This window comes from Carassius carassius, chromosome 32 (assembly GCF_963082965.1).
Source record: "Carassius carassius chromosome 32, fCarCar2.1, whole genome shotgun sequence".
In the NCBI taxonomy this organism is placed as follows: Eukaryota; Metazoa; Chordata; class Actinopteri; order Cypriniformes; family Cyprinidae; genus Carassius; species Carassius carassius.
This window is the reverse complement of record NC_081786.1, coordinates 13,255,415-13,327,503: the sequence shown is the minus strand read 5'-3', so window position 1 is coordinate 13,327,503 and position 72,089 is coordinate 13,255,415. Positions and strand designations below refer to the sequence as shown.

The following is a 72,089-nucleotide window of genomic DNA, read 5'->3' as shown; positions in this document are numbered from 1 at the left end:
TCCCCCCGACCCAGATCGGTGCAGTCTGATAACTGAGGCGTGCTATGGGATTGTGGACATGTGGACTGTGTGTATGTGTGAGAGAGAGAAGAGATAGATGATGGATAGAAGAATGGAGAAAGTGTCTTGGTGAGTGCTGTCGTTGGAAGAGGGGTGGTAGTGTGTGTGTGTGTGTGTGTGTGTGTGTATGTGGAGTAATTGCAGAGAGAATTGGGGAGGGTGTTTGGAGATGTGTGTGTGTGTGTGTTTGAAGATTAAATAGGGATGTGTTAATTACATTTGGGGACCCACACCAAAGATACTTTCCATTAATTCTCATAGAAACTCAACCATAAACATCTTCATTACAAACAGTAAAATAATTGATATCCTTTTAGTTATTTTAATTTGCCAGAATGCAGAAAAATAGCTTTAATATATATATATATATACAGTACCATAGTTAAATCATATTTTTAATTCAATTTAATGTAAACCTACCAGAAATTGAAACAATTTCATAAATATATATTATATATATAGAAAAGTTATGTTTTAATATGTAATATGTATGTATATGCAATACATTTTTAAATGCATATATCCATCATAAAACCTGTCAATATTTGTTATTATTATATAAGTAAATATAAAAGAAAGACATGCATTTAAATGATTACAAAACATATACTGTAAATACAGTTTTTTGTATACATGTTGTTTTAATAAAGCCAAATAATAAAATATATTTATTTTTGACACAGTAGTTCCTACATACTGCATTTACAAAAACATGCACATATACATATTTTGTTATGGGTATTTTATATACTGTATGTAATCAATGCATATCTTCATATACCAACAAAATGTACATATGTGAAAATTATATATCATATATGATTATCCCTGTTTATATATAGGGCAATATGTATAACATTATATGGGCTCAGACACAGATATCGGCCTATATTTATCATGAATACATGAGCGCTGAACATTAAGTCGCTCCACAGCACACACCTGAAGCGTGGGTGTGTGTGCGTTTGTGTATGTATTGTTCTAAAGGTCAAGTGCTCTTATCAGAGAGGTTGAATATGTACATGTAATTGCAAGTGTTTTTCCCGAACTCGACACTGCGCCTCTCTCCTCCACACAATGCAATCTCTCCATCTTCCACCCCTCCCTCACATTCTGTCCATCCTTCACAGCAGAATGAAAAGAGCTATTTGCATTGTGTGTGTGTGTTAAGCATGTCTCCTGGGCCTTTTTGAAAGTATTCTATGGGTGCTTCAGCCATGCTATTGGAGTAATGAGAACACTCCACCCATCTGGTCATTGTGTGCGTGTGTATGTATGAATGTTTGTGACCCCAGATCCAGCAAGGAGCTGCGCTGCACACAAGTAAAACCAGAGCTCATCCAAGATTTGATTTGCTTGACCAATAGATATGTCCGGCTAGTAAGAAGTGATTTTCTGTGGCAGGCCGCCATCGGTGGCTTTGGTTCAGGTCAGGACAGCAGCTCAGTGGTGACGAGAGGAACCTGATATGACTGACAATCAGAGTCCTAATGAATCTAGAATGTTCTTGATGGTCACGGTCCTGCTAAATCCATTGTGGAAAGAGGAAATTCATCCTACAAACACTTCAGATCATATTTCAAATTGTCCTTGATCATTATATTTTGTTTGCTCTAAGCTTCAGAAAGTTTTTTGCTCTAATTAAGGAATGTTGGTTATAATGTCTAGTCATTAGTGGTGAGATGTTTCCGTAGTTCAGTGATGTCTTCTTTCTAACCATCAGTTAGACAAAATTACTCTTTTCAGAAGGCAAATGTGAGAAAGGGGGAATAAACAAGTGATCTGCCTTGCTGTCTTCTGTCGGCCTACCGTCGACAGCTGCCTATGAAGTGTGGCTCTGTATCAAATGACAGTCTTGATGTGAACTTGCATACTTGCGATTATCATTGGTTTACATGTAGTACGTATTTTAGCTGGAAGCAACTGTTTGAATTTAAATACATCTTGATGGGTTCTTACAAACATGTAACTTTTACTTAACAAGACATTCATTTTTTGTGTGGATTGCTTGTGGTTTTTTGTGATGTTTTATCAGCTTTTTGGACTCTCATTTGATGGCACCCATTCACTGCGGAGGATCCAATGGCGAGACAGTGGTGTAATACAAAATTTCTTCAGATCTGTTCCAATGAAGCCCTTGGAGGGTGAGGCCTGAGGCTGAGTAAGCAAATGTTCATTTTTGGATGATCTAATTCTTTAAATGTAATAAATATTTATTTTACATACAGTACATTTTAATGCCTAAATAAGCATTTGAAATTGTTGTCAGTATTATTATTATTATTATTTTTACATTTTACTTTTAACTAATTGTTTAATTTTTAATTACATTTTTAATTAATTCACACAAAGTATCAAATTTTAATATCAGAGATTTATCAGTTTTCGTTATTCGTGCATCTCTATTTTATCTATTTTACTATGAAATGAAATGCAAATATATTATCAACATCAAAATATGCCATTTTGAAAAAAAAAAAAAAAGAGATTCATGCAATAAAGCTTGTTTTGTCTGGCTTTGTCTAAACTTTTTTGTATAAACTTTTCTTAAAATTATTTGTTGAACTTTCAATTTACTAGAAATGTACCTAACTATGACAACTTATGCTTCTGAGAACCATGGAAATATGAAAAAGATAATAATAATTTTTTTTTATAGAAGGCAACAACAGCCTTTGCATGCTTGTGATACTATCTAGGCGGTTATAAGCATATATTTTAAAATGGCACTATTTTAGAAAATAATCTCATCAACTTGCCTAAAAGATCTCTATTTTAAAGTATGATGCTTTAATCGGGCCAGTGGTGAAACTTTGGGTGTTTGGAGGTGGGCCCCACACTCCTGTCCCCCCGGAGAGCTGGATGAGTGCTTTAAATGAGTCTGGCCCACTTCAAAACCCCTTTGAACTGCCTGAAGTCTGGCTCTCTCTGATACTGCGGGGGTTTTGAAGTTTTGATTTATAACTGATTAACCTTTTGGATTTTGCCAGAAAAACTAAAAATGACAGACATTTACATGAATGCACACGTACACCATCAGCTCTCTCTTCTTCTGTGTTTCTGACTGGTGTTCTCTCATACTCACTCTCTTATTCTCTTTCACCGGTTAGCTTTTTTTTCTGCCATGCAGAATTTCTGTGCTTTTGTGTTCTTCTTAATAATTCATTCGTTATATTTGGAGGATGCTTCAGTCTCTGTAAAGCATGAATACACACACACACACTCCTACAACAAATCTTTAATTAACATAATTGAATTTTCAGGTTTTATCAATTATTTATGGCTGGTTAAAGGTTTCTGACAAATGCAGCCCATTAGTCCTATAAAGACTGTAAGCGTATAAATGCAATATTGTTCCAGTTCGGTGGTTATGATGAGAAGACCTCTGTAGCTCAGGGCAAACTCCTGCATAACACAACACTGACAGAGAAAGAAAGAGAACGAAGGGATAGAGAGAACAGAGAAAGGAGAGATGTAATAGTGGTCCGTGGATAGTGATCCGAATTTTAACAGCAGATAACAAACAGTTGCCCATCTGCCCATATAAAACTGGATTCTCCCCAGGGACCCCAAAAGAGAGAGGAGAGTGAGAGAGAGCATTTGTATATGGAAATAGAATGATATCACTATTTTGGCACATTTGGTGTTATTTTTTTCATCTTCATTTGACTTAATAAGTTTAGTTGACTAAATCACAGTCTTTGTTACACCAATAATGCACATTAAAATTGAAATTGCAAATAAATATTAATTGAACGTATATTTAATATATGTTAATTTATACTATTATTTATTTTAGTATTATACATATTTGTATTATAATATGTAAAATATATATTTAAAATTATTTTTGGCAAAACAAATGTAAAGTTTTGTTATAGCAATAAAGTGCATTCAATTTTAAAAAAGTGAAGAAAAATAAATCTGAAAAACTCAAATGTCAGTGATCGAGAGAAAGGGTTCACTCAGAGATCTTCAGCTGTCATGTTCATAGTTTTTTTAACCAATCAACATGTCACATTCACACAGTTCAGCTTGACCTCCCAGTGCGTGATGTCATGGCTGCAGCAGGTCATGGAGTCACTATGATCTCTCGTCCAAGGGGAGTTTTGCACATGACACATGTACATGATCTCATCCATACAACAGTTCCATATGGATCTGTTATTTCTGCATCTGTGTCCATTACAAAAGCAGGATAGCTGTCTGCATGGCCTCAGAGAGACACTAGAGATATGACCAGAGATGAGGTTGAAACGTATACAGTATGTGTGTGTGTGTGTGTGTTGTCACACAGTCTGAAGCAGAGCATATGACAATATATCTCTTAATGAAATAGAATGTATGTGTGTGTGTGTGTGTCTGTCTGTCTCCTGAAACTGTTATAGCTGATTGAGGGGGAGGGTCCCGAGAGAGCTGAGGGGGGCCTGATTTGACCCCAGGGGTCATGTCTCCCCATTAGACCTCATTTCATTTCATTTTTACTGATAAAAAGACTCTCTCTCTTCTTTCTTTCTGACTTGCACACACATTCATTAAAGATCTGCCAAGCTTTAAATTGTTACTGAAAATAGATCTACTGTATTATCATGCTTCTTACCTTCTTAAGCACAGAAGGGACTCATTTCTGAACACATGCACACCCTTAAATGAATATTCTGAGTTAAATACAAGTTAAGCTCTATTGACGTTAACATAGACAATAATTTTGACTATTGATATTTGACTTTGATATTGAACACGCATTTCTGTGATTTTTTTGTTCTGAATTGTTCAAAAGTGTTATTTCCTTAAAAGTTTTTTTTAAGCAAGAATGCATTAAACTGCTTCAAAGTTATTACAATATTACATTATTACAAAACATTTCAGTGAAGGCTGTTCTTTTGATTAGATTTTCTGTTCATCAAAGAATATTTCATAATGATCTACACAACAAATATTTAGCAGTACAACTGTTTTCAACATTGATAAAAAAAAGTTTCTTGAGCATCAGAGCATATTAAAATGATTTCTGAAGGATCATGTGAGACTGAAGACTGGAAAAATTATTGCTGAAAATTAAGCTTCGCCATCATCCTTCAGAGGAAGAAATTACATTTGAAAATACATTTCAATAGAAAATGGTTATTTTAAATTGTATTAATATTTCACGATATTATTATCATTATGGCTGGTGTGTGTGCATGCAAATAAATGCAGACTTGGTGAGATAAAAAGACTTATTATGAAAAAAAAATCTTACCAAACCTAAATTAAGAATTTTTTGACAAGATGAGTCATTTTTCATGGTATTCAGTAACATATTTAGGTAAGTGATAACATACTGTATACTGTTCATCTATCACAGTTTTTATACATTTAAAAATAAATACAGTATATATTTGAATAAATACATATGTTAGCCTATATAAATAAATAAATAAATATATATATATACGGTCTGCAGCTAAGCAGCTGTTTGGAGTCACAAATGCAAATGGTGCCTGTGAAATGCAAAATTATTTTAGAAAAAAAGTAAAGTCTGAGTGAAAACAGTTATTAAAGCAACACAGGACCAAACTACACTGCCTAATAACACCACGAGACATAATAAAAAATCACTGCACACATTAAACTCAAAACATAACCTCAAAATGTCACAACACAGAATGATCACACAACACAATGACAGATATCAAACCGCACCATAAAGCAAAACAATCCAGAAGATGCTGCCAGATGATTCTTAACTGCACTAAAGCTACAGGAAACCAAACCCACTTTAAAAGCTACAAATGTAATGAGACCTGATTATTCTGCCGTACTTCCTGGGGTCATGTAGACATGGAAAACTCGATCTACTTGTTTTCAAATGTTGAGAATCAATTTTTCACACTTGGCAGACATGATTGGAAGCGTTTAGTGTTTGGAAGACATCAATGATGTACTGGAAGGGGAAGTTACTTTGTGGTGGGATGCCATTTAGTTACTCTCTTCTTTTTCTCTTTCCATCTAACAATCTCTTCCCACCCTTTATCACACCCTTCTGCAACTCTTTCTCTCTCTCACACACCCCTCCCCCCGCCGTCTCTCTCTTTCTGATCCATTTTTCATGCTTCAATCTATTTTTTCTCCTCCATTTGCAATGGTTTACTGTAACTTGTCCCCCTCCCCGTCCCATTCTGTGAGTGCATTATGAGATTCTCTCTCTCTTTCGGTGTCCTTGCCTTTCCCCGTTTCTCTCTCTGCCATATTATCTATTCCTCTCATCCCTGCTCACGTAGTCTTTTATCTCTCTCATGGGCTATCCATCTCTCTCTCCATCTCTCTCCTATTAAACACCACCCCTCAATTAATCTGCTCTCCATTCCTCTGTTTAAGGTTATAGCCCAATCTCTCTCTCTTTCTCTCTCTGCAGTAATTGCTTGTGTGATCCATGATACATGCTGCTGTCCCTTAAAAAGCCGTTTTTGTTGACTAGAGTGCAGCACACACACACATGCACAAAGCAATGTTTAGACTTTTATTATGCACCATTTTTTTATTTAAATATAATAGAGGTAAACAATTATTCTAACCCAAACTTTTAGATATTTCATCCCCTTCACTTTTCGGGCAACAGCTATTGTGGTTCAAATGCTGCAGTGTAAAAGAAAAACTTTTTTGAAAAAGTTGAAAAAAAGAAAAGAAAAACTTTTTTGGTGAAGAAAAACTTTTATTAAGCATGTATGTATTACGTATATTGATCAAAAGTGACAGTAAAGACATGTATAATGTCACAAAAGATTTCTAGTTTAAATAAATTCTGCTTTTTAACTTTCTATTGTAATCTTAAAATATTAATCATAGCAACAGTTTTTATTCTTATGATAACAATAAGAAACGTTTCTTAAGTAGTAAATCAGCGTATTAGAATAATTTCCAAAGGATCATGTTACACTGATGCCTGAAGTAACGGCTGCTGAAAATTCAGCTTTGACATCACAGGAATAAATTACACTTTATAACATATATTCAAATAGAAAATAGTTATTTTGAATTCTAAGAATATTTCACAATATCACCATTAACTTTATTTCTAATCCAACAAGAATGCAAATGGCTAGCTTTCTCCAGTTATAAAATATTATTATTTCTAGGTAAATTATAAGGTTTAAAATACGATTCCACCTGGATAAAGCATCCAAAATTTAAAGGTTGTTGTCTGGGACAGGACACAGCTTTGGTGAGCCCATCTTCACGGCTGCGGTAGAGAGAGGAAAAAAGGACAAGGTGTGTGTGTGTGTATGTATGTGTATGTGTTTGAACGTGCTCACACATGAGAATCTCATATTCTGATGAAACAAATATAGACTTACACATGAAATCCTGAAACCAGCGTTCTGACCGGTCAACCAGACAGGATGTCCACTCCCTCAGGGTTACCTTCTTATTCTTGTTCTTGTCACATGACCTACACACACACACACACACACAAACACCATACTGTTGAAATCTACAAGTGGACTCTCTCTGCCTCTATCTCTCTTGTTTTTGATTTCTACATGTCTCTCTCCACTGCTATCAGCCGTAAAGGACACCACTCACATTAGAACAGTAGGAAGGCAATAAGCATTCACAGCTTTGAATGAGAGAGAGAGATTGAGAGGATGAGCGAGAGAAGAGACATTGAAAGAGGATGAGAGAGAGGGGTGGGTGACATCCTGAAGGCATGTGTACTATAATCAGAAGGGTGCTGGGGAGGGTTTGCGGTAATATTATGCAAATACAAAGAAGGTCAGACAGAAGAACACATCACAATATCACATGTGTGTGTCTATAGGCACTGGTGTCATTTTCTGTGTGTGTTTTACTGGAAGAATCTTTGAGCGCAGTGCTCCAGTGGCATCCGCTTGTAGTGAAGCTTTCTCAAATCTCTCCTGTTTAACTTCCCGTCCCTTTTACGATCCAGCAGAACAAACCTCCTCTGAAAAAATAAAGGATCAGGATGATTTTATCACAAATTCACAAATGAATAGAAAAGACGATTCCCATTCCGTTGGCTGAGATAACTTTTTATGGGTTTCTGACTTGTTTGTTGAGACTTATTTATTCTCATGTAATATTTAAATGAATTAAAATCTCTTGAAGTACTTTATACTATATTTTTTATTTTTTTCCCAATCAAAATACCCTGAAGGTAATTCACTTACTTGAAGTTTAATCTAGAGACCTGCCTGGAAGCAGACGGTTAGTGTTGATGTACATGAACCAAGGGTTTATTTTGACTTTTGACAAAAACATCACACATACAAAACACAACAGCAACATTTGTTGTAAAGTATTTGAGTAGTGTGTGTTTTGAAAAGCAAAAATGCATGCAAAGTGTGAATGATCTAAGGGTGGCATATGTGTAAGTGATCTGAGTAAGTTCAGTGTGTTTCTTTGTGTTACCTCTGCAAGCTGGGTTCGCTGTGTGTGTGTGAGGCAGCTTTGTGAGGGAGCGGCTGGTGTGTATCTCTCTCCCATTCTGCTGAGGAGTAGGAACCAGTCCAGCAGACGGTACGGGAACTGACCGAACTCTTCCTCAGAGCACTCAGCCTTGCTCACTGACAGAGAAACCACAAGAGATAAAGAGTTTTTAGACAACATCACTGGACACAGTGGTTGAATGTGCATTTAAGCATAATTATGTTTTGTGTGTCTGTGTGTGTGTACCAATACAGGCTCCACTATGTGCCTTGCCGATGCGTCGTTTTTTGCGGCAGGCCTCCTTGTGAAGAAGACACTCATTGCTGTACGTCTTCCCCAAAACGCTACACACTGGTGCCACCTGCCTGTACAAAACAACACATACAAGGTGCTTCTCGACAGGGTCTGTTCAGAGGCAAGGACCTCAGGTAAGTAACCATACTAAACAGAAATAATACAATTCAACAAACCATATGTTTGGGCAAAAATAGATCATTTTGTAAATGGAACGAGGAAATGCTTTTCATATCTTTTCTTGCTGACCTCACAGGCTGTGCGTCATGTCAAACTGTAAACTGTTTTTGCATAAATTCATCTGTCACTTAGGCAAGGCAAGGCAAGTTTATTTATATAGCACATTTCGTACACAATGGTAATTCAAAATGCTTTACATAAAAGAAAGTAAAATAATAAGGAAGAAAAATAATAACAAGAATAAAACAAGCTATTTTAAAACTTTTTAAAACAAATTTTAAAAAAGTTAGAAAATGATTTTACATAAAATAAAATAAAAAACTGAAAATACAGTGCAATCAGTTCGGACATTGCACAGTGCTCATTCAATAAATGCACAGCTAAACAGATGAGTTTTGAGTCTAGATTTAAATGTGACCAGTGTTTTAGCAAATCTGATCTCTTCTGGAAGCTGATTCCAACTGCGGGCGGCATAGTAACTAAAGGCAGACTCCCCTTGTTTTGTGTGAACCCTTGGTATTTCTAACTGACTCGATCATAATGATCTGAGTGGTTAGGCTTATATTCAGTGAGCATATCTGAAATATATTTTGGTCCTAGGTCATTTAGTGACTTATATACGAGTAAAAATACTTTAAAATCAATCTGAAATTAAACTGGAAGCCAGTGTAAGGACCTGAGGACTGGTGTGATATGCTCAGATTTTCTGGTTCTAGTCAGAATCCTGGCAGCAGTGTTCTGGATGAGCTGTAACTGTCTAATGGTCTTTTTGGGAAGGCCGGTGAGGAGCCCATTACAATAGTCCACCCTACTGGTGATAAAGGCATGAACAAGTTTCTCCTTGACTCCTCTCCTTGAAGTCTTGACTGGAAACAAAACATCTAATTCTTGCAATCTTTTTTAAATGATAGTATGCTGATTTAGTTACTGCTTTGACATGACTATTGAAACTAAGGTCTGTCTCCAGAATCACACCAGATTCCTGACTTGATATTTAGTTGTTTGACCCCTAGAGTCAAGGTATGCATTCACCTTGAACACTTCATCTTTGTTTCCAAATGCAATGACTTCAGTTTTTTCGTTGTTTAACTGAAGAAAGTTCTGGCACATCCAACTATTAATTTCACCAATACATTGGCAGAGCGAGTCAATGGGGCTGTAGTCATTTGGAGATAAGGCTAGGTAAGGTAATTTGGTTCTTTCTCATTATTTGACTTAGTGGGAGCATATATAGGCTAAACAAGAGCGGTGCAAGAATTGACCCTTGTGGGACTCCGCATGTCATGGATGTCCACTTAGACTTATGCTCTCCTATACACACATAATAGCCTCTCCCTTCTAAGTATGACCTGAACCATTTTAGTACCATCCCAGACAGCCCGACCAGTTTTCCAGTCTCTCTAGTAGTATGTTATGATCGACAGTGTCAAACGCAGCACTGAGATCTAGCAATACCAGCACCGATATTTTGCCAGAGTCACAATTTAAGCAAATATAATTTATTATCTTAATGAGTGCTGTCTCTGTGTTGTGATGCATGTCGAAAACCAGATTGAAAATTGTCTAGGTATCCATTTGAGTTTAAGTATTTGTTCAACTGAATAAAAACTACCTTTTCTATAATTTTGCCCATAAAAGGAAGATTAGATATTGATCTAAAATTGCTCAAAATGGTGTTATCAAGATTGCTCTTTTTCAGGAGGGGCTTAACAACTGCAGTTTTTATGGAGTTTGGAAATGTCCCAGAAAGAAGTGAGGCATTCTAGGTAGTTAGGAGAAGGTGCCAAATTTGACAGATGCCAGGTTGGGAGACATAAAAAAAACATGAATACAATTACACAAGATAAAAAGAAAATACAGACTGCATTAATCTAACTTGCAGTATAATGGATAAAAATAGGCCTATCAGTCTTTTGAGCAGTAAACTAAACACATTTAGAGACATTTAGAAAACCAAAGTTGATGATTTTAAAATGTTGATAGCACAGTAATACTAATAATACTAAATGATCATGATCACCACTAGATGTAGAAAGATGTTTAACTACATAAGGTATTGTCAGAATCTGTCTGTCTGAGATGTTTTAATGAAATGTCATATTTTTTAAAACTGCATCAGCATTTTTTAAATATGTTAATACTGCCCTCAAGTACATCTACCCCGACCCTGCATGTGGCCTTTATCTGCATTATGTGCACAGAAAAAAAAATATACCAGTAGTTTAATGTCTGGATTGCTGGTTTGATTCCAAGGAGTCTGTGAGCCGTAAGGAGTGTCTTACGTCATTATTCTGTTCTTAATAATGACACTGAGTTCTGAGCTGCTCTGTTCATGCTGCTGGCTCACTGTAAGTAGCTTGGCAATGAAATCAGCTCAGGTGTCTTGGAAAATTGTTATTAAATTGTTGGTGTGTGTCTTACCGTGGGCAGGTCTTTGGACACACACATTTAGGGGCGAGAACTCCCCCCTCCTTCACTACTTGGCACCAGGAACCAATAGGACTGTGACATTTCAACAACTGACAAAGGGATTCTTAAGATGATAGAGAAAGAAAGAAAGAGAGCGAGTTTAATAATAAAAAGAGGAAGCAGCTTTTTATACTGAATAAACAATGTACAAACCCAGTCATAAAATAAGACTGGCATTAAATAACTTCCTCACCAGGATCCACTCTGCCCAAATATGGTCTCAACTTCTCTTCAGCCTGCCTCTGTTTACGCTGGGCTCTTCCAGCCTCACACAAACAAATAAGATCATCCACATGGGATTTGTATGTAAAAATGTATTTTTAAGAGCATTCACTACTGTTAAAAAGTTTGGAGTGGGTAAAAAGAAGGGTCTTAGTAGGGCTGAATGTATTTGATCATAAATACTGTAAAAACAGTAATATTGTGAAATTTAATATTGTAACCATTTATATGGTCTGTTTTCCATTGTATTTTAATATCTAATGTATTTCTGTAGCTGAATTTTCAGCAGCTATTACTCCATTCTAATATGCCAGTGTTTAATTTGGTGTTTTGATCTAATTTGGTGCTTCAGAAGCATTTTTTATTATCAGTGTTGAATAGTTATACCTATTAAATACCTATTTTAATACTTTTTTTATTCTATGATAACTAGAAAGTTAAAAGGAGCAGCATTAATTTTTTGTATTTTGTAACTGTCAACTACATAAACATCTACAGGCACAGTCTACCTGCAGGTAGGTCTGGCCCATCCTGGCAACCAAAACAAAATATAAAACCTCTTATTTTTATATGCTGTCTGACTGTTAGATTCACAACTTTTATAGTAAACAGCAATGAACTGCAATTTATTTTTTACGTCCTTTACTTGATCTTTGAGATCTTCAAATATATGACAGAATTAATGAGCATGCTTAGGGGTTGATGGATGAGAATCATATTGCGAGAACATGTGTGCAGAAATATGCTTTAAAAAGAGGGAGAGACACATGTAGAGAGGAATGAAGAAGCATGCACATTTACAGCAGTCTGTTAACCATTACAGCACAGTAAGCGTGAAAGCTTTCACAGTTTTTAAAACTTAGACTCATGCTTTCCTTATCTTGTAAACTCCAACTCTCTTTTAACTTTTTTTTTGTACTGATAATATTCTGTGATAAACTTAATATAAGCATATATTTTTTTTAAATCAATACATTTTTGCTTGTTCCACACAAGATGGAATTTTTTTTTATGATATTGTTCTGGGTAACTGGGTAAAATTAAAGGGGTCATATGATGTTGCTAAAAAGAACATTATTTTGTGTATTTGGTGTAATTAAATGTGTTTATGCAGTTTTTTCTCCTCTATGCCACGCCTTCTGAAACACGTCGAAATTTACAAAATTCATCGTTATGAAAAGCAAGGTGTGTGCTGATTGGCCAGCTATCCAGTGCATTGTGACTAGCTAAATTCCTCAAGTGTGTGACGGAAATGTTATGCCCTTAATAACTGTGATGCTGTGTGTCCCGGCTCAACGAGACAAAAACAATCAAACCCATTACAAACAAACCATTTGTTGAATCCAGTGGGGACATAATTACTGATTATAATGACTTATACTGTCTTTTTATGTGTTGCATTGCGATTTGCGCTGTGTAAACATAAAACCATATCTTTATTTGTGATTGGAGTAACGACAACAAGCGCTAGACTACACTGCTCAAAACTCGTGGTCGCAAATTATTTACATATGAAAATGTACTTACAGTCTGTGTCAGAAGTGACAGACTGTGCTTGCAAAATTTGAAACTGCCCCACTTTATAGAAACAGACATCGGCATTGAAGGCTACTCTCACAGGAAACAGTCCTCATCCTCCACAAATTGCGTTGCACACATCTGAATATTTGGGTTGAACTGTTCCGGAACAGTGTTGTAAATACAGCTTTACCACTGATATCTAGTTATTTTTAGTTTTTTTGGAAGGCCAAACAAAGTAGCTTCGTTTTCACAACGACACACACAGCATCTCAACAACATGGCTGCACCAACAACAGTGAAAATAAAAGTTACAGTACGCCTATTTTCTTTGCGTGAACAATTGGGCTGCGTTATGCAAATCTTCCCACATTGTGACGTAGACACGTTTTAGGGGGTTGTGGACGAGTCTTAACTTTTATAAAGAAAATCTCTTTGAATTTGATACTTTACAGCTTTACAGATCTTCTTTATGCACCAAGAGCTTGTAACACTCCAAAGAGAAAGGAAAAATAGAAATCACATCATATGACCCCTTTAACAATTCAACATGAACATTTTAATAAACAAGTCACTTTTTAATTGACTTACAACTGCTTGTTAGATCCATGTTCTAAAATGTAGCTAAACATCACAATAAAATACATTATTCAATTATTTTCTAAATTAACAGATATATTTGCATATTAAATTCGTGTTATAAAATGCTGGTAAATACAGCAATAAAACAATACATTAATAAAGCGGCTAATTTAAATGTATTTTTTAAAACTGCTTTTCAAATAAGCACTTGCCATTTGCTTTTTCATATATAAAATCAGAGCACATTAGCAACATGTTCTCACCAAAGCAACTATAAACCTCTTACCTTGACGACACAGAGGTGAAGAGTGACTGTGAAGAACAACAGATGACAGAGCAGGTGCATTTCTCACAGAAGGACGTTTGTGGATCTGAAACATGAGTTCAACAGGTGACTTTTAAAATGTAAATCCAGCAGCTATAACTCAGAATCTCACCCAGAATGCACTCAGATGTATACAAAGTTTGTTTCTCCAAACGGAAACTTTTCAGAATGAGCGTAAGGGAATGAGGATTGTGTTTAAAATTTAATCATTTTCTCCCAAAGATTTGAATCTTCTTGAGGATATCCTGAGAGACGTTCCTCATTTCATCAAGCACTGCACAGAACTAATGAACAGCACACAAAAGACATAAAGAAGAAAACATCCAGGTAAAGACCTGCCCTATCATATCAACCTGATATGTAAAAAAAATCATAATAGATAGCATAAGAGATCATACTTTGAAAATTCAAGATAATAATCCTCAAAGCACAAATCTTGATCAAAGCTGATTCTGTCTGATCGCTCTTCTCTTTAAATAACTCACAGTAGTCTCAGTATTGTGTATAAGCCCCGGAGTGCTCATTAGAAGTGTGTGTGTAGAATGGAGTGACTGTATGTTACGGCTCAGAGCAGATAGAGTTACGCTAACAGAGCAGTCGTACTGACAGAATCGCCCTTTCATTCCTTTGCTATTTCTTTTAATTGGTGTAGAATTTTTTTTTTTTTTACCAGAGTCTCTCCTCTCTTATGATTTCTCTTTCCGTGCCTATTTAATCTCTTTGCCTTCTTTTCCTACTCGGTCTATCTCCGTATTCCCATGCAGGCACATACCTTTCCTTTCCCTGTGCCCCTCCTTCAGGTTTGACTTGTTTCCCCCATCCTCTCTCTTCATTTGATAATCTATTTCTACCGTCTCCTCTTACCTGGCACTCCACTCTTCCATTTCCTCCCCTGCTTTTTTCTGGCTTCACCTGAGAAGTCTTTAATTAGCAATCCATTAACAGCATGGATGCACACACACACACACACACACACACACACACACACACACACACACACACACACACACACACACACACTCACCTCCACTTACACATGGACTGTGAAAAACATCTAAAGATACTGTGCAAACCTGAACTCTCTCTCTCTTCTCTCCTCCTACTTTGTACTGCATTCTTCCATCTGTTTTTTTGGCCTGTAAATCTTTTTGTCTGTAAAGTAATGCCAAACTCAATGAGAACCAGAGCTCTCTCACTCTCTCTTTATCTTTTTCTCTTTCTCACACACATGCATTTTCACACTGGGCTGGATGGAATGAGTTTAAAACTATGCATTTGAAATTCCAAAATAAAACTTTTTTCAAACTGTTGTGTATGTAATGTCATAATAATCCACACATATTCGCACTCAAGCAATCTGAAGAAAAAATGAAGACCTCATTTGTATTAGTATGTTCTTGTTGTTTTTTTTTTGGGTAAAGTTTTTGCAGGTGCTGATGTGTCTGTTTTAAAGACTTTTGATTGTAGTCACAGGCAAATACATAAATAATGTCCTTTTTGGTGTCCTGCAGCCTTAAGTATCTGACCTCTGTGCCCTTTGACCTCAACATGAATCACTTGGTTAGGACAGTTTGTTTGCCATTCATCACTTTTGCTTTTGTTTGGTGGGAGGTCTCCCACATGTTGGTTCATATGTTATTAATTTAGCATAAACAGGAGACAAACACCCCCATTATGTACACACACACACACACACACACACACACACACACACACACACACACACACACACACAAATGTGGAGTGATGGGGCCCTTAATAGTGGAATTTAGAAGCACGGCATTAGAGCCTTAGCATTAGAAACAGTTGTTTGACGGCTCCATCTGGTGTTCACTGGATAAAGTGTTAGTATTGAGATGTCAAGTCGAGACAGATTTCCGATTGATTTAAAGCAGCTTCACTGCGATAAACAGGAAAATAACAATGTAGACCCACATGAAAAAATATAGTAATTTATAGTAAATACGATAGTGTTTTTACTATAGTAAAGTAATTTGTTGTGGTATTTTATAGTTGATGTGGTAATATAACAACTATAGTAATATATAACAAAATGATCCAATATTGTTCCAAGTTTATATTTTATATTATATTACAATACACTACAGTTTACTGTAGTAAAATCTTAAGTATTACAGTTTATCAGTTCACTATAGTTAATACTACAGTATGCTGTAGCATTCATTAAAAAGTGTTTTAAATACTCTAATATATACAGTATAATACAGTATGGTTCAAAAACACTACAGTATTTACTATATATTACTATAGTTTTTTTCATGTGGGGATGTTCAAGAGTTCATCAATTATGAAACAACTTCAATGTCAGTTGTAAAAAAGCTCTACAGAAGCAGAAGATAATCAAATCAAATCAAATAAAAACAAATCTAATCAAATCAAATCAAATCACCTGAGCATGTGCCTTGGTGAGTGAAATTCTTGGGAGCATGCTTCAGACAGTGCAGAAACAATTTACATACAGACATACAGACTTATACAGATGACAATGTGCAATATACACATACATATACTCAGTACTCACAGTGTACTAGAAATACTTACAGTTAGCAATACACATTACACACAGTATGTACATACAGTTAACAAAACACAATTATACACAGTATGTACACATTGTGCATTATGTAGACATAGATTTTCATAATATATACGAAGGTGCAACAGATTATACATGAGCTGGATACACAAAATGTCATAGATGTGCATTGAATGGTATCCAGTGGTAGCAGATACATTGTTGTATTAAGTGCAGTACAGTATGTAAGTATAGTCCAGTATTGAACTGTGTTGGAGTTAAAGAGCAGTGTGTGGCATACCATGTTGTGGGAATATGCTGTGGGGTGTATTAGTTCTGACTGTTCCTTAGTCTGATAGCTTGAAGGAAAAAGCTATCCCTCAGTCAGCTAGTGCAGGATCAGATGCTGCGGATACGTCTTCCTGAGGGCAGCAGAGAGAACAGTCTGTAGGATGGGTGGCTGGAATCGCTGATGGTCCTCCGGGCTTTCCTTATGCACCGTCTGGTGTAGATATCCTGGAGGGAGGGAAGCTCACCTCTAACAATGTGGCGGACAGTTCGCACGACCCTTTGTAGAGCTTTGCGGTTGCCAGCGGTGCTTTTTCCAAACCAGGCAGTGATGCAGCCTGTCACGATGCTCTCTATAGTGCAGGTGTAGAATGTTCTGAGGATGTTGGGGCTCATTCCAAACTTCCTCAGCCGTCTCAGGAAGAAGAGGCGTTGATGTGCCTTCTTCAGCACTGCATCAGTGTGTGTAGACCATGTGAGATCCTCACTGATGTGAACGCTGAGGAACTTAAAGCTGTTTACCTGCTCCACAGGTGTCTTGTCGATGGTGATGGGTGTGTGTTCTCTGCTCTGTCTCCTGAAATCCACCACCAGCTCCTTGGTCTTGTCGATGTTGAGTGAGAGGTGGTTTCTCCTGACATCATTTAGTCAGGGTGCTCACCTCCTCTCTGAAGGACGTCTCATCGTTGTCTTTGATCAGGCCTATTACCGCTGTGTCATCAGCTAATTTGACGATGACGTTGGAGCTGTGTGTGGCTGTACAATCATGTGTGTACAGGGAGTACAGGAGTGGGCTGAGGACACAGCCTTAAGGAGCACCAGTGTTGAGGGTCAGCGGGGATGAAGTGTATTGCCCATTCTGACCACCTGACTTCTGCCTGTCAGGAAGTCAAGGATCCAGCTGCACAGGGATCTGTTTAATCCCAGAGTCTATTCATTATTCAGCCAAGTCAGTTCAATCTGAATTTAATTATGTCAGTTATGTTAGTTATGTCAGTGTTGATATGCAAATTTCAGTCATTAAGCAGGTCTACAGAAGACATTATTTGACATTATAGACATTATGTGTCATTATTCATCTAACTTCAGTTCAAGCAAAACATTTTTTGGATGATTTGAGAAATTAGTAATATATTTACAATCTAGTAATATTTTAGCAAAATATGTTTTCAATTATATACTGTAAATAGCAGAAATTTAATAAAGCCTATATTAAATGGAATGGGATTTAAATGGTACATGACATATTTATACAGTGCCTTGTGAAAGTATTCATACTCCTTTATTTTTTCATGTATTGTTATGTTGCTGCCTTATGTTAAACTGCTTTAAATTACTTTTTCCCCCACATCAATCTACACTCCATACACCATAATGACAAAGCAAAAACAGAATTGTCACAACTTCATAAATTTATTAGGAAAAAAAAAACTGAAATAAATGCATTGCATCAGTATTGAGGCACCTTTACATCCTCAAGTATTTTTAGGTATAATGCGACAAACTTTGCAGACTAGCATTTGGCAATTATCTGCCAAACTTCTTGTCACCTCTTCACCTTTCAAGCTTGGTCAGGTTAGATGGGGCAGATGCAAATTTTCAGGTTTTTCCAGAAATATTTGATTTTGTTCAAGCCCAGGCTCTGGCTGGGCCACTCAAGGACATTCAAAGAGTTGTATATAAGCCACTCTTTCTGTGTGCTTAGGGCCATTGGCCTGTTGGAAGGTGAACCTTCTGCCTAGTCAGAGTTTCTAAATGCTCTGGACTGGGTTTTCATTAAGGCTTTCTCAATATTTTGGTGCACTGAGCCTTTCTTCTACTTTGACAAGTCCCTCAGTCCCTGCTGTTTTTTTTTTTTTTTTTAATACCTCAGGGCATAGTTTTTGCTCTGATATGCATTTTCAGCTGTTAGACATTTTTATTAAGATGTGTGTACCTTTCCAAATCATACCCATTCAACTGAACATTACTCAAAGTGTAGTGACATCTACAAGTGATATGAATGCTTCTGAGCTCAATTTCAACCATCCCAGATAATGTTAAATGTTAATTGTGAACCAAAATCATCACAATTAAAAGAACCAAAGACGTACACTACTTCAGTATGTGTGCACTGAATTTATTTAATGCATGAGTTTCACAATTTGAGTTGAATTACTGAAATAAATGAACTTTTCCACAACATTCAAATTTATTGAGAAGCACCTGTACTTTTTGTGCACAAATACAACAAAAATAATAACTTATTTTCCATGACAAACTTCGACGCACATTCAAGAGAGTACCACGACTCATGCGTGTGCATTTCTCTTCTTGCAAACAAAGCATCAACAGCACCACACACATACACACAAAAAATATTCTCGTAGCTTTATATAATTAAGGTTGAACTAATAATGTCACATGGACTATTTTTATGATGTCCTTACTACCTTTCTGGGCCTTGAACATGGTTGCGTTGCTTTCATCAATATTTAATGACAGAATTTTCATTTCTGGGAGAACTACCATTTAATTTCAATAAGTATATATCAGTACATAGCCTTGTATGCATGAGTGAACCCATGGGACTTTTGGCAGGACAAATAGTGCTACATTTCTATTGCTAAAAATGTTGGCAGCATCTCTCTTTCACAATCTTAGGCTGTTTGAAATTCTGAAATCTCTAAGCTTTTTGAGCAGATAAAATTTTAATAGCTGGAGCTGAGAGTTCCCCCCCCCCCCCAGTCTATCAAGGAGGAAGAAAAACATGTACTGAACTGTGTGTGTAGTAGTGGAGAGCAGAGTATACTGTTGCAATATGCACAAGTACAATGGAATTCTTAAACATGCTGATCCTTAGTGGCATTCACAAATCACCAGACACCACCACAATACAACGCAGTATAGCAGATAACATGGAACAGAAGACAGAAGATATAAAATATTAAAAGAGTGATGTTACAGAAGCACCGACAGATCTTTTCTTTCAAATAGTGATGTGCAACCAAATGAAACCGAGGTTATCTGAGTTAAGGACTTGGTTCTATCCATCAGTTGTTGATTGGATGGAGGCAGATCTGAATGTGAGTTTGCAGTCATTTGTAATAAAGGGGTGGAGTCTATGTGGACAAAATGATCGGAGAAGTCCAGCATACATTACCAAATATAAAATAACTGTTAACTAATATATAATAAAGTAGCCCATTAAAAACTCATTAAAATGTATATTGCCATATATATATATACATACATACATACACACACACACACACACACACACACACACACACACACACACACACACACACACACACAAAAAAGTGCGGGGGACGAATCATAGACATGTATAGAAAGGCTAGATGGCTCAAGGCGGAGTCAACTGTGTCGTCACTTGGCGGCCATCTTAGGTCAGGAGACTGCGCTGCTGCTCCCTGCTGCTGTCGACGGAAGGTGAGTGACATACGCCAACTAAAATGCTCGTAACTTGCTGAATTCTTGACGGATTTACAAACGGTTTGGTTTATTACAAACCTTATTAACGTGGCTATGATTTGTGCTGATGCCGATGTTTAAATTGTAGCTTCACGTTTTGAGAAACGCTTAACATTGCAGCGTAGCTGTGTGTTTCATGGCTGCCCTCTACTCTAAAGTGATACCACAGTCGACATTTTTAATTATTAACAGGTTTCCTGAGACCAACAATGTTTGTTGACAACCTAATCTTTTGTCTAAATGTCATTTTGTGGATGTGGTTGTATTTATTTGCTGGCTAGCAGTGAAGAGGTCGTAAGTGAGTCACCAAGCAATTGTAAATTGGTGGGAGAGGCAGGGTTAGTCTTTCGTTTCAAAAAAGCTTTGAGTTACACATGATTTCCCAGTGGTTTGGTTTCTTAAAAACATCTTTACATTTGGATTACTTTGTTGGTTTTTTGTTTACAGAACTTCTGATTACGCTTGTGGAAAATGAGAGGAGGAGAGGGAGGGAGCTGTATTGATTATATTGTATTGATGGAAAGAGTTTTGTGTCCAATTGTGTCTTAATGTTTTTTTTGTTGTATATTTTGTATATTTTTTTTGTAAGTTTTTTCTAATTGTGTGCCTTTGGACCTAAGTAAAAAAACAAAAAACAAAGACCCATCTCTTTTCTCTTTATTTTACAGAATGGCAACTTGAGACAGATTTATATTATACATAAATTTACACATGTATTTAATAATGTAAATATTAGTAATGAACTAAATTGCACTATTTCATGTTTCATGTACCTTATAAATATCGACATCATTACTGTGTGTGTGTATGGGTATACCTAGTACTTTACCTGTCTAGTCTACTTAATATACTATTTTCTTAATAAACTCCGTGGCTATAATTTTTCACAAGTATGCAGTTAAATAGCCGCATCCCTGAAGTTTATGACACACCAAGCCGTTTGAAAATCGGTTGAAAATTGAGCAAAATATAGTTATTTCAGCACTACATGCACAATAGACTTTAATGTTATAACTGGACGAGCGGTCCTGTCCTAAGATGGCCGCCGTGTGACGTCGTCGGGTCCCATTGGCTCTCAGCGCCGGTAAGCTATCTAGCCTATGGGACGAATTTCCATGATGATAAAAGTGGGGGGGACACGTCCCCCGCGTAATCTACGCCCCTGGTCTATGTTTGAATGTTTAAAAAGCATGTTACTCAAATACTGAAAATACATGTGAATTCTGTAGCACTGCCAAAGAATCTTTGACTCATCTTTTTTTTGATTGTATTTATTCAAAAATGTTTTGGTTGGATGTATCTAATTTCATTTCTAGATTGTTTGGAACCTGTATACAAATTGATCTGTATGATATTATATTTTTTTTGTACAGGACAATGTTGATTCAAAAAGTACAATGTGCAACTTTTAATTTTGCTTGGAAAATATCACATTCATGTGAAAAAATGGTCTAAAGCTAAGCCAAACTTTGAACATTTTATAAAAGAGATTAAACAATATGGTACTACATTAGATAAAATTAAGAACAAAAAAGCAAGAAAGACCTATGAAGCTTTTTGTTACTTTAAATTGTTGTAATTTTACCCCTGGCATGAATTGTTTTATTTTACATATTCTTATGAATGTTTATTTGTTTTTGTAATTGTTGTGAGATGTATATGCTTGTACATTTTTTTGTATAATTTTTGCACAATAAAAAAATAAAAAAAAATAAAAAAATCACTACCAAAAAAAAAAAAAAAAAAAAAAAAGCATGTTACTCCACTAATTATAGAGTAGCCAAGAAATATTTGTAAGTATTTGTAAATACGTGAATTAAATAGCTCGGATAATAAATAAAAGCTGGAGAATGTGTATAATGTTCAGAAAATGTGCCAACACATGTCACATGTCAACATGGTCATTAACTCGTCGCGCGCGCTCCCGACTACTGTGCCATCACACAGCTCGTGCACTGTGAATCACGTCTGACGTCAGAGTCACACTTGCAGCACGCGTGAGAGTACGGTAGCTGCTCGCGCTTGCTGTGCTGGAGAGGTTTCGTGTAGACACGGGCCAAACGCTGAGCGCACGCTTTTCCAATCCATCAGCTCAAGGCAGAGGAAACACCAGCTTGCGTTAGCGTTATGAACTAACAGACTACCCGTTTTAGCGCTTTGATATCGTAGGCGTTTATGTGGAAACTCGCTGTGTGCGAGCAAGGTGCAGATGAAGAGGATGCTGAAATGAGTGACAAACATCATGATGGAGTCTCATTTATGTACAGCATCACTGCTGTTCCTCAGCTTTAGCGCTTTAAGACTCGCAAAAGGATATTTATAATGCTGGATATCGATCCTAAAATATTAAAATAGGAGTATCTGCTTTCACGCTGTTTACCAAGGCGTTCATTTCTAAGTGTTGTTAGTAAACTGTTTTGGTCGATGTTCTAGGAAACTCGCGATAGTTAAGAGGAAGCTTTTTCTAATTCTCTGGATTATTTTACCAACATAGTTGCTTTCTAGCAGAATAACTTTGCTGTTTCGGTGTGTTGTATGTTATTTAGTTTATAGAATGAGTCAGCTTAGTGCTCAAGGCGTGAGGCGTTTTAAATAAGAGTTTAAAGTTGACCGTGAACTCTTGAACTTTGACATTGACATCGACAACATGGATAGACGCGGCTGATTTTCATCGAACAGGTGAGTCATATAAGGGTAATATAAAATCTTTGAGTCCACGTACAAGGATGTTATTCCCGTGAGTGAATCGATTCGGATTCAGATTGGTATTTAACGGTTCCATATGATTAACGATTAATTTAGGATTTTTGAGGAATAACTGTTGTGGGAATAAATGCTTTTAGTATTGCATTTATAGTATGTCACCAAATCTAGCAGACCATATTATGTAAGTGTTAATTAAGCGTTGAATAAACAAATTGTGGTGTTCATTCCTTTATAATGCCACTGATCACTCAGTGACTCATTCACAGTCACAATTGTGACTAAAAAGTTTCTAATAGAAACTTTAAGTTATTTGTTCCGCTTATGGTGTTTGTTCAGGAATCAGAGTATATTTTTCATGTTTCTGATTTGCTAACAGTGCTAGTTCAAAAGCATAATTGCCCAAGTTATTATTCAAACCGTACTATCAGTACAGTTCATTATACTACAACAAAAAAAATATGCCTGGTTCTGAATAAGAACCAGTTTTTGTTCCCATCTCTCTTACAAAACTGTATTTACAGAAAGATCTGAGTTGCTGAAAAATACATGTTCAAATTCCATGTTTTAATCTCAGAATTAAAGATCTAAAGGGTCATATCTGCCAGTTGTTATGCTTATTTCAAAGTATTCATGGGGTGATTTAAATTGTTTTATGTACAGTATATAAATGTGAAATGTCCTAAATGTTCCATAATTGTGGCTGAACAACCTAGCTCAGTTTGGATGGTTTTCTGCATTCACTCCTCTAAGGTCTGATGTTGTTCATGTTAATGTTAAAGTGGAGTGCTATTTTGAGAACAGAGATGACCTTTGCCCCCCAGACTACAACTGCTCTTTCCACTGGTGTCCATCGAAGCAGCAGACAACAAAGATAACGTACATTACACAACACACCCTTTAGGATAGTTTGAGTTAATAGATTTTTATATATATATTCATTGGACCATATCAAACATGTGTTCAGAGCAACTTACGTAATTCAAAAATGCCTCGAGTAATGTCGTACATCACAGCCGTGTGTGCATTCATGTTAACTGAATGGTGCATTTCATGCAACGGTCTGGATTTTATATTTATGGGAAAATGTATGCTGGATCCATGGGTTTCAGAGCTTCTTAATTTCTTCAAGGACAATCTTCTACATTTTGCTTTCATTTTCTAGAAGCGTGTCATTTTTAAAATGCTAAAGGCTCATAATCGATTCCAGCGAGCACACGTGACTCTGTCACCTGTGTATATCTGGTACATGTGATGAATACACAGGGCATCATGGGAAAAAGTACTGCGGTATAGGTCTAGAAAGACTTTGATCTCTGACATAATGACTTCCGCTATGGTCTTGTATTTTAGTAACCAGCTCTGAAAATAACCAGAGATTATAGTAATGCATTCAGAAGTATAACCCTTCTTAATGCATACTTATTATTATTATTAAAAGTCCTATGTATATTTAAATTTTCAATGGCTTAATGTGCATGTTTGGATCAAGATTAATCGGGTTAGTAAAGAACATTTATCTGTCATCTTGTCATTTGGCACCGGGGTGAAGACACACCACCCACTACACTTGTCATTCTTTCTGTTTATGAAGATTGCATAGCTGTCAGTCAGTGCTGATGTTAATGGCCATGAACTGTCAGAGATGCAGACGAGACTGTGTTAAGCCAAAGCATCAACAACACACCCCCCTCCCAAAATTAAAAGTCCTCACTAAGCACTTGTGTTGACAGACTCAATGTGTGTGTGTCCTTGACAGGTGCAAGGATCTCATCTATATTGTTTTTGTTTGCATGTGTGTTGAATGTTCCAGCAGCTGCCAGGCATGTGTTTGTGTGTGTGTGTGTCTGTTCACCAGTTGAATGCCTATATCAAACTAACCTGATAAAATTCTTCCCATAGCTGCTTTTTCCACATGACCGTTCTAGTGTTAGATATCTCTGGGGGTTGTTTATTAACAGCAGTGGCTGTTAGGTGATCATCCTGAGGCCTGACGGAGTTCTGTTCCATGAGCTAGATTCCCATATTGCATTACAGCGAGTGTAATGTGGTATAACGTGAAGTATCCAGGCAGCTAAATGTCTGTCCTCAGCGCCAGACAGCTGTTCAGTGGTAACTTTAGTTGAGTTCTGCATGTATTACTGTACACTTACATCATTGATATGGGATGCATGGATATTAAAATTCAGATCTGCTAAGCTGATAATTATTTTCAAACTATGGCTTATAACTCGGATGTCTGATATTACAATTCTGTAAGGTTTTGATTTAAATGAAACATTAAAACTAAAACATGTTGTTTTTCAAAGTCTGTTTTGAAAGTGAATTTAGACATCACAGCATTATGCTGGACAATGGATATTCATTATGACATTTTAATTTAGAAGATTTGATAATACTGTTTTTAACCAAATCAGCCTATTATTTCTGAAGGGTCATGTGACACTGAAAGCTGGAGTAATGATGCTGAAAATTCTTTAAAGTTTTTGGTGACTGTTATGACAGTGGTTTCACCACCCAGAAACTCAGTGCTAACATTGTATTGTAGACACTCTTATCGATATCAGCTATCCTCTGTTAATCTCTGTGAGGCTGATTTGTATCTTTTTACTAGGGATGCGCCGAAATGAAAATTCTTTGCCAAAGCCGAACAAAATGAAACAATGGGCCATACACGGTTTTTCACCCCCCCCCCCCCCCCATGTCATTTTTTTTTCACCATTGCATTAATTAAATTGCCAAAATTTAGTTTTTACAGTTTTGTCCTGCTTTTCAAATAAAAAAATCAATTACAAAACAACAATTTAAATATATTTAACACTGAACAGTTTTGTTAAACATTCTAGCAGGCATTAAACCAACAAAGCAAATTTAACTTAAATTAATAAGTTTAAAATAATATTTTTTGGCCATTTTTGAGACTTGAATCAGGCATGTACTTTTTACTGTACAAATAAAAGCAGCCTTGCTGAGCAAAATATAATTTTTAAAACAATATATTACAGACCTCGGTTTGGACACTGTGTGAATGTTTTAATAAAAGTATTAATAGAGCGGTTGTAGGGTAATAATTATTATCATTATTATCTTTTTCATTTTGTTTTACAGAAACAGCCATAAAATTATATTAGGCTACTACCATTTATGATTGATGATGGAGTTGTTGCTTTTTCTCTGCTTTTATTTTGGCAGAAACCCGCAGGAAGATCTCAGTGCTTCTTTTTGTTGTCAAGTGCAGATTTCTAAACTATTCTCATTATGAATTTGGGAAGATGTTTGTTGCACGTATCACATTGTCACATGCCTTTAAAAAATTCACAAAAATGTTACTGAGCAACTGACAAGTAACAAGTTCAGCGCAGATTTTCCTCGTGCTTTTGACTTTGAACCTTGGTGCTGTGAGCTCGTGCAGCGCTGTCAGAATTAGGGGTGCACCGAAATTTCGGCGGCCGAAAATTTTCGGCTGAAATGGCATTATCGGTTTCGGGCCGAAATAAAAAAAAACAGCCGAAAACGTAAACCGAAAATGAATGTCACCCGCCCCTCCCATCCGTGCGCAAGCGCTTAGGTTTCACTCACAGTCGAGCTGTTATCACGCGTCTGCCTATCAAAGATTAAGCATGTCAAAGGGCTGTCACAATCAAAAAAAGCTTGTCACAAAAGCTGCACAATCGATCGGACCAACCAACACAAGTTTCGAAAACGAAAATAGGGAATCGATTTTAACGGCCTTCTCTCGGAGCGCGTCCAGCTCGTCACTATACGCTCGCAGCGAACGCGCGTCACACAGCAACTGCAGGTTCTGACACCACACACACACACACACACACACACAGACAGAGAGAGCCTATTAGTGCATAATATCAATGTAGCCTTCAGTAATGTTTTTCATTGATGTTATGGCAGTCCACATTGCTGACTTGTGCGCGTCTCAAGCGCCCTCTTTACGCTCGCCCTAATGCCTGTTTAGTTGTCGGTGGATTTGCCTATATTTGGCGTTGAAAAACGGATCGACGCCAAATATAGGCAATTTACTGACGATTCAATGAACACTTTGCCTATGTCTCAAAAATCGAACAGGATATTTTTTTCACAAAAGTGACAGCCCTATACGAGAGGACACCAAAGTTGCAATATGTAGCATTTGTTCTGCAAAAATCTCCAAAATTGTGGATTTGTTTTGCACAATTTTTAAAAAACTATTTTATTTGATGGAACATAAAACTTGAAGAATAATTATTATTTATATTTATTGTTAAAAATATTTAAATTTTTGTTATGTAACTGTTAATAAAAGTTTGATTATTATATTGTGATTTTTCAATTCAGATCCATTAAATCCAAGCAATATATATATACGTTTTTAAAAGAAGCCATTTTCGGCTTCAGTTTCGGTTTTCGGCCAAGCGCATCCTAAATTTTCGGTTTCGGTTTCGGCGCAGAATTTTCATTTCGGTGCATCACTAGTCAGAATACATGCAATTTGTGCGTGCATTAGAAAATATAAAATTCTGCAGTTTATTTACTAATTGTTTGAGGTAATTTCACGAATACAATCATACAGTAACCTAACCAGTAACCACCAGCATCATCTAGTGCAAATGCAGCACTAAACAGTCTGTCAGGTGCTTCGTGCTTGTAATGATTTCTGCGTCATTCTCTGATATTTTAAATACTTTCACACTGCCGACATGTTTGCTTCATTAATGTGCGCCTCTATTTGATCGGGTTAGTTATTGATCAGTACATTATTATTCTGCATTTTCGCTGCTTCTGCTGAATATTCAGTGCATGTCTGGAGTGTAAGCTTATACTTTTGTTCATGTGCTGTCTTTCTGACCCACATGCTGTTTATATGCTGTCATTAAAATTTCATTAATTGAGCCAAAGGAAACGCAGACAGGAAGTCACGGATCTTCTTATGGACTTTTAATTTGGGCTCTCTGTGATACAATAACTACATCAGCGTAATATTTATGTGTTTGTGTATGTATATGGCTTTTTATTTTTGCTGCTGTGTAAACACATGCGTCTCTCTGCAGTCCATATCTGAATGAACAAGACCACATCTCTATGTGCAAACATCATTCTAAAAATCTTCCAAAGGCTTGAACCCTTTTTGTGATTTATATTCACAATGTAATAATCTGATAACTGAGAACTTAGTGCTTGTTTTACATTAACTGCCATTAGACTCATTACAGAGTTCCTGTATTAAATTGAAATTAACATGTGATGATTCAGCTTCTTTGAATTTACTGTCATTATCTGCTATATTTGCTTGTGTGACATCATGGTTGGAGAGTCATTAAAATGTAATTAATTGAGCCAAAGGAAACACAGACTGGAAGTCACAGATATTCTTGTTGTCTTTGGTCATTGCGATCACGATCTATAGAAATGCTAATTTTGTTGAATATTAATGGTTTTTTTTTCTGTTTTATTCAGATGCTTTAGAACAGATGAAGAACTGGATTTGTGTAAAAGTCCTCTAAAGTTTTAAGTGTCAGTGAGTCTTAGCAGGATAGCAGATAAACACAACAGCTTTCCACAGTCTCTGTATATCAGTTTCTGTTGAGTTTTGTGTTGTAGATGTGTAGTAATGTTAATTTAGGCTCTCTGTGATACAATAACTACATCAGTGTAACGTCTGTTCTTCTGTTTAGTCAAGGGTGATGTCAGTTTCACCTGACTGACATTCAAATAGACCGTTTGCATATTAGGTTTGGCCTGTCTGGAGTTTCCACATGAAACAAACTCGGAAAGAAAATAAATTACAATTGTGTGAAACAATGTTTTATTCACTTATCCACTTAAAGTCTTGATTATTAAAAAACTTTATTTCATTATGGTTATCATATTTTGTGTGAATATAGCATAGTTGTTTTGTGAAGAGGTGAGTAATTGAACATTGCTGCCATGAATAATGCATCTCTTTATGTGTTTTTTTAAGAAGCTCCTTGTCCTTATGGACCACGCGAATAAAATAAAGAACACAGAGTGGCTCTGAAAGAATGAGAAACCTGTCGAGTCATCTGACTGTAAACTCTTTATTTTGTTGCTTGCATTAATAGAAAGGAGATTTTGCATTAACGTAAGTGGATTAGGTTTGTTAGGCTGAAAGATGAGCTTGAGAAACAGTAAAGGGCGGTTCTGTTCAGATTTGTTCCATGAGCGATTGTAGATCTATTTCCAGTCTCTTTTGTCTCTTGTATGCTCCTCTTAGTCTTTTGTGCATTACAGTGCAGTATTTATGCTGTTTGTTCATGCTGATGAAGTGACTTTGTTCAGCAGGATAAGGTTTTGCTGCTGAACGTTTTCTCTGCTGCAATCACACTTAATCACAATGTGCTCATTGTAATGGCCCATGTTACTGTGATTTACTTTCAAGGATCAGCTGTCTGATCCTTTGTTGTATTTAATAAAAAGGTTGAGACTAGGGTGTATTATAGTATCATTTGCTTATTTCTGATCTGATGCAATGAGGTCATATTTGGGGGGATGAATGTTATTTGAGGTTGAAAGTTCAGAGCAACTGTGTGTTACTCAGACTTGCATATCTACCTTTAAGATGCATCTTAAAGCAATTCCTCGAGAATAATAAGCATTTACCATGGCCGCCACTACAGTATATTCAAAATTAGCTTTAGTTCCATTTGATGTGCCTTGATGCTATTGGCTTATGATCACTGTCAGTCCATTTTGTATGTAGGAGTGTTAGCGTGAATAACCCCAGGCAACATCAGATATGTTCTGTTGGGTTTCTGGTTAGCTGCCTGTGCTTGTACAACATTGATTTATTTGAAGAGCATTGCTGAGGGCTGCTGTTACTAGCATCACTAGGTTCTCTAATTAAAAGTGTCTGCCTAAAGAGTTGCTAGGTCACATTATGCTAACAGATGTGAGGCTCAAGTCCAAATAATATGCCTAATAATTTTTAATATAGTAATTCAATGATGCTAATAAACTAAAAAAATCTTTGCTGTAATTCAGGGCAGTCAGCAGACTCTTGCCTAACTTTCCTGATCTTATTGCAAATGATTTATCAGTTCATTTACCCCCCCCCCCAAACAAAACTTTGGCCTTATAATCTAATAACAATCTCAAAGAGTCCAGACTGTCTGGACTCTTTGATAATGTTAAAACGAATGTCAAAGGAACATATTTATGCATTATTTTAGTAAACTCTAATTAGGTCCGGATAAATGTCTATATATTTTTTTTATAAATAAATACTATGCTATTATATAAATAATACGAAAATAGCATTGATGAAATACACATAGCTGGTGCAAACTACATTGAAGACTCCATGCAATTACTTCATTAGCACAGTTGTCTTTCCAATGCTGACATTTGAATCAGGAAATTGTGGCGGGACATTTCTCTAACAGTTTTAGTTCATCGCCGCTGTGAACCATGATTTTCTGCTTGCCATTGCTAGTCAGAAGTAGGTGAGGGGACGTTTGGGGGAGGGGATGTTCTCATTCTGGAGAGCATTTTATTGGACCATGATATTTTTGAATGCAGGTCAGGATGGCATCTTTGGTCTTTTTTTTTTTAAAGAGAACATTGTATTTAAAGTGTATATATGTTCAAATTAAATTGTCAAATTTTAGGAATACATAGCATATGGATGGTCTCAAAGGTAACACACGTGAACTTAAAGCCACAGAAACCCCATTTTTATTTAATATGGTCTTAAATTTTTGCGGACCCTGTTTGATGTGACTTTTTCTTATTTTGTGGTAAAAATATTATATATCTGCATTTATTTCGTAAAGGTGAGGCAGATGGGGGTTTTCTAAATTGGTTTAGTTAAACTAAACATGGTTCCATTTTACTAGTGCCAAATTTGAAATAAAATGGTTATCTTTTGTAGATCTCTCTGGCTTGCAGAATGAATACAGGCCTGCCAAAATTCGAGACATTCCCTTCAAAATCAAAATATAAGACATGCAGTTTTGGATCTTTACTTTGGTACCTTCTTCTGCCTTCATTTTGCACCAATCAAATATTAACAGGCTCTGAGATCCCATAGCTCTCCTCCAGACATATAACTGCATTTGTCTGGGTGTCTGGCCTGAATATGTCTGGGTCTGGAATAAACGCTCAGTGCGTAGGAGAAAATTGGCTTTAGTCTGTTCTGCCTTTCCAGTCACCCGATAGAAAAAAATAACATTCAGAAATATTGTCAAATGAAGAGCACACTTGTCCACACCACAAAGACAGTTATCTGTGAAAAGGTGGACTGTAATGCATTTAATCCAGCCCTCAAGCAGATCTGGCTTATCTCAATAAGCTGCTCTCTATGACAAAATCCCTACCTGTGCACACCTGAGGCCAGCTCAGCTGAAGATAGAAACGCTAGCTAACAATGTCAAACACTAGCTAACTCAATACAATGTGCATATCCTCTATATCAGCAAGGGCAAGTGCATTCAGTACAGAGCAGAAGTCAGACCGAAAGTTGACCGTGTCTAATTGATTTTAGTGTTGGGCCATCACATGCTGTGCACACATTATGTTTGCTCTATAGCCAACTGGGATAAGTGGTCCACTTGATAAAAGGCATTATTCTCTTCTTCCTTCTCTGAACTTTTTTACCTAAGCCTCAATAAATACACAAATAGTCTAGTGTGTAAGTTTGGACTGTACAAAATATGTCCTCTTTTATTATTGCTCCCATTTCACTCTGTGATTTTGCTGGCATTGGTTGTGGATGCTGCAGTGCTTTGTCATTAGTAGTTAATTGCAACAACAAATGTGATTTAATGGCAATAGTTTATCTGAAGAAACTGCTAGAGTTGATTTCCAACCCCATCAAATTCTGCTGTGTTTGATCTGAAGTGAATTGCCTGGTTTCCTTATTCTAGTTATCCTTGTCTCTTGGAGTCAGAAGGTAGTTTGCTGATGTGTTTTTATACTATTTGTGTGTGTCTTGAGATGCAGGTTTCCTCACAGTCTTTCAAGGACTGTTATAGTGACTTATTTGCTCTAGTCGACTGAGTTTTGTGTAGGAAGGAGCCAGCTGACAGATGGTCTGAGTGTTGCCATAGTAACCGCATCTATGACATCTGACCCTAGGCTTCAGTGATTATTACCCTCTTTTGTCCTCTAAAAGATATTTATGCAGTGGTTTATTCAGTACAGTAGCAGAGATTTTTCAAAAGATTATGTGGCATTTAAGGCCTTGAACCAAAACAACCAGCTCTGAAATGATTCACATTGCAAAATTCTTTTAAAAGAAGAAAGTGTTTAAAAATGGGAAATAGACTGTATTTACATATAGTACCTTTCAAAGGTTTGGGCCCAGTAAGATTTTTATTTTAAGTCTCTTATTCTCATTAATGTAGCATTTATTTGATAATGATTGACTTTTTTCATGATTCTTTAAGAATAGAAAGTTCAAAAGAACAGCAGTTTTTTTTTTAATATCTTTTTTGACATAAGTGTCTTTACGATCACTTGATCAAATTAAAACACCCTTGGTGAATAAATATATATTTTTTTATATTTAAGGAAACTCACTCAATTACTTCAGTTAAGGTGCTTTATCTCTGTAGCATAGGGAAGTGTAGTGTTTCATCGGGAACTTGGCAATTTCACTAGATCAAAAAAAAACAACAACATCTGGTCATAGAATCTGTGTGTGTTTTGACAACTGAAAACGTGAAATGTTGGGTAACGAGGCTTTAGTACGGTGTGTTGTGGCTGACCTTATATAGCAGAATAAAGAGGATTATAAAGCCTTGCCGTCTCTCTCTGTCCGTCCATTCGTTTATGTCGTGTGACTGCTAGTATAATCTCTCATCTCAGAATGTGGGTCAGTGTGTAAATAAAGGTCGCTATATTCTCTATATCCTCTCTTCCTCCATTGGTTTTGCACGCACCTCCCTCTTGTGTCAAACTCACAAACAGAAATCTGGACCCTCAAATCTGAACTGGTGCTCCGCTGGACCAAAATGTGATTACGGTTTATTTTTTATACTTGGTATCTTATCTTTTAGAATGAGGTTTGTGTTAAAGAATGAAACAAGACTCATTTCGATGAATACAGCTGGATTAGGACAGAATAAAGTGGGATATTAAAGAGACACCATTCATCTGGCCAGGATTTGGCTTTTAGCCTAGAACATCTCTCTCAAATATACTTGTTTGGTTTCCTTTTAGCCTTTGACATAATTTACTGAAAAAGAAATCAATATAGAGAAGAGTAAGTTCAATTAAAAAATGCAATGTGTTGCAGTTCCTAATGAAGTCAGCAGCAAACTGCAAGTAACAATATTGTTTAATAATCGCCAAACATGCATTAAAACATCCTTTGTGTTGTCTGCCATGACAGTACATGCATACCAGCACCATCATGAGCGTCCTGCTCATCCATTAAACACATCCTTTTTCCTCAGCCTGATTTAGCTGTGCTGTGAAACTTTCCAACCAGATCACATGATGTTTAAAAAAAAATTGCGTTATTCCAATCAAAAGTCAAAACAAAACAAAACCCTGCCACTCCTTTTCATGCCCTAGCTATTGTAAAACAGGAAGCGTACATTTGAAAACTGTGTTTTTGAGTTCTGACATTGTTTTGTGTGTTTGGCTATTTTGTAGAAGAGGTCGGGAGGATGTTATACTACAGGAAATACAGCATAAGGAAAACTAAAAGAAAAATGTTTGGTAATTTTCTACTAGGGCATTATTAGTTAAGTTTATGGATCTATTTTAACCCTGAAATGTAACACAATGCAAAATTACATTTCAGCAAATACAAAAACTGTATTTCAATACAGAAAATTCCTTCATCCAGACCCTATTTTTAAAGGTTTAAAGTAAAGGAGTAAATGTCTCCCTAGTAAATCAGTTTTGCATCTCACAGTTTTCTTGCTTTTTCTAGTAAAACACCTAAACTTAATGTATTTTAATTCTCAATTATGATATGATATTTTATATGGATTTTTATCTTAGGCAATGTAATAAAATACTGTATAATAGGAAATCCTGGGCCTGAGGAACATGGGTTGAGTTGTGTACAGTTTTTGCTTTTTCTTTTCATACTTTCACACAGAGGAACATTAATACAGCTACACAAACTAATTTACTTCAGTTGATTTAGTTGAGTTACTTAGATGCCGGACTAGAAGAACTACTGTAGGTGTCAGAGGTCCATGTACTGTAAATGTGATCATTTAGATGACTTATGAGACGCTGACCTTGTCCTGTTGATGTATTGTTTTTGTCCATTGTTCTGTTCCCTAAGAATAAAATGTAGTCATAGTATGTAATTCAGTCCAGTTCAAGGGATTTTACACTTCCTCATTATTCATGTTTTATTTCTTAAACACGTTTATCCCAAATTGATTAGTTCATTTTAAAGTAATAAATGTTAAAGTAATTAAAGCATGTGGTTTATTAAGTTATCTGATGACAAAAATCTTAATGCATAATAATGTTTAAATTATCAAATGCTGTTTGAGAAGTACTGTATAAAATATCACTCCACATGACAAATGGATTTCATGCCAAAATAATGAGTTTTTTGTGTTGACTAAGTTACAAGATTAAAACATTTTACAAAAAACGTACTCCTTTCTACTTGTGCCTCTTTCTCTTTAGGTCTCTTTTTTTTCATCCATGACTCTGCTGTTTGCTGATGGAACAAAAGGTCCTCAGTAAGTCCTCCATGGTGTCCAGATTGCCAAAATTTGGTGCCCGTCCTGTCAATGGTACCTCCTTATCCCTTCCCAATGGTACGACCCAGACTGCGCTCACTCAAGAGGGCAAGAATCCCCCAGCTAGGCCAAATGGTGTGGTCAGAGCCTCCTCCTACTCCATGAAATGGAGGAAGGATAGTGGTGGGCCGGTGGACCCTTCAAACCCAGTTGAGGGCACAATACCAGAAGAGAAGAAAGTTCGCTCCCAACATTCTCCAGGAAGTAGGGAGTTAAAAAGCCCTTCTACTACCGCATCCAAAGTGCACAGATCTGCTGCCTCATTGTCCACTGGAAGCCCCAAACCTGCACCCAAATCCCCTAAATCCATCCCGAGTCATAAACCAAAGCCTCAAAACTCTAAAATCACCCCAACCTCCAAAAGTCAGGACCTATCCCAAAAAAGCTCAGGCTCCAAGCCAACTCAAAATGGGACTTCATCTCTGGGGTCTTCACCGAGCCAAGCAAGTTCTTCAGGGCTTCAGCATCCAAGAGCAAACTCTAGCTCTACTCGAAGCACCTCCAGAGACCGTTTGTCCCAGTCCAACGACAGCCTCTCACGGCAGTTGCTCATGCCTGACTACATGGTGCGTTCTCAGAGCTTCACTCACTTCAAACAACTGCCCTCACCAACGTCCTCACCCATGACGCGCTCCTTCTCTTTCAACAAGGCAGTGGAGCTAGCCAAACCTCTTGCTAATACACAGCTTCGTCCTCCACGAACAGTTGGACTCCAATCTCCTTTGAGCTTAAGCAAAGGCCATCTAGTGTTCGGATTGGGTGGCCTGGGATTTGGAAAGGGGATAACAGATAGACTACCTGCTGGGACTCCTTCTTCAGAGAGTTTAACTCCTCCTAATTCAATAAAAAGGACTCTTCTGCCTAACTCTGTGCTGACAAATCCCTCATTACAGGCCTACAAGCTAAATCGACCAATTCCTTCCAAACTGCATTGCCCTCTAGTGGTTGGGAGGAGCCCAGTGGAAAGTGACGTTATAACTCCGCCTCTCACTCCCGAGTTGCTCCGTTGTGCCACAAAGAATGTGAGTGCCTGACTCTATAATTTATATTATCATACATAATTTAATATTTTGGATTACAGTCTAATATTGTGTGCAGTGGTTAAAGAAATAGTTTCCAAATGACTGACTGACTTCTGTGGCACATGAGAGAAGTAGCATTGTCAGATTTGTAATTTTACCACTATTCACAACTTTATTACTTATTAATTGTTGTTTATTTATTGTAATTGTTAGAAATGCCAAGGATCAGCATACCCCACCTAAAACTGATCGAGCAGACCAAACCTTATTTCGTAGAGACTTGAAACTTAGAGGGATAGTAGTACTCCCACTGCCTACAATGTCACCAAAGCTCGCCCCAATCAGCCTGACAGGGATGCTACAGCGATCAAAAGCAAAAATCGCTTGCAACTCCTGAATCACAGGCTCAAGTGTCTAATGTCGTTGGAATCGATTCTGAGCTTAGTTTTTAACAGCAGATTGTACTGCATGCATTAGAAACAATCATACTCTTCTTGCTTCCAGTTCCTTAAACACACCATGTGAATCTAAAATAATCATTCATAAACATTTTGAAGGTTTAAGCGAATTAAAAGAGTTTTCAGAGTGGGCTATGTTTAATTTTTTCTCATGTCATAAAAGCTGAGGTGCAAGTACATTTAACCCCTTACGTTACTCATTCTAAAACACAAGTGCTGTTCTTCATGAGCATTTGAGTGTGCGGTTAAAAACTAGCCTAGAGCACCATCTGCTGTTAAAAACTAAGCTCAGAATCGATTCCTGCGAATCGCGATGTATTATATCACAGAATGGATCCATGAATTGATTAATTGTCACACCCCTACTACACAAACATATGTCCTGTCAACATGAAATTGGTATGCAAGGTCTTTGTCCAATGTGCCACAAGTGTCTATAAGGCCATTTGAGTATTTCAAGAAAACTGGCTGGCATTGATCACCTATTAGACCAGGTTAGCATGCTAGATGGGCATGTTCGACTCATGGCCCTAAAGGTCTGTGGGAAATTTGAAAGAAATCGGCCTCTGGGGGTGATATCGCATTTTTCAAGGGCTTAAACTTATATTGTATATTGCGCGGTTTTTCACACAAACATATGATATTTATATCATATGATAGACATCTTTGCCTCTAGAACTACTGCTGTCAATCAAATTGTTCATTAATTATTCATGATTGTCTAAAAAGTGCGAACTTGTCCTAGGTTTTCAATCTTAATCAAACCATTGCAGTACAATACTCTGCACTTTCTAGATAAATAATTTTATACATACATAAAAAAAGATGACCTTTACACTTTGGTTAGCTATAACAGGGTCATTTTAAATGGGTAAAGCCAATTATACCCAAAAGCCTATAAATCCTAATCGAAAACTCGAAACTTCATGAAACTAGGTAAGCACATGCAACAGATGATTCTAAAAAAGCTGACAAGGTCTTCTGAAAATCAGACCATAGGTGGCACTATAACAGTCATAATTACCTGGATTTGCCAAAAATGCTTTACTTAGTCATTGATTTAGGTGTTTGAAGGCTTGCTAAATATGTATGGTCTTTAAATATTTGCTCTGCTGGAGCAAAAAGGGTATTTTGGTGCCACCAAAAGAGTAGTCAAACTATCAAAACGTGACTGCATTGCACTTAAATAGTTTTATTTCCTCTTTGTATATGTGAAAAGGCATCAGATTCCCCAGAGGAGCCTGTGACAGAGCTAGGACTGGATGGAAACCTCCGCTACACTGTGGAGGGAATGGAGGACATGTCTCTCTCTTCTGCGTCTTCTCTGGAGAGGAATGACACCAGTGAAGAGTTTCTAGATGACTTTGATAATCTAGGGGATCAGTTGCAGAATGGCATTCCTCAAAACAAATATGCTGTGGCCACACCCACCCAAACTCGCCTGCAGGGCCTCTTAAAAGAGACCATGGACTGGACTGGGATTGGTCTAGCGGGTATAGCTAAATATTTTTCATCTAATTCGTGCACTTATCTGACAAACAGTGCAGCGTTGATAATATTGTCCTATTGTGGCAAGCATTCAGTGTTTATGCTGTGTTATACTACGTCTCTTTTCAGGTGGCAAGGCAGATTTAATGGGTGGTCTGCTCCGTGGGCCGCCACTCATGTCCCCTGACATGGATCGTCATGCAACCTCCTCTCTGGAGCTCTCCCCCTCTAACAGCTCTGGAGGAACATACATGTGGGATGAGGAGGGCATGGAGCCGCTGGGGCACAACACACTCATACACCGTTGCAGCAGTTATGAGTCAGAGCTCAACAGCATTGTGAGTATACTCATACCCTCACAAAATTAGTTTGAACTACCCTTAGAAAAAGTACAGTGACGGAACTACGGTGTAGTGACGTCAAAACTATTACATTTTTGCATTTAATATTAGTTTTTCTACAAGCCCTAATGTACATTAAACGTTTAAATAAAGTACTTATAGTTAAGAATAAATCATAAAAATGTAGTGAATAAAGATAATTATTTTTTAATAATAATTATATTTTTGTAGTTGCTAATAACTATAATACTATGTATTTTTTGTTGCAGATAAGTTTTTTGATAATAATAATAATAATAACAACAATAAAATATTAAATATTGTTTAATGTGATAGTTTTTGCTTGTTTATTATTAGTATAATAATAATCATAATAATAATAATCATAATATTATTATTTACATTTATATTTGAATTTTATTTATGCATTTAGCATACACTTTTCTACAAGCTCCACTGTGCAGTAAGCAATGTACATTTAAATACATTGAAGATATAGTGAATAAAGAACTAGTAGCATTTTAATAATGATTTTTTTTGTTGCTAAGAACAATATTTATGATTTTATTTTTGACATAAGTTAATTTGTTTTTGCTTCTAATAATACAAATATTGTTTGATATGGTTGGTCTTGCTAATTTACTATTATTATAATTTTTTTGCCATGTTTTTGACTGCTAATAATACAAATAATAATAGTATTAATTCTTTGGACCTTCCGTTTCCAGTCCACCTTTAACCACACCTAAACTGTTCTCACATTATGAAACTAATGCAACATTGTGACTGAATGTGGCTTCTGCAAGACTTTCAGCAAGCTGTTCTGTTCCATACCCTGTGGGTGTTTGTTACCTTTCCTCTGCCGTGTGTTTTGATAAACGCTTCACTCCTGTGCTACTTGTTGCTGGTTATTTTGTGCACTTGTGTGTGTGTGACGGGATCTCTCTGTTCCTATCCTGCTAATTATATCTTTGCTAATTAGGGACTTCGGGTCCCACCATCTGAACAGAGGTCCTGTTCTATCTCTGCTGTTTCTAAAGCCCCTGATCAGGTGGGAATGCAAAACAGTGCCACTTAACCTGGTTGTGTTCTGATTCCATTCAGTGGAATGCAGAGAAAGAGGTTGTATGTGCAACACTCTGTAGAGCAGGCAGTGAAGATCACCAAATAAACCATTAGTGATGGAGCACACGTGCATGCTTTCTGGATCACATCCCTCTATAAGAACAACACCGACCATTTCAGAGAGTTAGAGCAATAGAATTTATGAAAGTGTATTTAAAAAACACCCGCCCCCCCACACGAATTTACAATAAGAAAAAATGCTGTGCTTCATATACAGTTTTGTTCAAAGGTTTGGGGTCAGTAAGATTAAAAAAAAAAATATTTAAAAAAAGTTTCTTATGCTCATCAAGGCTGCATTTATTTAATTAAAATACAGAAAAAAATAATTCTGTGAAATTTTATTGCAATTTAAAATAATGTTTCTTTATTAATAAACTTCTAAAATATAATTTCTTACTGTGAATTTTCAGCATAATTATTCAGTCTTCAGTGCCACGTGATCCTTCAGAAATCAATGTCGGAAAGTGTTGTGCTGCTTAGTATTTTTTGGGACCTTTGATACTTTTTCCAGGATTCTTTGATAAATCAAAAGTTAAAAAGAGCCTTGTTTATTCCTAATTGTAATTTTGTGTTACAATATACACTACTGTTCACAAGTTTGGGGTCAAGTTTTTATTTTTAAGAAATTAAGACTTTTTTCCTAGCAAAGACCTGTTAAATAGATAAAAAAAAAAAGTGATAGTAAAGACTTCTGTTGTTAGAAAACAATTCGATTTGGAATAAATTATATCCTTTTAAACTTTTTTAAAAATCCAAACAAGAGTTTAAATACTGGTAATAAATCCTCATATTATAATGATCTCTGAAGGATCATGTGACACTGAAGACTGGAGTAATGGCTGCTGAAAATTCAGTATTACTGTTTTTCTGTATTTTTGATCAAATACGGTCTTGTTGAGCATAAGAGACTCCATAAAAAAACAAACATTACAAATCTTACTGATCCTCACTGAGGCTGTATGAGTGATCCGATTTCTCCTGTAGCAGATACACAAATGCACCCACACACACAGACGTGCTGACTTGACTCTGGCTTCAGACATTATGTAATCGAGGCATATATACATTTAAGTGCAGCTGAGTCATTATCATACTTGAGTGGGTTGTTCCTCTGATGTAGTTGTATGGAGTGGAGGAGGAGTTCAGTTTATGTAATGGACTGCATTTCAGATTGAGCTGGGCTTTAAGTGACATCTTGTGGGCTACTGTAGGTACTGCACGTTTCTTGTTTGTGGTGCTTCTTAAAACAAGCTTCACCAAAAAAAGTATTAATTTGATGCATAACTTTTCCTGGATCTTAAGGAAGCGTCTTTGTGAATCCTCAAGGAAATCAAGGGCAGTCACATGCACAGTAATAGAATGATTAATTCGATCTCCTTTAGCTCCTTGAGCTGTCCTACCTTTAAGACCCCTTTGCTCTAATGGATACTGAAACAGAGTCTGTGCTTTATTTAGAGCTCGTCTGATGTGATCTTACCCTTAACAGGACCAGGTGATGTAATGCCAGTCTTTATTTGGAGGTTGCAACTTGCAATGTATAAGAAGGTGGTTTGAGTTTAAAAGTTTGGTTTAGTTTAGGTCTGAATACAATTTAATGCTGTGTATTGCAGAATTAAGTTTTTTTTTTAAATTCTATAACAAACTTCATAATTACATTTACTTACATTTATTAAAAATAGTTAGTCATGGAATGCCCTTAAAAAATTAAACTGCAGAACGTTGTGTTTTCTAATACAGTACATGCATGAAGCATTGAGCTCCTGGCGCCAGGGTTCAGAGTCCAAAGTGCAAGGAAAATCTGCACTGCAATAGTGTTATTTGCTAGTTGCTTAGTAACATTTTTATGAATTTTTACAAGGCATGTGACAGTGCAATACGTACAACAAATGTCTTCCCAATTTTATAATGCAAACCATTTATAAATCTGCTGTTGTCAACAAAAAGAAGCACTGAGATCTTCCTGTGGGTTTCTGCCAAAATAAAAGCAGAGAAAACGCTAGAACTCCATCATTAATTAATCTTATTATTGTAATTTTACTGTTGTTGTGTAAAATAAAACAAAAAATACAATAATAAGGATAATAATTACAACAGCTCTATGAATACATTTATTATAGCATTCACACATAGTGTTCAGACTGGGATCTGTAATATTTTCAAATGTTTTAAAAGAAGTCCCTTCTGCTCACCAAGGGTGCATTTATTTGTATAGTAAAAATGCTTGCCTGATTCAAGAAGGGGTTTAATGGCCAAAAAGTACTATTTTACAAACTTATTAATTTTAGGTTAAATTGTGTTTTATTGGTATAACATCTGCTAGAATGTTAAAATATAAAATAAAGTAAATAATTTTAAAGCACATTTTGGCTATTTAATTTATGCAATGGAGAAAAACATGGGGAAATAAATTTGCCCCAGTGTTTCATTTTGTTCGGCTTCAGCCAAGAATTTTCATTTCGGTGTATCCCTGTTGAAAGATGAAAGCAGTGAACATTTAGTCTTAAAAAACAACAAAAAATAAAAATAAAATAAATAAATAATATATATATATATATATATATATATATATATATATATATATATATATATATATATATATATATATATATATATATATATATATATATATATATATATATATATATAATTTATTTATATATAATTTATTTATTTATTTTTCTCACTATTTTAAAGAATGTCACCTTCATTGTATTGTGGTGATTCATTCAGTAACAGGTTTGTGATACACTGCTAAATATAACACTTTTTGATCTGATTTATAATCAAATGCTTTTTTTTTATAATGCTTTTTTTTTTGGACGAGTTACGACTTCGCATCACCAACAGTAAGAGACTTTTGGACTGCAATGTCATGGTTTTCACAGAAACATGGCTACACAGCGACGTACCCAATAATGCTTAACGCTAGAGCTAGCCAGGTGCTACACGCTCCGGGCAGATAGAACGGCAGATGACTCCTGTAAGACAAGAGGTGGTGGATTGTGCATTTATGTCAACAAAGCTTGGTGTATGAACACTGTCATTGTTGGGAGACACTGCTCAGCTAACCTAGAGTTTCTCATGGTTAAATGTAGACCTTTTTATCTGCCGCGGGAGTTCACTTCCACCATAATAACCGCAGTCTATATTCCACTGGATGCTAATGCCAAGCTTGCTTTGAACGAACTTCATGCAGCCATTAGTAAACAACAGACTGCTCACCCGGAGGCTGCTTTTGTCGCGGGTGATTTTAATCACTGCAAATTAAAGACAGTGCTCCCCAAATTCCACCAGCATGTTTCCTGCCACACCAGAGGAGACAAAACTTTGGATCATGTTTACACAAACATTGATGGAGCTTACAACGCGACCCCCCCTCCCCCACCTCGGACAGTCTGATCACCTTTCTTTGTTTCTTACCCCTAAGTATTCACCCCTCATCAACTGTGTGAAACCATCAGTGAGGACCATCAAAGTGTGGCCAACTGGAGCAGACTCTTTACTTCAGGACAGGTTTCAACACACTGACTGGAGTATGTTGGCTTCTCAGGCTGCCTGTGGCTCTCACACGGACATTGATATCTACACCTCCTCTGTACTGGATCACAGCAACACCACCATTGACAGTGTTACAACAGAAAAACAGATAACAACATACCCTAATCAGAAGCCATGGATGAACAAGGAGGTGCGACTTCTGCTGAAAGCCCGCAACACTGCCTTCAGGTCAGATGACGCTCAGGCCTATAGTAAATCCAGGGCTAACCTGAAAAAGGCCATCAAAAAGGCCAAGTACTGCGACAAGCTGAAGGTAGAGGAACATTTTTCTAACTCTGACCCCCGACGCATGTGGCAGGGCATCCAGGTCATCAGTGACTACAAGTCAAGCAACTCCACTCCAACGGTCACGGACGTCTCCTTCCTGAACAAGCTAAATGACTTTTATGCTCGCTTCAACAGCGACAGCAAGGAGACGGCCACCAAAATCTCACCTTCAGCAGACCACCAACCCCTTAAACTCACCTCCACAGATGTCCACACTGCACTGAGCCGGATCAACGCACGCAAGGCTGCTGGCCCGGATGGCATTCCTGGACGTGTGCTTAGGGCATGTGCTGAGCAGCTTGCGGGGGTCTTCACAGACATTTTCAACCTGTCCCTCACCCAAGCAACTGTGCCAACATGTTTTAAGTCCACATCCATTGTGCCAGTACCAAAAAACTCCTCCCCAATGTGCCTGAATGACTATCGCCCCGTAGCACTCACACCCATCATCAAGAAGTGCTTTAAGCGGCTGGTCCTAGCACACCTCAAAGACTGCCTCCCACCCACAATGGGACCCACACCAATTTGCCTACCGCAGAAATAGGAGCACAGAGGATGCAGTATGCACAGTGCTGCACTCTGCACTCACACACTTGGACAATAACAACACATATGTACGGATGTTGTTTGTTGACTTCAGTTCAGCATTTAACACCGTCATTCCCTCCAAGCTGACCACAAAACTTGGAGACCTGGACATTAACACCTCCCTCTGCAACTGGATTATGGACTTTCTGACCAACAGACCTCAGCATGTTAGGTCAGGCCACAACCACTCCACCACCATCACACTCAACACCGGTGTACCACAGGGCTGTGTGCTGAGCCCATTCCTTTACTCCCTCTACACCCACGACTGCAAGCCTGTGCATGGATCCAACTCCAACGGTGTTGGACAACGATGAGACTGCCTACAGGGAAGAGGTACAGCACCTGGCCACATGGTGTGCTGACAATAACCTGCTCCTTAACACCACTAAGACAAAGGAGCTCATTGTGGACTTCAGGAAGAAAAAAGGAGGCACGCATGACCCCATCCACATTAACGGTATGGTTGTTGAACGTGTCTCCAGCTTCAAGTTCCTGGGAACAACCATCTCGGAGGAACTGTCCTGGACTACACACACCTCCAGCCTGGTCAAGAAGGCTCACCAGCGCCTCTTCTTCCTCAGGACACTGAAGAAGAACCAGCTGTCTTCAGCCATCCTGGTGAACTTCTACCGGTGTGCGATCGAGAGCATCCTGACCAGTTGCATCACAGTCTGGTATGGTAACTGCTCAGTGGCTGACCGCAAAGCACTGCAGAGGGTAGTGAAAACTGCCCAACGCATCACAGGGACACCACTTCCTGCTATTGAGGACATCCAGAGGAAACGCTGTCTACGTCAAGCTCGCAGCATTCTTAAGGACTCCTCTCACCCTGACCATAGACTGTTTAACCTCCTGCCCTCCAGGAGGCGCTTCAGGAGCCTCCGGACAAGGACCACAAGATTCAGGAACAGCTTTTTCCTTACAGCTGTCTCCTTACTGAACTCTGCCCTCTGACACCACCCCACACCACACACACAGACTCCTCCCCCACATCACCACTGCATCTGACTGATTTATTTATTTATTTACAACAAGCAAAAAACAGTAAACTTGTTATTACTTGCACTACTGTCTGTTCATCCAGAAACACTGAGTAATCCATTTGCACACTGAAATATTTTCTATGCACTGTACTGTCCATTGCACTAGTGTAAATTGTTCATATGTTCATAGTTCTGCCTATAGTGTACATACACTTTTACATAATCCATCTGTATAGTATGTTCATAGTACACCTACCTGTATATCATGCTTATAGTATTTAAAATCTGTAAATTATGTCCATAATACTTATATGTATAGTTATTGTACATATTATAGACCTTGTATATTCTGTACTTACTGTACTCACTTCTGGTTAGATGCTAACTGCATTTCGTTGCCTTGTACCTTACATGTGCAGTGACAATAAAGTTGAATCTAATTTAATCTAATCTTAATGTTGGGTGTAGTTTACAAATTCATGAACTAGAGTGAGAAGTGCAAAAAAATGTGCAAAAAAAGAAGTGCAAAAAAAAAAGTATGGTTTGGGTTTTTTTGTCAGGATTTTTTTTTTTTTTGGTGATGCATTGCTATTAAAATTCTTTCTGTACTTAGGGCCACGAGGGGGCAGTATGGATTCAAGAGAAGCAAGCTATTGTTTCTTTCCTTACATTGTATACTCATTGTAGAAATTGTATTGCATAACCATTGTGTGTTTTATCTCATTTAGGCTCTTTTTAAGGGTTGTTTGTTTGTTCTAAATAAGGTCTGTCTTGCAGGAGGCAATTAAAGGCCAATTCATTAGCTGCTAAATGATCTAGGTGCAGAAGCCTTTGTTTTTAACACAGTAAGTGATTCTGAGACATGCTTTTATCTGCTGCTGTTTCAGCTTTAATTAGCTGAGATTTATAGAGCGTTGTTTAAGCTTTACCTTTTGCTAACCTCACTAATACATGTAAACAGGATTTGTATAATTTTTATAAATATTTAACATCTCTAATCAGCTCTTAATTTATTAGGCTAACTGGTTTATTGACTTTCTTATTTTGCTTGACCTCCTTGAGACCTGTGATTCATAATGGCTTTTCTTTCACACAGCCACCACACTCTGAGTCTCAGAGCTTGTGTTTTGTGTGCAATGCTTGACAGAGCTCTGTGTGGCTCTACCAGTATGTGAAATCGAATCTAATACACATATTCAGGGTGACAGGAACACAAACTGAAAGCTGAAAAGCTGTTTAGTCTCGGGCAGTGATGAAGCGTGGACACATTTTTTCCATTCTGAGGTGATGGCGGTGTTCTGAATGCATGACACTAAAACATTGAAGCTAGTGTTTGCTGGGGAAAGAGATCTAAACTGTATTTAAAATTGTGAAACCGGCATAAATTTATTATGTACAATAAAAGAAATATTAATTGCCCATTTAAAAACTACACTAATTCATTCAACATTCAAATATGAATATTATAAAAATACATGAATCAAAGTGTCATGACATTTGTAACTATTTGTACTAATTATATTTTAGAATGCAGTAAATCTAAATTTTTTTACAAAGTGTTTTTGACCATAAACATAAACAAAATAAATATACTTAATGAAAATAAATGAATACAAATCTCTCTTGATGAATTAGTATTCATTTCTTAACATTAATAAACCTCACTTACATGAACCTTTGTATTTTGTATATAAATATATATTTATGCATGTATGTATTTGTTTATATATATATATAACTTTGTTTATATATACATGCACACTGACCTCTTTTTAAATTATAATTGAAAGTTTGGCTCTGTTCAAAGTATGTCTGTAGGTGTCTGAGTAATTGTGTCCTGTATGTAATATAAATGATTCAGGAATTCAAACACATTCCTTTTGTTCCCGCCAAATATGATGTTTCACTCCCGAGCACGCCACTAAGATTGTGTGAAATGTGATCAGGATTCTGTGCTTGTCCGATAGGACCTTTCTTAAATGTTATCTGAGGTTCTGTCTGTATCAGTGAGGCTCTAAAGAGACCTTTAATCCGATCTTCCCGGCTGATTCGCGCAGGCCTATGTGAAATGGGCTGCGGTATTCTGGCTCTTTCAGCACAGGAGGAGAGTGCTGATGGGGCTTGGGCTGCGTGTCTAAGCTGCCGTCCGGCGCAGTGAAATGTCATTTCCTCTGAAGCAACCTGCCGTGACTAAGCCCCTTTATACATGGAGAGAGTCAGAGAGAGAGAAAGAGAGAGGGACCTGAGAGAGTACGTGTGTAGGTGAAGTGTATCAACTCTGGCTGCTTTGAATACACATTTTGTGTACACTTGTAAGCCAGTATGTTGTGTGTGTGTGTGTGTATGTATTAATGTCCAGGAGAGGGGCCTATCTCTCAAGTACATATTTTTATGATAGATGGGGTTGAAGGACATCTTGTCAGCTTAGATGACTTGAGAAATTTTTTGTTCTGTGAATGTATCGCAGTGATTGATAATGTTTTCTAAAGTATGCTGAGAGCATATTTGTACTGCGGTTCTTTCCCCAGCTGCCTGCTGTATATGAAATATGGGAAATTATGCAGGAAGTTTGATAATGTACTGTTATTTTTGCAAGAAAGTCCCCCATTTAGAAAAGCCAATGTATTTAACATAGCTTGAAGCGGTAGTTCAGCCAGAAATGAAAATTCCGTCATCATTTACTCCACACTGTGGAAAAACAAAAGAAGATTTTTCTTAAGGAATATCCTGGCTATTATTTTCAAAATAATGAAAATGAATGATGTCCAGGACTCTTAAGCACCAAAATGACAAAAAAAGTGTGGTCTATAAGATTCATGCACACTATTAAATGTCTTCCAGCCATTTTGTGGGATAAAAAGGCAGTAGTAGTCATTATAAAGTCATTTAACTTTGAAAATCTTGACTTTGCCTTGACTGTCTTTAAGCAGTTAATGACAGAAGTAGCAATGTCTGATTTTTGAATGAATCATTAGATAGTGTAAAATCTTTTTAATCAGTCTGCTGATCATCGTTCTGAAAAGCGAGGTGTGCTCTAATTGGCCAATTGGTGCGTTGTGATTGGCTGAATGCCTTAAGCGTGTGACAGAAATGTTATGCCCCTTAACATACTGTTAACAATAAAACCCATTACAAACAAGGCATTTGTTGCATCCAGTAAGGACATAATTATGGATTATAATTACATATTTTGTGGAGGAAACTGTCCTCATCCTCCATAAAATGTCCTGCACACATCTGAATATTTGGATTGAAATGTTCTGGAACGTGTGTCGGTATCGAGGGGGTCCCCAGTTAAAATTTGCGTTCCAGGGGATAAATATCTTGAGTAAACTATTTATTTAATAATAGTTTCAATGTAATATGAAGTAACAAGCTTTTGAAAGTCTCTTATGCTCACTAGGGCTGCATTTGTTTGATTAAAAATACATTAAAATCCGTAATACTAAATCTTCAGCAGGCATTATTCCAGTCTTTAGTGTCACATAATTCTCCAGAATTTCTCATTATCATGATTTAAAAAGCTGTATTTTAAAACAGCATAACGGTTAAATCACACAAAGGGCACAGGTTCGAACCACAGTAGGGTTTAGCTGAAGGGGTACCAAGAATTATTCCCAGGATTGAACCTTTGAACAAGACACTTAACCCACCATTGATTTATAGTAAATGTCCCTGCAATTAGTGCAATGTTAAGCATTTGTTAAATGTCAAGTGACTAATTAAAAAAACAATTGTTTTCAAGACCTGCTTCTAGAAGTCCAATTTATGTAAATGTATCACCAAGAAGCAATTTTTTTCTCTGTGCAAACAAATGGTTAAATGACTAGATAAATTATGGTAATATGCAGTATTTTTTGTATGTTTTGGAAATGATGAATCATAAAATAGATGAGCTAAATATCCTTTCAATTGGTTCCAGGTCTTTAACACTCACTCCTGCTTTCAAATTTTACTCCTAACCTCAAAATCAATTCAGAGCGGTTCTTGAGAACGAGTCTTTTAAGATGAGTCCCATCAGAGTAATTTCTTTGCTTGGTACAAATCAAAGCTAAGCCGTGAGGCCTTGTTTTATGGTATTTCTTACCAATATTTTAGCACATAGAAATATGGAGAACATCTTTTTTCAAAGAGCTTATTTTCTTTTGAACTCTCCGTGCCGGGCTTGATATTCAGAATCACTTTAAAATGCATTAAAAAGCACCCCAAAAGCTGATAACTGCCCCTTGTGCGTCTGCCACACAGTTTGAAATGTCCTCTTTCAGTTTCTGTCTGAGGACAAATTGAGGTTTTGTTGAGGCATATTGATTTCCACCTTGGCATGCTTTTGCATTTTTACATAATCAGATGGCCTGGAAAGTTATGCTCTTCATGTGAAGCGAAAAACGTTTTGTTTGTATTCATGTAGCATCTAGTGGCTGTATCTATGTATTTCCTTTCTTTTATGTGATCGTCCTTTCATAAACAGTGCGGATGAATTTCGTAAACGTGATGCAGTTTCCCATCTCTATTTCACACACTCTCTCTCTCATTTGGTTGTTTCTCATGCACAGGGCATTCTGAACAACTTGGATAACACTGGCTCATGTGATCTGGAAAATGATGACCTCATGCTTGATGTGGATCTGCCAGAGGACGGGGCCTTACTCCATGGTTAGTACACACACCGTAATTGAGTAGTATAACCAGCGATCATTCAATAAACCAAAACTGCCGCCTTATTTGACATCTAAATTGCTTACAAATATGGAAAGTTTAATATAATCATCTCTGCATCACCATTCTCTCAAAACGTGTAGATCTGGTTAATAAATTACTAAATAAATGAATGTCTGTCTTATTGTTTTGAACACATTGAATTTGTAATATAATCATCCTTGTGTTTATCTTTGATTTACGTATTAATTCATCTTCCGTTTGTAAAAATGATAGCTGATCAAATTTAATCATGTTGATTGATCACTGCCAAGTGCGAGTGAAAATCGTGAACTATTTTGAATGTGAATGACTTCTGTACAGATGGCCATGTCAGAGTTTCCTGCAGCTCAGTGTGGTTTTAATGAATTAAATGTGATGAAGACATTGAATTCAGTTTATCAGCATAGAATTCAGTATTTGATTCAGTGTCTTTTTGTATTTGAATTCATATTTTGTGGAATGTAAAGTTGTAGAGACATGGCCTGCGAACCCAGGACTTATTTTCCAGCAGCCTGTTTTTTTATGTTATGTATTATTTTTCAAGAGAAGTGCTTTTTCTGGATTATTTATTACACGACTGCTGGCTGTTGTTTGGAGCTTTAGTTTTTGATATGGTTGATGGATGAATTGAGTTAAAGCTTAATAAAGATGGTTACTTTCCCCCCAGCAAAAACGTATAGGAAAATAACCTAAAATAGAAGCTCAGAATAACTATTTCATATGAACTATTTTAAGTTTTTCTTCATTTTTAGTCACCTTTTGACTTCTGTGCAGTTCATTAATTAGTGGTGTAATGTGACATGAATTTTTAAGTGCATAAATATTTAATTTAGTCTTTCAATTAATTTGAGCTCATAAAATGCATATATAATAATTATCAAGAATTATAAAAATTTCAAAAATGTCTAAAATAGTTTTAGACTACGTTTTGCAAGTTATGCTGAAGAACACTGCTTGACTTTGCATGTCCACTGCCAAATACAGTCAAAAAAGATTAAATTAGTTATTAATGTAACCTTATACACTACTGTTTTTACTTAAAAAGTTAATACTTTTATTCTGCAAGTACACATTAAATTGATCAAAAGTGAAAATAAATTGTAATATTACAAGAGATTTTGTTTTGCATAAGTCCTATTCTTTTCATGTTCTCTCTCTATTAATCGGAGAGTCACAGAAAACTGTCATTTAAATTACAGTTGAAAACTGTAAAAAATGTAAAATTTCACAGTATTGCTGTTTTTACTGTAATTTTTAATCAAATAAATGCAGTTTTGGTGAACTTAAGAGAACTTCTCTTAAAGAGATAGAAAATCTTACTAACACCAAACATTCGAACGGAAGTGTACATTGATATATATGTATATATGATATATATTGTACATACTGTCCTGTAATGGCACATGCTGTTGAACAAATGCAAGTGTATAACATTAAAAACAAACAATAGTGCCTGTGTAAGTAGCCTATCATGAATGAGTTGCTATTGAAGACAGCCCCTGCCAGGAATACTGCATACCGAATGTCAACTGAATCATCCAAGTGACTCTTAGTTTTGGAAGAGGATATCCTAGCGTGGCTTCCTGTTTTCTTCAATCTGAGAGTGTGATTTTTAGAGAATGTGCGAGTGAAGTCACGGGGTGGTTATGGTTTCTGCAGATTCCATTAGAGATGGCAAACAAAAGACTTCGTACATACACTTTACAAATGACATTTAAATGAATGAGTTCATGAATGACTCCTGTTTGGAAACAGTTCTTTCAGCTGTTTGCCTCATGTTAATCTTTTGAGCGTTTCTGTGTTTGTGTGGTGTCATGTTAACGTTCAGTGTTTTGGTCTGTTTTACACGGCAGTGTGTATGTGTGTGTTGTATTTATAGCCCCGGGCATCATGCCCTGCGGTCATGTGAGAGGGGTTGCAGAGCCAGAAAGAAGTAGAGGAGGGAATAGATGACTTCAGAGCCCCCTCCCCCTTGTCTCTCCCCTCCCTGTCTGTCTGTCTCCTTCCCTCCTTCATTCCTTCCATGGTCTATCCGTCCACTTGGCAGGCAGGAAGGCCTGCTGTTTTGACGCTAGTTCCTGTGACCAGAGGGGAGACCCTGCCCGAGGTGCTGTGCAGACTTCGGCTGAGAGCACCACCATCAGTTCCCCTTCTCTTCTGATGGCCCCACGGCTCAGGGATTAAAGCTGTGTGTCTCTGTATGCATCTGGTTCTGGTCAAATCTCCCAGGGAGTTCCCAGAACTCTCAAACTCATACACACACACACCCTCGTTCCAACAGGGCGGAAAAGTCATCGGATTTGCAGATGCTCGGGTGGCCTTTGAGGAAGTCGTAGGAAGTTTGACACAACTTTTTAAAAGTTTTCTGCATAGTTTTTTTTTTTTTTTTGGAGTTCTACACCACAAAACTTTGGAATTTTTAACTTGGGGGAATTTTTGTCCAGCTGTATTTCAACCTTTTCTTTTGGATGTGTCTGTCAAAACAGACCAGCTCTGCTTTTAGTTGTTAGCTTATTTGTATTCGTGTGGGTGAGTTTTGGATTGTTTTTCGAGTGTTTGAGGCTCTGGCAGTGAACCGGACTGCAAGGACAAGAGGAATGTAGCAGGTCTGTTTTGGAGCTTAGTTTTCTGTCTGTTCTACTTGCTGTCTTACTTTGTGCTAGAAGTGTATAGAAAGATTGAGAGAGTGCTTGTGTGTGTGAGACAGAGTGTGTTAGTGTTTGCCCTGATATCTCGCCTCAGGCGGTGTGAGTGCTTTGTATCGAAACTCTAAGAGCTCTGCATTTGCAAGGACACTGCACAACCTCCCAGAGAAAGATTATCTTCTTTTTCCAAAAAGAATGTCTGTTTCTGAGCGTTTCTTGGAGACTAACTGAATTGTGTGGTTTAAAGTAAATTGGGTTTTGAGCACTTGTTCAGTGCGGTTGTTTATTTGTCATTGACTGCTGTTGACCCCTCTGTGCATGCAGATGGGATGGCCCACTTTGAGCGCTCTGACAGGGGGGGCCGGCCGGCTCAATGGAGGAGGAGACAGCAGAGATGGACTGGAACGGATCATGCTCATAATGACAACAGGTGAATGCCTTGGAATACGTATATCCTTGTTAAACATGGTACTACAAATGTAGAACAGGAACTGATTGGATTCTAAAATACATACCGGAATCAAGATCAAGTGGTTGTTTTTATATATATTTTTTTATTTAAAATGTTTATACTTGTATATTTACTATACATTTTATTTTAGTGTAAGTGGCACATTTTATTTAGCATCCAGGACTAGAACTGTACATTTTATTATACAGTGTTTATATTAAATCTCTTTTAATTTCATTCACTCTGAGGCACATGCATAATATACATTTCTTTTCACCAAATAGTTAATGTAATTTAGTTGTAATGTAATGGTCTGGGGTCAGTAATATTTGTAAGATTTGTAAGTCTTTATGCTCACTTAAAGCTGCATTTATTTCAAAGTAAAAAAGTGTTATTATGAAATATAAATATTTAAAAGAGTGGTTGATTTATGTTTTCACTTTTAAGCTTTAGTTAGTGTTTAATGTTGCTGCTAGAGCATCCTTACTGAATCAGAGTATTAATTTAATTATAAAAATATATGTGAATACCTCAAACTTTTGAATGTCTGTGTGGATTGGGACATATAGAAACACAAACTGTTAAACAGCTAAAGTGATGCAACATAAGTCAGAATGACGTTATGAGAGACATTGTTAACACCTTAATTAAGGATACTTTTAATGCCAGATATATACAGGAATAATGTCTTCAGGTGATTTACAACTCCTTTAATTAAGATTTTTGTTTCTTTTTCTTGTTTTTTTTTTCTATAAACTATATTAAATTTGAACTCTTTCTCAATCTCTTTTTTTAGACTGGTCGGGTTTCATTACGATCCCTGTCGTGCAGGACATCGGCCCGTCCATCCCGCAGTCCAGCATGACAGTCACACGGTGGCCCTAGATGAACTCACTCTCAAGCACCTGGCTGAAGACTGCTCGTCTGTCAAATCACAGCTGCTCAAACTCAAGAGTATGCTGCAGGTGGGTATGCTGGAAGAGTCATGTTTGCACTTTCATATGCAAACCCAGCTGTTACCCTCTGAGCAGCTTAGTGGTAAAATAAAGAGAGAGAAAGAATAAAAGAACCTGAGAAGCTGTAAACATGAGTGTTTCATCTCCTAAATAAATTGTCATTTTGTATAGATGGATGATGGTGAGATTTCTCCAGAGAGTTTGGATTCCAGCGAAGATGACAGCAGAGCCCAGCAGGTCTGTAACGTCTCATAAACACCCACCTGAATAGAGCTGTTCAGCTTGTTGTCCTAAAACATTAGCACATTAAGAACAATAAAGGAATTTCTAATGTGTTTTATAAAAGTGGTTTTCAAATGCTAAATGCATACTTTTAAGAGACTTTCCCAGTTTGTTAAATTAAACATAACATAAACATAAACATAAATTGCAAACTGCTATTCTAAAAAGCCATTCCAGAGGGAACCCATGGTGAATTAGTCTTCCATTTTTGCCTAAAAATTTACGCCAACAGCTGCATGTTTTTTTTCCATTCTGTACACTTGTTGTTTGTGTATGACAGTTTCATATTTTTGTGTTTGATTTTATTATTTGTTTTTGTATTTGTGTGTCAGATGGAGGAACTGATGAAGGAGGTTGCACATCTCAGGGAAGAGCTGAAAAATAAAGATCAAATCATCACACGGCTCACTCATCAACAGCATCAACAATCTGTGAGCCATCGCCATTCCTGAAACATTCACACTCGCACTCATTTTGACCATTTTGTATTGATTTGAAAATACATAATACATGAGTGGCTAATCGGAGCCTGCAATGTCTGCTGGAAGATGCTAAAGTCATGCTAACTCCATGTCTGCATGAGTGTGATGAAATCAGGACGAGATGTTCTCAGAACAAACCCTCATCTCATATTGTTCATTAACTTCACCGTTCCAAGCCATAAAAACAGCGAATGGCATCAACATGTGCACTTTACCCTTTAATCCCAATTACTGTCACCATCAGTGAGCAATTATATCATTAGCGCTAGTAAACTTGCTCACCTCTTTTGCATTATGCTGATTGCAAAGCAAAGATGAAAGCAACTGAGATTTCTTTACACAAGAACAAGAGTATGTTATTAGTGTTGCTCAAGGCAAGCATCCGTAATATTTATACATTGGTTAGGGAATTTAAACTCTCCCTCACTTCACTTCTGCCATGAATGATATCTCAAATTGTGTGGCTTGTTAAGGAAAGGTGCTCTTACTAGCAATCTGATTTAAGTTTAATTTTAATTTATAAATTTTAATTAAATGGTTTTAAAAATGTTTATAGGTTCTAAGAAAATTTAGATTGCAAAACTACTCTGCATAAATATAAAAAATATACAAAAATTTAAATAATAATATATTAAAAAATTTATCATTATTAATAATAATTCATAAGGAATAGTTTTTTTTAATAGTTTGATGATTTTATGTTGGGTGTCAAAAATAAAACAATGATAAATGGTAATCTAATTTTGGTAATCTATAATTTTCTACTTTAGGAATCCATAATGAATAATTGATTAATCTTATAATAATAATAATTGTATTAATATTCATAATGCATTGTATTTATTGTAGTTTTGTAGTTTGTCATGTCTGTCAAAAATAAAACAATAATTAGACTCAGCTCTCAATATTGTCATATCTGAACATTATCTAACAAAAATTCTGTATCGAGATTCTGTATAGTCATAAAAACAATAATGGTCATTTTCTCTACTGGCAATGCCCTGCAAACTATTATTTTTGGGTGCAAGTTTTGAATGGTTTAGATCTTCAATCCACTCATTTACGTGTACAAATCTAATCATTATTGCGTTGATTCTTTTTCTTTCAGCCAGTGAGATGTCCGTGTCATCAGCAGAAGTCAGGGGTCAAAGGTGAGAGAAGAACTCATCATGATAAATCCACTCAGACGGTGTGGCGACCGCCCCATCATCACCTCGCTGTGAGTCATTTCTCTCTCTCTGGCTAGCAACGTGCATGTCAACATGATCGCATCATCAAGGCACCCAAAACTCTCCCAAAATGTCAGTGTAGAGTGTATCTGTGTGTGTCCTTAGTTGAGCTGTCTGCTTCGTTTTTATTTCCTGTTTCCCCCGTAAACCTCTCTAGGCTTTGTAGGTGGCTAGTTGTTTACTAGGAGCAGAAGCAAATGTGTTGTCAGGGCTGACAAATCAGGCAACACATTCCTTCTGTTCTTTTCCTCTCCTCCGTCCTTTCCTCCCTTGCGTTCGTTTTTCGTGGTGAAATAGCCCGATGCTCTCTTGGGACGCCCTGAGCCGAGGCTAGTTTGCCGAGGTGCCGATTTGGCCAATTTGCAGCTGCTAGGGGAAAACGGGCATCTACTACAGAGTGCAGAATGATTGTCATCTCCTATTTAAGTGAAGCTATGCTGCATCTACTCCGGTGGTTTAGCTTTCAGAGCCCCAGCCTGAGATGTTCACCATTGGACGTTTTCTTATCGAGGACCGGCACACAATCAGTAAAGCTAATGGTACACGGCGAAAGACTGGAGTCAGGAGAAAATAAAGGGAGGAGAGAGATGAGGGAAGTAACAAGCTATGGATGAGAATTTGGAAGTGGAAATGAGGAAGAGAAATAAACTGTTATAGGGGATTGGGGATAACAGGACTTGTTCATTTTGCACACGTTAGTGTTCAAAGATTCATTTTCTTTGCCTGTATGAATTTCCCCACGGTATGTGACTTTTAACCAACTTTTTTTCTGTGGGACATAAATGAAGTTGTTTAGAAGAATGTCCTGCTGCTCTTTCCATATAATGAGAGTGAATAAGGCTGTCAAACAAGATCATCCATCAGAATTGAAATTTTAGCCCGTTTCTCGCACTATGCTGTTATATTGTTTTTAAAAACTTGATTACACTTACGCTTTATGATGATTCTTTTGGGTGCTTAATAGTGCTTGGTACCCATTCACTTTCATTCCATGGAACATTGTTGCTCTGACATTCTGATAAACCTTTCTTCATTTACTCACCCTCATGTTGTGCCACAAGCATGTGACTCATTCATCTAAGAAGCGTAAATTAAGATATTTTATTGAAATATGAGAGGTGATGAAATTATTTGAGAATTTTCATTTTTTGGTGAACTGCCACAGGTTTTTCGATGGGATGTTAAAAATTAACCTTTGCACGAGTTCATTATAAAGCAAGATATCAATGATCAGTTATTAATTGTCACAGAACTGCAAACAATCTAAGGAAATGTATAGCATGTTAACATACTAAACTAATGTTTAATCTGTGGTTGCTGGCTTTATCATAACTCAAACACTCAAATATTTGTTCTACTTACTATGAGTGTGTCATGTTCCTCGATAGACTTCCTTTGTCATTGAAACAACAATCCTTTCAAGCGCTTATAGACCTCACTCTTTCCCTAATGCTAAACGAATGCCTTAAATTAGCAGGGGAAGACTGGGTTGATTGGACTCGTTCCAGTAAAGAATGTTGATTCAGGAAAACGTCCTACTTGTGTAAATGAATTATGTACCAGATATCATAGCATCTTTTGTTTACCCCAGTTGTGTCTTGTAAAACAGCTATACATATCGTTCTTGTCTACAAACTGCCATTATTAGAGAAATCTGCATATTGCATACTAATAATGTCTATAGAACATTGAGTGAGTACTCATGCAGAAAGGCTGCATTTATTTGATTAAAAAATACAGTAAAAACATTCCTGTGATGGCAAAGCTGTTTTTTCAGCAGCCTTTATTCCAGTGTCACATGATCCTTCAGAAATGTTTCTGATATTCTTGCTGATCAAGTAAAATAATTCTTATTTTTATCAATGTTGAAAACATCTGTGCTGCTTAATATTTTTGAGGAAACTGCTAAAAAATGTTTTTCAGGTTTTCTTGATGAGAAGTAAAACAAAGCAGCATTTATTTAAAATATAAATCTTTTGTACCATTATTGATGCCTTTGCTGTCACTTTTGATAAACGGGATGAATCTCTACTGAAAGAAGTGTTAATTGATTTCCCCAAAAAATCTATCAATCAATAATACACATAAAAATAAATAATAACAACAAATAAAATAATATTTAATATAACATAAAGTAAATTAATAAAAATAAAGAACTTACTGAACTTACTACCAATCTTTTGAATGTTATTGTATACAGTACATCAATTACTGTTGGCATTGGGCTTGTGCACTTGCTTCAAAAGATCCTTCATTTAGTCAGTTATGCAATTTAAGTCATGTATACTTGGACGAACATAAATTTGTAAAGATAAACAAGTCTAGTTTTCTGTTCATAATGAAAAGACTTGAGAGACTCAAAGCCATGCTCATTTTCTGGGCATCAGGTTTGTGCCTAAAAATAATTTGTTTTGCCGTTAACTCTCAACATTTTCCCAAAGGTGCTTCTAAATGGTATGCAATCAATTTTTCATGATATGGTTTGTTTGTTTACGAACATTATGGTTGAGCATGTCATAATATTAGAGGTAAAAGTACATATATCTGTACATATATCATATATCTCAGAAATTTCCCCAGTGCATGTGTAGTTTACACGCAAAAGGAAATGTTATCTGTGAGATTTATGTGTTAGCTAGGAATATTGCTTGCATGTATAGTACATTCTTGCATTCAAGCCTGGTTTTTTCACTGATGTTTTAGTCTGATGTTCAGACATCTAGAGTAGTTTGTTTTCTCAGAAGAAACGAGTGCCGTTTCTCTCTTGTGTGTTTTGTCTAGATTCACTGGGATTTGTCTCATTCCGCAGCTGTGTGGGTGTCTTGTGTGTGTGTGTGTGTGTGTGTGTTCACAGCTTTTCTGTGTGTTGCAGGCTGTACCCAGTCCTCTTCTCTCTCCCTGGCAGTGCCAGTACCAGACTGCACCTCGTGCCAGCATGCCTCAATGCCGACAAAGTGAGTCATTAACCCCTGTCCTCTGACCCCATTCCTTTGGCAAAATGTTCGGCTTTTTTCCGCTACCCACTCTGTCTCTTTCTCTGCTGTTCCCTTCTCTTTCAAAAGCTGTCTCCCTATATATGTTTATGAATATATGCACAATATAGTAATATGAGGCAGCTAGTCAGGGCTGTTTAAGTAGGATATTGGTTAAATGAGAGATGAGGAAGAGGAGATGTGGTGTGAGACCGATGAAGATCCCCAGCAGATCCCCGCTGGTCAGTTTTGAAGCATCTTTGTTCAGGTCTAGTTTGGCCACTGCACTGGTTGGATCACACCATCCGTGTGTTTGTGTGGATGGCTGTGCTGTGCCCTGTCTTCAGGTGTGTTTGTGCAGGGATTTTGGATGCACATTGCTGTGCACCAGTGCAGTCAGTCGAAGAGCCAGCATTTGTTGTCTGAACCAGCATGAACATTTGCAGCTGTAGTAGATTGTGAGATATGAGAGTAACAGGATTCACTTAAGAAAAAAGAGCATTTTTGTTTCTGCAGTTACATTTTTACATTTGCTTTGGCAAAATTAATTGTTATGAATATTTTTCTGAGTATAATTAATAATGGAAAAACAGGTAGCCCTGTCTCAAACTCATTCCATTAACTGAGCTTGAAGTTGGCATGGGTTGAAGCAATTAATACTTTAAAATAAATGACTCCTTTTCAGAATTTTAAGTCCATATTAAGTATTGTGCACACAGGAAATTATTCATTTGTACTGTCCTTAGTATGCTTTATTAAACTTTTTTTTTTAGTGGAGGATTCAGGTGTATATCATGAAAAATAAGTGAGGACACCAGTAATTTAGTTTAGTAAGAATAGAGCTGTGATCATCTGAGAGAATGTATGTTTTGCAATGTAAACATTGCTGTAGTTTAGATAGAGCAGATGTCAGTTCATCTTCCTTTCTTGTATTTTGTTTTTTTCTTGTCTTTCTTCTCTTCATGTTTTCCTCTGTCTTTTCCCTTTCTCTTTCCTCTTCCTATTTCCTGATTGGATGAACTTGTGTGCTTTGTGTTGTTTCTCCCCTCTGCCTATCCCATAATACCCCGGGACAGGGGTGGAGCATCTTGTACATTACTTCCGCGACACAGCGTGGTACAGTAACCTCTACTAAAAACTTCACCCTTTGCATGGTCACATTACATGAATGAACTATGCATGCTTTGAGTCTGATTTTTATTTTTGAAGCATGGATTACCCCCCCCCCCCACTTACATACAAAACAAAATACAGGCGGCATGAGACTTTTTTTCCTGACTCTTTTACCCCCGAAAACTATCCTAATCCGAAATCCACATTTTTCTGTTTATCTCTTCCTTCCTGGGCTGTGATTGCTGTGGTTTTGTCAGATCTGTCTTTGCTCTGATGGAGCTACAGTGTTTACTGGGGTGTTTTGAGAGACCCACTGTTTCTCTCAGCCTGCTTCCAGAGACTTTACAGGTGAACCAGGGTTTAAACATCTCAAACGTACACACAAGCAAAGAATTAGCCCATAGTGCAATTGTCCTTGTTCCTGTGATTGCACAGGGAGACGCTGAACCGTTCTAGAGGACAATTAAAATAAAATGATCCGATAACTCTTTTGGGATTCACATTATAACCTCCACTTCTACAGACCCAGGATATTAAAAACTCTTCTATTATCAAAATGGCCACATTTCATCAGCCAAATCTTAGTTAGATGAATGACTGAATTAAACCCAGACTTTATTACAGCTCTTTCTGTTGTAATATCCAGCAATCGTGATATGAAGTTATCTTGTGAAACATTTTGGAGGCAGTTAATTCTCCCTGCACTTTTTTTTTTAATCTGGATGCTTTTTTTTAGGGCTCAGCGATAGTTTTTTTTTTTTATCTCTAGGCCAAAACAGGCCAGAACTTCAGATTTTCATGGACCCCACCACACAAAAAAAAACACAAACAAAAAAAAAAATATTGTTGTTCATTTCAATTAGTAGAGTTTTCTTGCTTTTTTGGAATCTCTTCTGGAATTTATGTAACTATGTAAAAGCTATGAATTCTAGGGGTGCACCAAAATTTCGGCCACCGAAAATTTTCGGCCAAAATGGCATTATCGGTTTCGGGCCGAAATAAAAAAAAACAGCCGAAAACGTAAACCGAAAATGAATGTCACCCGCCCCTCCCATCCGTGAGCAAGCGCTTAGGTTTCACTCACAGTCGAGCTGTTATCACGCGTCTGCCTATCAAAGATTAAGCATGTCAAAGGGCTGTCACAATCAAAAAAAGCTTGTCACAAAAGCTGCACAATCGATCGGACCAACCAACACAAGTTTCGAAAACGAAAACAGGGAATCGATTTTAACGGCCTTCTCTCGGAGCGCGTCCAGCTCGCCACTATACGCTCGCAGCGAACGCGCGTCACACAGCAACTGCAGGTTCTGACACACACACACACACACACACACACACACACACACACACACTCACACTCACACTCACACACACACACACACACACACACACACACACACAGAGAGCCTATTAGTGCATAATATCAATGTAGCCTTCAGTAATGTTTTTCATTGATGTTATGGCAGTCCACATTGCTGACTTGTGCGCGTCTCAAGCGCCCTCTTTACGTTCGCCCTAATGCCTGTTTAGTTGTCGGTGGATTTGCCTATATTTGGCGTTGAAAAACGGATCAACGCCAAATATAGGCAATTTACTGACGATTCAATGAACACTTTGCCTATGTCTCAAAAATCGAACAGGATTTTTTTTTCACAAAAGTGACAGCCCTATAGGAGAGGATACCAAAGTTGCAATATGTAACATTTGTTCTGCAAAAATCTCCAAAATTGTGGATTTTTTTGCACAATTTTTAAAAAACTATTTTATTTGATGGAACATAAAACTTGAAGAATAATTATCATTTATATTTATTGTAAAAAATATTTTATGTTTTGTTATGTAACTGTTAATAAAAGTTTGATTATTATATTGTGATTTTTCAATTCAGATCCATTAAATCCAAGCAATATATATATACGTTTTTAAAAGAAGCCATTTTCGGCTTCAGTTTCGGTTGTCGGCCAAGCGCATCCTAAATTTTCGGTTTCGGCGCAGAATTTTCATTTCGGTGCATCACTAATGAATTCACATTATTTTCTATACGGTTCTAAAATAGTGCCACAAAGTGCAAAGCATTTTTGATTCGATTGTCTTGCAAGCAATCTGCAAGTCATTGTTAAAATTTTGCCACATCCTCATCCCTAGTGGTGTTATTGCCACTTTTCCTTTCAGACGTATTTATCAGCAGAATTTAACAATGTTCGATAAATCACACAAAGCCATCAGAACACAACATATCTAATCCGTTAATATAAGTATAGTGACAACTCTGCATTGGTCTGCTCAGCCATCCTTAATATTGAGCCCTGCTCTATAAAGAATCAATCTATAACCTGGCCCTCATTCTTTTGGAAACATGTCAGATACTTTAGGTACTTATACAGAAACTCCATTTAAAGGTTTAGGTTTGGAATCAGTCCACAATGGCAGAGAAGCATGAAATCTGTTTGACGTCGTTGTTTTTCATTTTACTGTCTTGTGGTTGTTGTTTGGTGCCGCATGATTCCTTTGTTTTTATGATGTGAATATTGTGTTATGAAACAGATATTTTCAACTCTAAATCCTAATTAGATGAGCCTTGTTTGAAGCCAATATAAACACACCTGTCATGAATTCTGTATTAAAGTTGCTATGTTGCTTGGCAACCCCAAAACTGCCTAGAGTCAGTATAATGAACTATGTTTCTTGGCACAAGAACTGTTTATCGTGTGCAAATTGTTTATTGAACTTTGTTGTCATTTATCATAATGCGGTTGCTGTCATTTTATAAAAGCAATAAGGCTGTAGGGCTGTTCATTACAGTAACTTTACCACAGTTAAGGGTGTTTTTTGGTACTCATCTTTGCATTATGCTTAAGAGCATAACCATAGTAAATCACTGTAAAAGTGTCCTTGAGTGTCTTATTGCTTTTATGAAAGTGCAGGAACGGTGTTAGAACAGCAAGCTAAGATGATAACAGTACAACACTCTTCAATAAATATTTTGCATACTACTGTATAAACAATTTATCTGCCAAGTAATATAGTTCATATTTTTATGGGAATGTCATGCTCTGGAACTGGGGGTTTCATCAATAAAGCAAGGCATTCAAATTAATTGAATGAGGAAAATCATTTCTTGGTTTAAACAGCTCATTAATATCTGTTTTAATCATTTCATTCATTTACTGATTCTGATAGCATTATTAAAGGAGTTATCAGTCAAAGTTATATGATTCTTTCTTTAACACAGAGGAGGTGCACTTCACATGTGTTCTCATTTTTAAGCCCCATTCACATTGACAGTGATTTGGAATGACCAAAGGGACCGGAAGTTGACCACTGAGAGGTTTCACGTTTATGCAAAAAAAAAAAAAGCCATGGAAATGAAATTTCAGAAATCTGAATTTTGAGTGATAATCCATGTGAACGGGACTTTAAGTCCTCACAGAGTTTAAAAAAAGGTTACAGTCTCTGAGACTTGTCATTTCTCACTGAGAGACACTGATGGCCAGAAATGAATGCATTATGGATGTTATCTGCAAGTGTCTGTACATGTCTTTCCACCCCAGAGACTTTGTGACGTCACGTAGAGGATGTGACCGTCAGTACACCCCATGCTGTTATATTCGCTGACAACTCTCTGGTGCATACACTCTCGCTCATGCTTTTACTCCCTTGTACCTACACTGTTCTTCAGCTATTGTTTTATGCGCTCTCTAGTGGTTTTTTAAATCGTAAAGCTTTACGTCTCTCTCATTCTGGCTTTTTTCTTAGCCCTGTGTGGTCGGCATGTGATAAAACTGTTTTGTGATGGTATCTGGAGATAATACACACCTTACAAATAGTCTCCATCTGAATAGAAACGTGGCAGGCTGTATGAAACCAGAGTTAGCCAGTAGGGGGTGCTGTGGTTGCAGGACAGTAGTGCTCTTTAGCAGCCCATGAGAGACAAAGAGAGTTAAGGAAACAAGGACTTGTGCCTCTGTCATGGTGCAGTTGTCTTTACTGAAACTCACCTGAGTATGTGCTCATCCACCCAAAACCATTCTATTACAGTAACATTTTGTTCATAGCTCAACAGCCTGCTGACCACACGCATCTCAACACATGTTCACAGAGCAGAAGAAAACAGTTGCCAGAGCTGTTTTACAATGCTAAAAAACAGACTTGTGCAAAGTTCAGGATTAAAGAATCTGCTTTTAATTAAAGAATTTCAGTTTATGCGTGTGAATGTGAATTCAATTGGCCACACCCCACAGGAAGCTGAATCTGAATTACAAATGGAGAAATTTACTGAATTATGAGTGCAACTGGTTCCAGAAGTAAAAATATATTTTTAACACTAACATTTTAATGATAAACCTTTTAAAACAGATCTGCTTTGGTTGTTAATGGATGATTTATGCTTTTGTAGAATCCATCAGCCTCCATTATTTAAACTTGTTTTTTAAATAATGTGTTTAACAGCAAAATTCTGGGTGGAAAACTATATTACGCAAAGAAATATCCACCAGTCAGAAAATTACTACAAGCAAATCATTCCAAAATACCTCTTAGTATTCATCCAATCAAATGAAGTACACCCTACAATCAAACTACTTAAATATTTGTGTATATTTAGTTTTTTTTTAATATAATTAACATATTTAAATTAATAGTTTTCTATTTCACATCTATTTTTAATGATTCACCTTTGTAAGAGGTTGGTTTGGTTCATGGCTAATTACTCTTTAACAGATTTGTTTTTTTAATTGCTGTGAAAAAAAAAAAAAGCTTCCAGAACCAAGTTGGTGTGTACTGTTGAACTCTTAAGAGGAATTAAAAAAGAAGTGCACTCTGGGAAATTAAGTGGGTTTTTTGTGCACCCTGGTGACATCTGTGACATCTCTATGATAACACTTTAGTTTAGGGACCAATTCTCACTGTTAGCTAGTTGCTTATTCGCATGAATTTTACTAGCATATTAGCTTTTTATTAGTAATTATGAAGACCATATTTTAGGTCCCGTAATCCTACCCCATGCCCAAATCTTAATAACTACTAACTATTACTAAGGAGAAAATTAAGTGGTTATTGAGGCAGAAGCCATCGTTATTTGTTAGTTAATAGTAAGAATTGGTCCCCAAACTAAAGTGTGACCAAAATGACTGTTTAATGAATTTATTTTGATTTCAGTTTGTTTTAATTCTACTTTTATGAAACTGAAATTCATCCTTTTTCAAGCTTTCATCATCTAATCATTCTTTCGACATCTCATTTTATATTCGGGGTTGAATTGGAATTAAAAAAAGCCTTCTCAATTAATTTCTGAATTGTGCGAAACCCTGGTTCAAGCACAAGCAACTGGTTTGATTTTGAAGGAGATAACCACACTCTGTAATTGTTTACTTACATTATAATTAAACAATTGTTTACACTATTTAAAGTGACGATTTAATTTCTTAGACTCACAGCCAAATTTTAAGACCGAATTTGACTACCCATTGCTGTGTTCAGTTACTGTCAGTTAAATTCCTTTTCTAGGCTCTTATAAGGTGTTCTATGAACGGGACAATTTGAGTCACACAGATATCAGTCCCATACACTTACTATGAGATTGTAGCCCCTGATCGCAGATCTCCATCTAGAGAAATAATGTTCTGTTTTGTCTTCTGCAGCCTCAAATACTTCAGCCCATCAGTCACATCCCCAAAGAGCCCCTCATCCAGGGAAAACTAGCAAGAACAGTCCCCACCGGGGGCCACAATGATGCCTGGACCAAAGAGGAATGGCCTCCTACGTCCTGTCCTCCAGCCCCCTGCACCGATCCAATTCTTCCTCCTGATAAAGACCCTCACGTGGAGTTGAAATCTTTGCCTGACCCAGAAGAGCTGAGCCGGTTGCTTAGCACCCACCTTCACATACAAGACAACAATGAGAATGACTCACCAGAGGCTGGAGAACAGATTGTGAGACTGACCCCTGAAAGCCATCAAAGCAAACTCCTGCAAACCCCTCACCCCTCATCCTCTTTCAGCCCGCGCGTCCTGCAGCCTCCACATCTACACAGACGGGTAAAACTCCCTGCTCTGTCTATAGGGGGTGGTAGTGGTCCAAACCCAAAACCCAATCTTCCTCCACCTCCGTCCAGAGGTTTGCCATGCTTCAGTGCAGGGAACCACGTCATTAATCGCGGCCGGCTATCCCAACCTTGGCCAGCAGTAGTCAGGAGTGAGACTGACCCACAATGCATTGCTTCGATGCCGCTCGGTGTCTCCACACGACTTGCAAAGCCAAAGACTTACTGAGCGTTAGCTGCAGCCATAGACACTGATAAGGCTACCTCTCTGAACGCATGATCACACATGCGGCTTGCACTAGATGGTGGTGTTAGTGGCTAGACAACGTTTCAAGCTAAACAAAGCAGCTAAGCTATCTCATCTAACTATGCAACAAAAAGTAGTCACAATCAGGACATTTGTCCCACTAAACCACTCTATCACTTCGAACTAAAAGTCATTGATCATAATTCCTTAACCACTAAGAAACCTTTACCATTCACAATTACATCATCCATACAAATTGAGCTTCTAATGGACTGATAAACTGAACGAAAGATTGAAATTCAATCTGAATGAGAAGGCAAAAGTAGAGAAAATGAGCAATGGAAAGCACTAAAGAAGTTTTTTACTGATACACAAAAAACGCCTAAGACGTGAGTGTTGTGCCATAGACTTCCTGTGGAGATTATTCAAGACCCTCAGTTTGTGGCTATTTCCTCAAGCGGTGTGCCCTCAGGATGCCAACTCATTTAGTGGGCGAATCTGACGTTTACATCACCAACCTCCTGAGGTTTAACTGCGAAAACACATATTATTGTCTACGCAGCCTCACGGATATTGTCTTAAAGAGAGTCATGTGACCCAAGTCTGCTCTCCAGTTTCCACAGGAAAACTTCTCAGTCTGATGTGATTTGATCTGTTTGTGTATTACTTTATGCATCATTTCACCTCCTTGTCTGAATTCACCACATAAACACGAAGAAAACAGTGCAAGCTAAAATATCAGTTTCAGTGTTCTCATTCCTATGTCCTGTTTTTCAGAGCAACAAAGTCTCCTTGACCTGTAGACACATGTTTTGGCAGGAGGGCGCACACGGCACTGTCAGTGCTTGCTTTATTTTCACCTTGGCTTCAGTCATAATCAGCAGATTTTCATTTTAATTAAGCTTATGCCACATGTATTAACAAGGTTATTTTTCTTGATTATGGATTATGGCATGCTCAAAGCTTTTTCACCCCCCATTAGTTCCATACTAAATTGTTACAAGACTTTTAAATTATTTATACATTATAAAGATGTTTACAGTTAAAATGCCTTTATAAAGCCTGTTCCAGTACTGCAGGAAATTTTGAGGCAGAAATACTCTTGCAGTGGAACTTTAAATGTAATTTTTTTTAATTTGTGAAAAAGATTTTTGTCTTGATGATGCACTAACTTATTTTTGGCTCTGCAAGCAATGATACTTTAAAAGAAAAAAAAAATGTCGTAAAGTTTGATTTGATAAGGTTGCTTTTGTCTACAGTAGGTGTTTTCTAAGGAAGATGGTTTCCGGTTTGGTTTCCTTAGGAAAGGTCAGATTACATAAATGTGTCTCAGAAGATTGATAAGTTTTTGTGCTTTTGGCATGCCTTCATACATAATGCTCACAGTAATACACAAATATACAAGAAGATCCACTGCATGGAAGCACATGGATACAATGATTTTTAAATATGCAAGAACCCACCATTTGTGTGTTTATGTGCAATATATGTATCAGAGTGTATGTACGTATCAATTTATATACCCTTAACCTTCAATGTGGATGTTAATTCTAAAGCAAAAGTGATTTACTTCCATTTTCCCACCATACGTGGGGCATTGGGTATTGAAACATGCTCTCACATGGGGCACATACTTCTAGACGCACCCTAAGCAGAGATAGGCAGCCATGTCTAAAACCAACTAAAGTAAATCAATAGAAGGATATTTGTGTGTTTGTTTCTCTCTCACCCAACTCTGTGGTTATACTAAGCAGAAAATCAATGGAGGGCTTGTTTTGTAATTCTCTGAAGGCACTTTGTTTTTATTTCTCTCTCTTTCTTTGTCATGGTACGTGTTCAGGAGGAGAGGTCCCACGTAATACGTTGCCTTCTTGCTAATGCAAAGTCACAGAAGTACATTGATCCTTTCTGCTGTGGTCAGAGGTGAATCGCTCGTGTCAATGAGGTGTCTGTTTACAGATAGGAGCATCTTCTCTTTCATTTGCCTCCAAACAAATGAGGAGAGACTGAAAAAAATGTGTAGAATTAAAGGGATGGCTCACTCAAAAGTCCCTTAAGTATAACTGTTTTCTTCGGTGGAACACAAAAGAAGGAATTGAAATGGCTGTATAATGAAAGTCAATGGACTGTTGAAATGACACAAAAATGATCCCTGATCAGGTTTTTGACCACATAGACAATAACTGTTAACAGTTTCTTTAAAAAATATCCTAGTGTTCCACTGAAAAAAAAAGAAAGAGAACATTTTCATTTTTGGATAAACGGAGATGCAAAAACTGCATTGTTTCAGGAATATCTGCAAACTGAAAGATGCTATTTCCTTAAACAAATCACCTTTGAGGAGCTGCAGTGTGAAAAAAAAAAAAAAAAACACTGATCAAACCCGGTTGCCTGCACTATAATACTAGGTATTACAGTAGATATCCAAATTGCTAAAATAAATGCACCCATACAAAGAATTTGTGGTGATGTGTAAAATATATTTATGACTTGCTGCCGATGTGTGTATGCCTTCCTCTGGATTCTTTTCACCTGGTCGATTCTTTGATAGCATGAAGATGTCTGGAACAATAAGCACTTGCCGTGAACTCCTTTAAAAAAAAAAAAATCTCCCATTTTTCCTTCCATATAGTTCATGTCTCGCCGTGTTTTTCACCTGTTGTGACCCGAGAGTATGCGGCATTGTCAAAATGCTACCATTGCTCCATTATAGCTTCATGAAAACAACAGTTGCCAACCTGTTTGTATGGACAGAAGAGATGTTTACTAACAGAGAAATGTATTCAAGCACTTTAAATGACCCGTTTCAGCCTCCACTCTGGAGAGACTGGCATTTTTGACCTGATCCGTTTGATTTGCTGTCAATTTATTGTGTGCAACAATTATTTGGCTGTTTGTCTTGTTCTGATGTTCTGTCCCTGTGTGCCCTGGTCCAGTGGAAGGTGTGAGACTTTAATAAAGTGAAGAAATATCACATTATTTTGTGTGGATTGCTGCAGCTCTACCTAGATATATTTTACACTGCAGTATTCCTCTGCAGATCCTTATACATTACATTTAGGGCTGCTTTATGCCATCCTGTTCACAGTATTTCCCAGTCCACATACTGTGAAAGATTTGTCTAATATTGTCAAGAGTCTGCCAAAACACTGTTTGTTTAAACAGCCTTGACAATATAAAGAAAAATGAGAGCTAAACTTCAGCATTTTCTGAAGAAAAGTTTCAAGCATTGTTTTTCCAACATTAGATGGGTAAACCGAAATTAAATCATTTTTCCAGGTTCATGGTGCAATTACAAGCAAGCCACTGAAAACAGTCTGTAGTTATGAGATTAATGGATAGGTACTGGGTGGATACGATAGATTGATGGATAGACACTATAGGTCAGTGGTTGCCAACCTTTTCAAGCCTAGATCACATCCAAAGTCCAAATGTAACCAAGATCTAACACTTGCAAAAATTATGAAAAAACAAGGCCACAATGTAAGTTCTACTTTGACATTCTTTAATGCCTGTTAGCACTAGCAAAATATTTAACTATACAAATAGTATATAACTATACAAACTCAACTATAATTCAACATTTTCAACAGTAATATAACATTAAGTATTTCCACAGGCTTATTACTCATATATAAACACAATAATCAGTCAGTTACAGGCCTAAGCCAATAATGTACTGTTTCCCTTTTAAAACATTTTAAACACTTCAAAATGGAAATACTCAGGTTAGTGCAACTAGCACTCACAATATTATGACAAGTCATCCTTCAATTCTTCAAAAATATTTTCACACAAATTACAGACCTACATTCATTACCTCAATAATCAATCAATTACAGGCCTAAAACAATCATGTACAGCACTGATTCTTTCCCTTTTTCAACAACATAAAACACAAAACACTTTTAACAATATAGCCAAAAGATTTCAAACTAGCAATACTCCCTCAGTCTGAATGACGTCATTGTAACAGCGCGCACGCTCCGCATCCGAAGATGCACGACTTTGAGCCGAATCTGCCCGAGCAGACAGATATTACTACAACTCATCACAATGGCACCCAATTTGCGCAGCTAAATCAGTTGTATGGTCTGGTTTTCAGTCTAAAACAGTTGCGTCAAGTATAAATGCCTCGTCTTTTTGGGGAGGTGTGCGCGCAGTCAGCGGAGGCTTGCGCTTCGGTGCCAGGCGAAAATATAAAGAAAAAGCGGTCGTTTTACAGACATTGTATGTAAATATAGGCTATTTGATTGGACAGATATACCTCTCTCCCTCCCTAGACACCATTTACTTTTATTTTTGAATAAATAATAATTAATAATAAAAAAATTTTTTCTCTGATTTAGAAAACTCTTCGCGATCGACTTAAAATGCTTCCAAGATCGACTTGTCGACTGCAATCGATGGTTTGGTGACTCCGGCGAATGGATAGATACTATAGGCTACACCGTAAAAAAAAAAAGTGTATGTGGTTTTAATTTAAAATAATTATTCATGCTGCCTTAAATTTAGGTTTAGTCAACTTGAAATGGTAAATTGTAATATGTGACAACTTGGATATTGGAATTGAGTACACTTAAATACACATAAATACAGAACCGTTTCACATGGCTTTTACCAGCACACAAGATCTCACAATATTACCCATTGAGGTGAAAAGTGGTCTCGTGAAATTAGTTGTGTTTGTGGTAAAACTTTAGATAGTGCTTATATTATATTGTATGTTTTTTTTTTTATTGCATGTGCTGTTCGTTTGTATTTCATTTTTGCAACGCATTTAAAGTCTGATGGGTTTTATGTTGCACTATTGCACTTATGTTTACACAAACTCTTCCTCTGCATATACTGTGAGTTTGGGTTCATCTAGGAAAACGGTGCATGTTATCTCACTAGATTTGTAACGTAAATCATTTATAAACAAATACCAACACAGAAGAATTCATCTAAGTATGCGATTTGTTGTACATCGTGATTTCAAAATAAATGTTTTAATCTGAGTTTGCATGTGGCCAAATATTAAAAATACGTGGATTTAAACATCCTTGAATCACACTGTAAAATTAAGCATGGCCAGGCCTTTGGCTCCCTCTGCAGGTATTTGTTATAATACTTAATACACTTAAAGTCATAGTTCACCCAAAATTTTTAATTTTGTTTATTGGCTTACCCCCAGGGCATCCAAGATGTAGGTGACTTTGTTTCTTCAGTAAAACACAAACCAAGATTTTTAGCTCAAACTGTTGCAGTCTATCACTCATAATGTAAGTGGATGGGAATCACGGCTAAAACATACAATAAAACAGTTTCTTTTTTTTTTTACCTTGCAGCTTGTGACGATACAGCGATGTGAAAAGACACAAAACGATCGGTCTGTGGAAGAAACTGAACAGTATTTATATATTACCTCTGATTCATGCAATGTCCAAACTGTTAGAAGTCTCCTGAGCACATTCTCCTGAGTGCGTTCTCAAGCAGGGCGTGAGGAAGCTGCTTCTTCTGCGTGCTTTATGGCAGACTGCAGACTTCAGTAAATCACCACCAACTATCTCTCAAGTGGACCATTGGCACTCCTAATTAAATTGTAGATTGTCAATGATCCATTTGTGCGATCTGCCATAAAGCAAGTAGAAGAAGCCTCCTCATGCATCTGCTTGAGAACGTGCTCAGGAGAGTTTTAATAGTTTGGACATTGCATGAAACATAGGTAAAAAAATATATAAATACTGTTCAGTTTCTTGCACAGACTGATCTTTTTGTGTCTTTACACATCAATTTATCGTCACGAGCCGCAGGGTTTAATTTCTTTTATGTTTTAGCCATGATTCTCATCCAATTACATTATGAGAGTGATAGACTGCCACAATTTGAGCTAAAAATCTTGGTTTGTGTTAGAAGAAACTAAGTCCCCTATACATCTTGGATGCCCTGGGGGTAAGCAGATAAACATCACATTTTCATTTTTGGGTGAACTACATGTATCCCTTCATGTTGGTTATGTTCATATTTTGTGTAGCCATATTACATTATGTAGCCCTATTTTATCAGTGTTGTTCAATAAAACCATATAATTACTCGGTTTTGATACTTTATTTGAACCAGTTATTATTGCCTCATCCTTATAATTAATAATAATAATTCCTTAAATTTATATAGCACTTTTCTAGGCACTCAAAGCGCTTTACATAGTCTGGGGGTGTCAACAAGTGTCACACCTCTAATCTTTTCGAAAGACATCCTGAGATTTTTAATGACCACAGAGAGTCAGGACCTCGGTTTAACGTCTCATCCGAAGGACGGTGCTTGTTGACAGTATAGTGTCCCCATCACT

General features: G+C 37.0%; 2 protein-coding genes across 8 annotated transcripts; one reads left to right on the top strand and one right to left on the bottom strand.

The window, feature by feature from the left end:
* Positions 1-6,860: 6,860 nt before the first annotated feature.
* Positions 6,861-15,243, bottom strand: LOC132113237 (SPARC-like protein 1). Of its 5 annotated transcripts, none has more exons than XM_059521048.1 (9): positions 15,154-15,243; positions 14,042-14,126; positions 11,627-11,699; positions 11,386-11,497; positions 8,737-8,855; positions 8,473-8,627; positions 7,893-8,005; positions 7,398-7,492; positions 6,861-7,282 (listed from the first exon to the last, which is right to left on the bottom strand). In XM_059521048.1, exons 2-9 carry the CDS (start codon positions 14,099-14,101, stop codon positions 7,230-7,232), a joined length of 780 nt encoding a protein of 259 aa, XP_059377031.1. In that variant the 5' UTR covers positions 14,102-14,126; positions 15,154-15,243; the 3' UTR covers positions 6,861-7,229. The 5 variants fall into 5 exon arrangements, with proteins under 5 accessions (XP_059377031.1, XP_059377033.1, XP_059377034.1 ...); XM_059521050.1 differs by having other exon boundaries at positions 15,105-15,158; XM_059521051.1 differs by lacking the exon at positions 15,154-15,243 and adding an exon at positions 14,945-15,081.
* Positions 15,244-34,719: 19,476 nt separating this feature from the next.
* LOC132112755 (serine-rich coiled-coil domain-containing protein 2-like) lies at positions 34,720-66,494 on the top strand. Of its 3 annotated transcripts, XM_059520400.1 has the most exons (12): positions 34,720-35,832; positions 37,510-37,783; positions 37,908-38,116; positions 49,197-49,296; positions 52,311-52,416; positions 53,234-53,402; positions 53,565-53,630; positions 54,008-54,106; positions 55,266-55,376; positions 58,259-58,340; positions 59,435-59,474; positions 65,111-65,310. In XM_059520400.1, the coding sequence occupies exons 1-12, from the start codon at positions 34,732-34,734 to the stop codon at positions 65,169-65,171; spliced, it is 2,418 nt and encodes an 805-aa protein (XP_059376383.1). In that variant the 5' UTR covers positions 34,720-34,731; the 3' UTR covers positions 65,172-65,310. The 3 variants fall into 3 exon arrangements, with proteins under 3 accessions (XP_059376383.1, XP_059376384.1, XP_059376382.1); XM_059520401.1 differs by lacking the exon at positions 59,435-59,474 and having other exon boundaries at positions 65,111-65,344; XM_059520399.1 differs by lacking the exons at positions 58,259-58,340; positions 59,435-59,474 and having other exon boundaries at positions 65,111-66,494.
* The last annotated feature ends 5,595 nt before the right edge of the window (positions 66,495-72,089 follow it).

What these genes read in the sequence shown, in the direction of transcription:
- LOC132112755 (XM_059520399.1), top strand. Translation starts at nt 34,732, where the DNA reads ATGGAACAAAAGGTCCTCAGTAAGTCCTCCATGGTGTCCAGATTGCCA. An exon ending in GACTGGGATTGGTCTAGCGG is followed by an intron (nt 37,784 to 37,907) that starts GTATAGCTAAAT and finishes GTCTCTTTTCAG; the next exon opens with GTGGCAAGGCAGATTTAATG. An exon ending in ATCAACAGCATCAACAATCT is followed by an intron (nt 54,107 to 55,265) that starts GTGAGCCATCGC and finishes TTTTTCTTTCAG; the next exon opens with CCAGTGAGATGTCCGTGTCA.
- LOC132113237 (XM_059521048.1), bottom strand. Translation starts at nt 14,101, where the DNA reads ATGCACCTGCTCTGTCATCTGTTGTTCTTCACAGTCACTCTTCACCTC. An exon ending in AGCGAACCCAGCTTGCAGAG is followed by an intron (nt 8,006 to 8,472) that starts GTAACACAAAGA and finishes TTATTTTTTCAG; the next exon opens with AGGAGGTTTGTTCTGCTGGA. An exon ending in TGCGCTCAAAGATTCTTCCA is followed by an intron (nt 7,493 to 7,892) that starts GTAAAACACACA and finishes GTGTGTGTGTAG; the next exon opens with GTCATGTGACAAGAACAAGA.